Raw genomic sequence first — 66,533 nt, 5'->3', positions numbered from 1 at the left:
TCTTCATTCATTCGCTGCTCCTGGGCAGGTTTGGACACCAGGGACCCTGGGAGTAAACTAAAACCATGAATGAGTCTGAGGCCGGCGGCTCCAGCCAGGGGAAGGCCCGCTGTAAACAAAGCATTTCAGGACAATGAGCTAGAACCCGGTCAGGGTCTGGCCTGGGAGACCCGGCGCCGGCTCCAAGGTTAGCTACCTCTTGGAGTCTCATTTTCCTGCTTTGAAAGCTGGGGACAAACACGGAGCCTGTAAAGCCAGCTACTCCCAAGGCTGAGGCGGCAGGATGGCAAGTTCGAGTCCTGCCTTGGAAACTTAGCAAGACCCTGTGTCAAAATAAAATAAAAAGGGCTGGGGAAGTAGCTCAGGGGTGGAGCACCCTGGGTTCAAGCCCCAGCAACAAATGCAAAAGCAACACCAGAAACAAACCCATTCTTGGGATGTGAGGTGCTGGGAGTTTGTGCCAAGGTCTGGCCCCAGGGACACCTGGAAAGGGCTGAGCATGGTGCAGGGCTCCTGCCCTTGTGGCTGGGAGCAGCATGGGGAGTGGGGAGACCTCCTCCCTATTCTCAGTCCAACTACACAGGGACCTCAGTGCCTCCCATTCTCTTTCCCCTACTTTGTTCCAGCCCTTGGCCTCTTTTCTATCCCTGGAGCCCGCTCCTGCCTGGCACCACGGTCACCGGTCACCGGGTGTTCCCATGGTGTATTCCCTCACTTCCTTTGAATCTTGGCTTCTATCTCAAGGAGCTTCTCCCAGACCTCCAGGACTCAGGTTGTTCCTGCCCTCCCACCTTCCGGCATCCCCAGCCCTCCTTTCCCCTCTTAGCCGGCTTGCTGTCTTTCCATGGCATGGCATTGATCACCACCCTTCGTTTATTTATTTGTTTACTCTACAAATTTTAATTGAGCACCTGCTATGTGCTTTGCATCCTGGGTACTGGGAACAGAGCAGTGAACAATTCCCTTTTTTTTTTTTTTTTTCTTTTTGGGCCCACCATCTGTCTCCCTTCGCTGGAATACAAGCTTCATGGAGCAGGAACTCTATTTTACTCACCTCCTTCCTGTCCATGGCACCCTTCTGAGGTAGGTATTGTGGTTCTGCCATTTTACAGATGGAGAAACTGAGGTTCAGCAAGGAGAGAGGGACTTGCCCAAGGTGGGACAGAGGACGGGTGGGGGCAAGGTGGTCTGGTTGCACAGCTCTTGTTTCTTTCCCGTGACGTGACCTCTGTGGCAGCCCACAGGCTCCTGGGAACTGAGTGGGAGTCTGCTGAGCAAGAGGAGGAGGGCCCTACAGGCCACCAGGCCAGTGCAGTGACTGCCCTCCCGCTGGGTCGTGGGCACCCGGCTTCTGTGCTACTGAGGCACTTGTGTTTTCTTGAAGGAACCAGCTTTGCACTCTTTGAGTCTTTGCCCTGGCTGTCCTTCCCAGGTGAGACCAGTCCCCTTGCCTCAGACCAGACAGCCCTGGTCCCCGCCAAGGTCCCTGGTGGCTTCTCGGCAGCTCTTGCCCCTGTGTCCTGGTGAAAAGTCTCGTAGTGTGCATCACGTCACACGATGACTACCTGCATCCTGACTCCCCTCCCGTCTCCCACAGGACCCATGCTACTTTCTTTCTCTCTTTCTTACTTTTCTTTCTTCCTTTTTGGGGGGCTGGGGGAGGTGGGTGGAACTGGAGATTGAACTACCACTGAGCTAGATCCCCAGCCCTTTTTATATTTTATTTTGAGACAGAGTCTTGCTAAGTTGCTGAGGCTGGCCTCAAACTCTGGATCCTTCTGCCTCAGCCCCTGAGTTGCAATGCGCACAGGTCCATGCTAATATTCAGGGTGCATGTCTTCCGATGTGTGTGGGTCTTTGTAAAACATAGATGGTCTAATTTGCATGAGTGGGTCATGAATATACACAGTGGTAGTTTCCATAGATCTTTCTCTTAGGCTATTTTGTTTTATTTTGTGTCCTCCATATTGCTCACTGTGCGGAGTCTAACCAGAGTGTTTTGCTTCTGATTGCTGACTTTTGCCTGCGTGGTGTTTGAACATCACCAGCCTCCTCTTCCCGTTCTGTGGTGAGGGACTGGATGCTGGTTACCTGCAGCTTCCTCCTCCTAAAGCAAAGGCTGGTGCATGACTCTTAGGGGCTCCTGTGCGTGTTATGCAGAATCTGCACCCAGGGCAGGATGACCAGAGCCCAGAGAATACACATCCGCAGCCCAGTATTATCTAACCGCACTGTACCGTGACTGTCCCTGTCCACACGCCCATCAGCAGGGCATGAGAGGCCCCTGGCACTTGGAATCGGCCGGCTTCCTGATGGCAGAGAAGGGGGTTGTTTTCCACTGTATCTCACAGCGCCAGGGTCCGGCACCTGTGGGCAAGAATGAGTGAGTGAATGAGTGATGCACAGCTACCATCGAGCCCACCGCACCTCCCTTGTACCAAACCTCTGCCTAGAGAGCAGGGGATATGTGTATGTGTGCACAGGGGGTTGTAACAAGTCCTACATCTTGATCAGCTTAGAAGAAAAACCCCAGTGACAGCATCTGGGGAGGGTACACGCACCCAGACCTCAGGTTTCACCAGACAAGACACAAACCTACTCTCTCTCTTGTTCCAGGTGTTTGTTGGAGGGCTGGTCTGGTCTCCGTGGTGTGGTGGCCAGCCCCCGAGGGAGCCCCATGATCCTTGCCTCCTGCATTTACTCCATGTACAGACCCTCCCCCATCAAATCAGATCTGACTTCTGCCACCAAAAGAGTATGGCAGAGGGGACAGCAGGGGACTCAGGAAGACATGGAGCTTCAGCTCGCTGTGGTGGTGGGCGCCAGTGGCTCAGGAGGCTGAGGCAGGAGGATCGCGAGATCAAAGCCAGCTTCAGCAAGGGCAAGGCGCTAAGCAACTCAGGGAGACCCTGTCTGTAAATAAAATATAAAATAGGGCAGGGGATGTGGCTCAATGGTCGAGTGCCCCTGATTTCAATCCCCGGTACCCCCACCCCCCAAATAAATAAATAAATAAATAAATAAGGCTGGGGAGACCTTGCTTAGGGGTTAAGCACCCCTGGTTTAATCCCAGTTATGCCCCCTTTCCCTAAAATAGACATGGAGCTTCTGTCGTCTTATTCTCTTCAGTCACTCCCTCTGGGGACAGCAGCCACCAACCATGAGGAAGTTCACACTGTCTCCTGGAGAGCCATGTGAAGAGGAAGGAGGCCCCAGCCCCCAGCCAGCACTGACCGATTCTCCAGCCACAGGAGTGACCGTCTTGGATGTGGAGCCTGAATCCCTGACCCTCAGGGACCCTGGAAAGTGACAAAGACAATCAAGGAAGGTCAAAGAAGAAAGGGAAAGATGATAAATAACCACAATCATGAATTTTCAGGCGTGAGTGTTATTGAATCTTCCACCCAGTGCATGGGACTGGGAGTCAGGGCTGAAATTGAACAGCCTGTGGTTCCTGGGGCGAGGACTGCCCAGGTAGGCCACATGTGCACGCAGCACAGAGACTCAGTGGTGGCCTGGCTTTGCCACTGTCTGTCCATGCCCAACGCCTAAGACAATCAAGTATTGTTGAGGGTGCAAACCCCTAAGAGTGAGGATTTTTTTCCCCAGTTTAATTAATTTAATATTATTTACACAATTAAGGAACAGGTAATACATTTTTATTTGTTAGAAACCGATCTTTCTATAATAAAATAGATTTTAAATTCAGCGTATGTCATTATTATTATATTTTTTGGGGGGGAACTACTAAGCCACATCCCCAGCCCTAATTTTGTATTTTATTTAGAGCCTTGCTTAGAGCCTTGCTTTTGCTGAGGCTGGTTCTGAACTCTCAATCCTCCTGTCTCAGCCTCCTTAGTCACTGGGATTACAGGTGTGCGCCACTGCACCCAGCTAGTGTATGTTATTATCACTGCTAAAAAAATCTTAGCTCTTGACTTAGTTTAAGGCTTTTTAAAAAACGGACTACTAGAGCACTAAAGAAGACGGAGTCAGGGATCCAGGCTCTGTATATCTTTTTCTCCACCAGACATGATTTCTACTCCCTAGGTGTCTCATGGACCAAAACAGCTGCTGGAGCCATTCTGTCTGCATCCCAGCTGGCAGAAAAAGAAGAAGGAAGAGCTATTTTGGGTTTTGAAGAGTTACAGTCTCACTTCACCTGCATCCCAATGAGAAGATCTTGACATTAGACCACTCGTGACCGAAAAGGAGTCTTAAAATGCAGTGTTGAGTGCAGATGGCGCACATGCAGTGGGGTTCTGGCTTTCTCTTAGTAGAGAGGAAAGGAAAATACGGATGTTGGGCAACAACAGCAATCTCTGCCACCGGTGTCATCCCTGGAGGTAATGCAGAGTCACGTGGGTCCGCTTGCAGAGTTGGGAGCCCCACAGGGCTCAAGTCTCAGCTCTGCCTCTTATGAGCGGCTGATCCTGGGAGGTGGTCTGTTTCCCCATCCGGAAAACCAGGACCCCAGTCGCCCCTTGCAGGATGAAATGAGCCCCGGTCTGTCTGTCTGTCCGTAGTGCTTGTGGGACAGTCCTGCACGCGCTGTGGGCGGGCAGACATTCCTTCTGATGGCTCTAAGCCTCACAGGTGTTCTTACAGGGATGAGAAGCTGGCCCTGCTTTCCCCTCTCGCCTCCTCCCTGGACTCCTTAGAGAGGAAAACCAAGGCCCAGATCAGCGGCTTCAGAGCCTCCAGACACAGCCTTGAACGAAGGTGTTGGATGAACTTACAAACCGTCCGTGCGGAGAAAGGCTGGGGGCCGTTTGTCCATGAGACTCCTCGCTCCGTGGGCTGACCTCAGATTCCCCACCAGGACCCAGCCCTCCAGGGTCCCTCCAGGGAGCCCTCCGAGCATATTTTCTTCTTTTTTTCAAATTTATTTATTTAGGTTCCAGGGACTGAACCCAGGACAGCTCGACCCCCCAGCCACATCCCCAACCTTTGTATTTGGAGACAGGATCTCGCTGAGTTGGGAGGCTGGCCTCGAACCTGTGACCCTCCGGCCTCAGCTGGGATTCCTTGGTGGGCCTCAGATACCGTGTGTCCATCCACAACTAAAAAAATATTAAAAAAAAAAAGCTGACCTGGCTGCTGGCCCCTCTCTGGAGAGCCGCAGCACGTGTGCCTGGTACAGGGCCTGAGGGGTCCTGCAGCCCGTGAGCCCTTCATTTCCGCCTGTTCTCCCCGCTGACGACCACAGACACCCTGTGCCCACACACCTGACAGAGCAAGTGGCACGGCTGCCCAGCGCCTCTCCGTCTGTTACGGGTGACATCCACATTGGCGGGAATCCTGTGTCTGTCTGTCTCCTCTTCCTCCCTCCCTCCCTCCCCCTCTCTTTCTTCCTTCCTTTCTTGTTTTCAGAGTCTCACCAAGTTGCCCAGGCAGGCCTTGAACTTGCCATCCTCCGGCCTCTGCCTCCAGAGTCACTGCAGGTGTGCGCCACCGCACCTGGCTTCCTATTCTCTCCCGAGAGCGGGTTGGCAGGTGCGAGGTGGGAGAGGCCTGTGGGTGCCGGTGGCCGGAGAGGAAGGCCATCGGGGAGATGTCCAGGCATCCTGGGAGCCCTCCTCCCTGGGGATGCTAGAATATCATTGGAGTTTTACGTATCAGAGAAAAAGGCGCTTCCTGTGCTTCACCCAAGGAAAGGACAATGTCAATTCAGGTAATAACATCATCAAGAGGCTACCATGTGCCAGGCGCTCTCCTAGGCTCTTTCCCAGAGCTTCCTGAGGGAGGTGGCCTGGATCAAGTTAAGGGGGGGTCTTTAGCTACCTCAAACGAGGTCCTTGGCAGTGCTGGCACAAAAGATGCGTTTGTGGGTTGTTCTTCAGGGTTGGAGGCAAACGCTGCTGTCTGTCTACACAATATCCACCACCCCTGCATCAACAGAATCCCAATTGGTCTGGGTCAGTAGTGGGCCTAGATAAAATTATCTTTGTTCTTAGCCTTCCTTGCAGCAAAGGGTGGCCACATGGCTCAGTGACGTGAAGATGGAAGTTCCTAGGGAGGGCCTACTTGCCAAATGAAATGACAGTCACCTGAGAAACTATTTGCTTTTTATCTTTCACCTTCTTCCTGCCTGGAATGGAGATGCAATTCCTGGTGGTATAGCAGTCAGTTTGGGGCCATGAGGATACAAGTCACATGCTAACATGGCACCGTGGAAAGCAGGGTAGTTGAGTCCTTGATGATTTCTTTGAGCTGCCACAGGAGTCCCCAACCTCTTGAAAACTGAAACACTCCTATTTGATGAAGCCACTCTGTTAGGTTTCTGTTACGTGCAGCTGAATACAAGCCATTATCAGTATGTCTGAGTTTTGCAATACCCCAGGTGTGTGCCATGACCATCCGTGGCGCGGCCCGTGCCGGGTGCTGAACACACTGCTTTACGCCCCGCGTCTCGTTTCATCCTCACCGTCCTAGAATCCGTGTGGAAATCATCCCCGTGTCACAGGAGGTGGGCCTGGAGTGCTGAGAGGTGAGGGGCGTGTCCAGGCCTGCCGGCTGGGGAGGGGGGCCGCGCCCACTCTGAGCCTGAGCTCTCCCGGTCCGTGTTCACACCCCCGTTTCCCCCACTGAGGTCCAGGTCTGTTCCCCCTCCTCTGAATCAGAGGGGCTCCTGGCTACTTTGACCAAGGACTCTGGCAAATGTGACCCTGGGTGACTTCACAGGAGGCGATGCAGCTCCTGCCTGGCCCTGAAGGCAGCTTGTAGTCACTGATCACCTTCTTGTGCTCAGGGACATTAGACACACTTTGGACACACATGGGGCTTTTTTTTCAGTACTGGGAACTGAACCCAGGGGTGCTCTGCCACTGAGCCACATCTCCAGCCTTTTTTATTTTTTTTTTTACTTTTGAGACATATTGCTTAGAATCTTGCTAAATTATTGAGGCTGTCCTCCAACTTGCCATCCTCCTGTCTCAGCCTCCTGAGTTGCAGGGATAACGAGGTGCGCCACGGCACTTGGCACATGGGGCCATTTTAAACCACAAAATCACCATGAAAACATGGAAACTTGCAAAATGTGGCAAAAAATAGCCTACCAAAGGGACACTTGTGCATGGTCTGAGCCCCAACAGGAAGATAGTGTGTCAGTTTGTTTGATGGCCATGGGGAACACGTGCACAGCGTGGGGGGAGGGGGGGGCTCAGATTTTTCCTCACCCCTCACAGGTCCGCTGCCGACCATGAGAGCGCCAGCGAGCACTGATCTGGGGATACATTTCAGCTAGCAGGGAAGACACCGGTGGAATCTGGGAGGAAGGACGGACTCTGTGATTTAATAGGTTCAGGACTCATGGCCCTGATTGGGAACTGGAAAGGCAGGACACAGGCCGGTGAAGAAGTGTCCCAAGAGCTTCCCTCTTCTCATTTATCGAACGTGGGTGACAAGGCTCCCCGCCCCCTCCCGGATTTGGAGGGAAAGCTCTATTTATTGGGCACCCCAAGCAGCGTGGTTTTCCTACCTGATCTGGGTTAGTCCTCCCCACCGCCCTATAGGACACACCCTGTCAATAATCCCAGTTTACACAAAAGGAAGCTGAGTCCTGGCAGGATTCAGGGACTTTGTTGAACATCTACAAACGAGGAGCAGGGCACAGTGACACGCCTATCGTCCCAGCGACTCGGGAGGCTTGGGCAGGAGGATGGCAAGTTCGAGGCCAGCCTCAGTAACTCAGGAAAAGCCTGCCTCAAAATGAGAATTAAGGGCTGAGGGTGTTGCTCAGGGGTAGAGGGCTCAGCCCCTTGTCACACACACACACACACACACACACACACACACACACACACACCCCTACGCCCTAGGCATGGGGACTGGATCTCAGTGTTCCCGGCTTGCTGGCCACACCTGCCTCGAGCCCTCGTTCCACGGGTGCTGGGCTCTCTGCCTGGCTTGCAGCTGGCCCACGGGGAGTGGATATGCTGACCACGACACAAACCAGGACCTGGGGCCTTCCAGGCAGTTTTACCAAGGGCGGGGCATCGGGCAAGGAGGGTCCCTCCTACAGAGGGTTAAAGCAGCCCGGCCTCCTTCCGGCTGAGCGGAAGTCGGATTTTGAGAGCCGAAGGGGGCTCTGGAGGGATGTTTTTCTTCTCCGTTTGTCTGCTTGTGGCTGGCCCATAAAACCCCCGGAACTGCCCACTGCCCGAGGAATTCCTGCTGCTCAGGGAGGTGGGGGACACAGGTGGGGGCGGGGGTCTGGCCTGGCCCTGATCAGAGCAGAGACCACACATCTTTCCTTCTTTCTTTTTTTCTCTTTTGGTACCAGGGATTAAACCCAGGGGCCACTCAACCACTGAGCCCCATCCCCAGCCCAATTTTGTATTTCATTTAGAGACAGGGTCTCACTGAGTTGCTTAGGGCCTCACTTTTGCTGAGGCTGGCTGTGAACTGGCGATCCTCCTGCCTCAGCCTCCCCAGCTGCTAGGATGACAGGTGTGCGCCCCTGCACCACCCATCTTATCAGAGCAGAGAACACCCCCCTTAAGGCCCCACCCGCAGGTCAGGGGACTTCCCCTGGAGACCTCTCTGGACTCCTGGGGGAGGGGGTGCTAGGAAGAAGGGACATGCCTCCCTACTTTCCCCCGACACTGGGCAAGTCTCCACTGGTTTCCGCGTCTGTGTCCACCTGGATCAGGGACAGAGCGACATCATGAGCTTCTCTGTCCATCAGGCACCGTGCTGTATTTCCTGCCAGGAAAGCAGTGAAGTGTCACCTGTTTTACAGGTGAATAAACAGGCTCAGAGGCAGCACCAGATCCCAGCCTGACAGTGGGTGCCAGAACCCGACCCTAAGTGTCCTCTCTCCTGCCTCCCAACACACGCAGTCCCGGTTCTCCTTGCCCTGGGACGTCTTCGTTCTTTAAGACTCGGCTCATGCAACACCTCCTCCAGGAAGCCTGCCCTGACTGGCCGGGCCGGTTGGGCAGGGACCCTCTCTGACTGCCCACAGTCCTGGGAGGTGACTGTGTTTGTTCACTGGGCTGTGAGCCCCCTGGGGGAGGAGGGCAAAGCCTGTGTTGATTCTCCATCGTGCCCCCCGCCCTCAGCCAACACCAGCAACCCTCAACTTACCTGGAAGACTGTAAGTGCCCCCTGGAGCAGCGGGGTCTGTGGCTCTCAGCAGAGTCTGGGTGGGCTCGGACTGGTCTGGCCAGGAGGAGGAGGCAGAGGCCATCCTGTGTGACTTCCAAGGCTGCTTCCTGGAGTCCTGACCTTGGAGCCTGGCTGCAGCGTAGAAGGCTCCTTACACGGTCACCAGGCGGCGAGGACCGACAGGCTGTGCGCAGAGGTGCTCCCGTCCCCAGGTCAGCCCGCCCAGAGGCCCCGGGAGATTCCAGCCCTGGTTGGGATCCCAGCCGGAGTTCAGTGGGATCTGGAATGTTCCCAAAGGCTCGTGTGGTGAAGGCTGGTCCCAGGGCAGCCATGCTCAGAGATTGGACTTGCCAGATTGGACCGTGAAGGTTCAGACCTCATCAGGGATCAATGCGTGGAAGGGTCCCGCTGGAAGGACTATCGGGAGCTGGGGGAACCTCGCTGGACGGAGTGGGTCCTCACGGTGCACCCTGGGGCCTATGTCTTGTTCCCAGTCCCTTCTCTCTCTCTCTCTGCTTTCTGGCTGCCCTGAGCTGACCGCCTTCTTGACCATGCCCTTCCATCATGATGTTCCGCCTCACTCAGGCCCAGAGCAATGGAGCTGGCTGACTGTAAACCGAACTCTGCCTCAGGGCCTTTGAACTTGCTGTGGACACTTTCCTGTCCAGTCCCTCTTCTTTCCTGTCCTGCCCAGCTGTCACCTTCGTGAGGCCTTCCTTGTCTGCCCTGTTCAATGCCATGCCGCTTTATCTCCGTGGCCCTCACAATTACCACCCTATACAATCAATGTGTATATTATTTATTGTCTGTCCTGCCCCTTCAACCCAGAATCCCAGCACCACAGGGCAAGAATCTGTTTTCTCTCATGTTTCCCCGGTGCCCAAAGCAGAGCCTGGTGCTGACCAGTGAGAGGCTGGACCCTAGAGGACATTGGCCGTGACCACCTGCTGCCCTCCTTCGGGGCCCAAGGACGGAGAGGCAGGACCAGGCTTTGAAGACACCTCTCCCGGGGCCTCCCTCCTTCCTGGTCTTTGTGCCTCCGTCCTCTCCCTGCCGGGGCCTTGACTTGCTCCTTCCTGCAATCAGTCCCCTCCCCCTGTGCCATCCTGGGCTGACTGGGGGAGGGAGGCAGAGAGGTTCGTCGCAGGGAGCCCTGTGCCTGCAAGTGGGAATGGGGGGTGGGCGTGGTGCGGCGTGGCTGGGAGGTTGAGTGATATGTGGGAAGGTCTGTGGGCATGGAGGCGCTCCAAGGCCTGCTGAGGGGCTGGGGCACGGGGCACAAGTCCCAGCTCTGCCACTGAGCTCTCTCTTCCTGGGAAAAATGAGGTTGATGTGCGTGGCCACCTTCCTCGAGCTGCCCAGGGATTCACGATGCCCGACAATTCCCAGCACCCAGGGGAAGGGCGGGAGCTGCCAGTTGTCATTAGCTGTGACTCTTACCGTGGTGGCAGGGAATCAGATGCTAATGAAGGGCCACTTGGGAACCCAGGAGCCTCAGTTCATAGCCCAGAGAGGATGTGGACTGGCCCTGTATCTACTTCAGTCTGGTCATAGAGACTGAAGGTCAAGGTCAAGGTCACCACTCCCCCTCCCCCACCCCGCCCCCAAGGCCATACCTGTCCCGTGAGCACATCTTTTTTCTTAAAATGTACCGCAGGAGGCCTCCCAGCCTTCTGGGAGGGGAGGCTGGGTGCAGGGTTCAAATCCAGGACACAGCCTTCCCCAAGTGTGGACCCTAAACGTGTCACTTCGTGGCTCTGAATTCCACTGAAAGGCCTTGTTCTGGTTTGAGATAAACCGTGCACAGTGAGAGGGGGTCTCCAAGGCTCACGCTTGAGCAGCTGTGTGGACTTCCAGGGCAGGAGTCTGGCAGTGTGGGGGGTGAATCCAAGTGCCGAGACTCGGACGTTACTGGGGGGTGCAGATGGCCACGGGCTCCGGGGAGGGAGATGGAATCCCACAAGCATCCGAGATTCATCTGTAGAGCCCCACCCAAGGCCAGGTCCTCCCATGAAGCCCCTTAGCCCAGCACTTGGGATCTGAAGAGGAGACGGACACCCTGGTGCGGTGCAGGGAAGGGAGGGGGACTCTGAGGAAGCTCAAAGGGGGTCGGGGAGGGCGTGAGCCGGGATGGAGGACCGTGAGCCATGGAGACCCGGAGGGAGAGATGATTTCAGTGGACGGGGCATTGACTGCCCAGGCCCCGAGAGCGCATCTTGGAGCTCAGGGTGGGCGGCGGAGGGGCGGTGCAGGCGAGGGTCCGGGATGGGGTGGGCTGGGCTTGGAGCCGCGGCAGGACTCTTCCTGGGTTAGGAGGGAGCTCGTCAGAGGCCTCTGGGCAGAGGCAGGACAGGATCTGCTCATGGATGGCAGGGCTCCCAGCTGCCTGTGGAGAGGGGACCATGGGGGTCAGGGGGCTTCTGGGGCCTGGGAGGAGGGCAGCGCGAACAGGCCGTGTGGGAGGAGGAAATGAGAGGCCCCAGCTTCCAGATCAGAGGTGAGGAGAGGGACGGGGTCATGGGAGGGCGGCAGTGTCCCCTGACCTCGTGTTGCACATGCCCTTTGACCTAGCAAGCCTGCTTCGGGGACTTGTCCTGCATTTCACCCTGCACAGGTGTGGACTGCTGCACGGGTTAGGCTGCCACAGTGGGAGGGCTGGACAGCGCCTCGTGTGGGCAGGGAGGTGGACACGGTACGGGGTGTCCATCTGGAGGACAAACTGCCAGGTGGGACCTCCATCTTGCAGTGTATGCAAGAAGGCCACCAAGTCTTTGACAAGCCCTCGTCTGCGGGGCCACATACCCCCCCTCGGGCCTGCCCTGGGACTTTTGGACCAACGATTATTTGGGGGAAACCAGTAGCCATTGAAAGAAGCCCAGTCACCCCAAGACTGCCACACCGCAGGGAGTCCAGCCAGGTTGGGAGGAGTCCTCTAGGAACCAGAGACCCCACGGGAGGAGGGGCAGACGCCAGGAGCGTCGAGGTGCAGATGCGAGTGAGGAGGCCATGTTGGGTGGGAACCTCCAGCCGAGGCCCCAGGGTTGCAGCCGCCCAGCCCAGCCCTCCCCGACCTCCTCACCCACCAAATCATGCACAAAACACAGTGGCTGTGCTGCGCCTCCTAGCTGGGGAGCCAGGGTGGCCCAGAAGGAGACCAGAAGACATGCTCCAGGAGCCAGAAATGGCACTCCTGGTACTGTATGACAAGGGCCATCGGCCCTTGTGATGATGGGCCATGGGTTGGAGGCCATCCAGGTGACCACGACAGGGTGGCAGGTGGGAAAGCCTGGCAGGTGGGAAAGCCCAGGTCACCCCACAGACAGATGGTGTTCAACAGGGGTGAGCACTGGAGCAAAGGTGAAGTAAAAATGTAAACACTGATAGCAGGAGTCACGTGCCAGCACACCACGTTCCACAAGAAGATCCAGACACCACAGAACACACGGAGGGGTATGGTGGCATAGGCCTGTAACCCAGTGACTCAGGAGGCTGAGGCAGGAGGATTGCAAGTTCAAGGCCAGCCTCAGCAACTTAGTGAGACCCTGTCTCAAAATAAAAACTAAAAAGGGCTGGGAGTGAAGCTCAGAGGTTCAACATCCTGAGTTTGATCCCCAGTACTATAAGAAAGAAAAAAGAAAAAGAAAGAAAGGAATCCAGTGAGCCCTCTGTATCTGCAGATTCGTACTCATGGGTTCAACCAATCAGGCATCAGAACTACTTGAAAAAAAAATTAGCTTCTAAACTGAATATGTAGGGACAATGCAGTGTAACTATTATTTGCGTAGTATTTAAATTGTACCAGGGTTTATAAGTGAGCTAAAGACAATTTAAAGCATAGGGAGGGCCTGGAGATGAGGCTCAGTGGTAGAGTGTGCAAGGTCCTGGGTTCCATCCCCAGCACAGCAGAAAAAAAAAAAAAAAAAAACCACAGGGAGGATGTGTGGGTTACATGCAAATAGCATGGTTGTTGTTGTTGTCCTTTGGTATCTGGGACTGAGCCCAGGGGTGCTTAACCACTAGTCACATCCCCAGCCCTTTTTATTTTTGTTTTCAGTTAGGGTCTCACTGAGTTGCTTAGCGCCTCGATAAGTTGCTGAGGCTAGCTTCGAACTGGAGATCCTCCTGCCTCAGCCTCCCCAGCTGCTGGGATCACAGGCGTGCGCCAGGCCACACTGTGGATTTAAACACACACGTATGTAGAATAATGTAATGAGGCCCACGTGCCCACTCCCCAGTTTTGGAAATCAACTTTTTAAATACAGTCGAGGGGGTAGTGGTTTTCAAATATGTCCACAGAGCACTAATCCACCCACCTCTGAGTCACTGCCCTGAACGCCCGTGCACTGAGGCAGAGGTGGTGTCCCAGGCTGGGTAAAGGGACTGGTGTCGCCTCACTGTCTCCCAGCCTTCACTCTGGGATTCAGCCACCGCGTGGGGATGGAGTGGGAACCCAGGGACAGGCAAGTGTGGGGAGGAACTGATTCCTCCCCCTCCTCCCCAGCCTGGCCATCACCAGCTCCAAGGGGCCTGCCGTGACACGAGTCCCCAGGACAGGACGCTCCAGCAGTCGGGCCTCCGTCGCCCGCATCTGTGCTGCTCCCCAGTGCAACCAGAGGACCAGCTTCCCTCGGCTGAGCCGCTCTCCAGTCCCCGACCCCCCGGCACTGCAGGTATGACATGAGACCACCGTGGCTTTACAACCGTGTTTGGAGGTCATTCTGCAAGGTGGACGCTCACAGGAGGCGCCTCGCCATCCTTCCCCTGTAACAGCCCTTTTCCAGGAAGCACCAGCCTGTTGTCATTCCTGTCAGTCTTTCCACTTTGACTACACATTATAAGTCTCGACCCAGCACATGGGACCGTGGATCCCTTTAAAGAGCACACGGATGTCCGTCTCCAGGGCCTTCCTGTTCTGTTCACGACATGGGTCCCTGGCCACTTGCATTTTGCCCTTCCACAGCATCCTTTGAGACTTATCTGTTGCCAGGCAGCACCTGCGGGCTCCCTTCCCCACCGGATGGTGTCCATTAGATGAGTGGACCACAAGACCTTATCAGAAAGCCTATGTTCATGGACATTTGGTCCTTTTTAAAAAAAAAATATGAAAAACAATGGTGCAGGTAACATAGTTTCCCTCCACCCTCTTCATATGGCAACTTCCTGTTCTGTGTGTGGGGGGGTCTCAGCTCTAGTGGAATTTCTGGGGTCTTTCCAAACCAGCACCTTGCACTTTCCCAGGAACACGGGTCTCCACCGTAATTTGGTGAATTCAAGAGTGTCTCTCCCTCTGGGCTCTAGGGAACAGAGAACAGCATGTGCAAAGCCCCGGGGTAGGAGAGGTGCCTGATGTGGCAGAGGTGTGGCAAAGAGGTGGGTGTTGCTTCAACCCAATGACAAGGGGCGAGCAGGAGGTGATGAGGGCCCAGGGTAGGGACCATTTGAAGGAACCTAGCATTTATCCTGCCCTTTTTTTTTTTCCTCCAATGACACTTGCTCATTGGGAGTTTTGAGTAGACAAATGACACCATCAGATGTTTTTTCCTCTTTCTTTTTTTGCACCCCTGGGGACAACCCCAGAGCCCCTCACAGGCTAGGCAAGCACCCTGCTACTGAGTCACATTGTGATGCTCCTCCTTTGGTCACTTTGTGAACACAATGGGAAAGACAGGTCGGAAGCCAAGAGCCCACAGAGACGCCACCACAATCCTGGCAGGGAGGAGATGGCTTGGTCAGCAGTGGGACCGGCTGGGTCCCGATCTGCTTCGTGGTGGACCCCACACTACTTGCTGATAGATCTAAAGCCAGGTGTGAGAAGGACCGGTCCTGGGTGACCTGGAGGCTTCGGGCAGGACTGAAGATGGCTGGTGTGGAGAGGGGTCTGGACAGGGATTGTCAAGGCAGCAGTGCAGGGGACCTGGACTGGGGACACCCACTGGGAGCCCTCCCCAGGAGGCTGCAGAGGGCTCTTAGGGGCAGGAATGGGGAGAACCGAGGGGTCAGACACAGGTCTTCCGTGAGTGTATCCAAGCACTTGCTGCTTCTGTGATGTGTAAATAGATACTTAGATCCACCTAAGGGTATTTGTTTATTTAACTTTGGATGGAACCCAGGGGCCCTCTACCCCGGAGCTAAATCCCCAGCCCTGTTTACTTATTTACTCTGAGGCAGGGCATGGCCAAGTTGCTGAGGCTGATTCAAACCTGCGACCCTCCTGCGTCAGCCTCCTGAGTTGCTGGGATGACAGGCGTGAGCCAGTTCATCTGGCTTCGAAGTGTTTTTAAAATAATAACCTGCTCACTCCTCATAACTGACCTGGGATAACAGGTCTTACCACCATTATCAGCATTTTATAGAGATTCAGAAACTGAGGGACAGAGAGGTTAAGTCATTTGCCCAAGGTCCCAGCGCTGAGAAGAGGCAGAACCCAGGTTTCTGCTCTGGACAGTCCAACTCCAGAATCTGAGTTCTTCACCGGCTGCTGCGATGCCTTTGCCAGCGTCTGTTCTCATAAGTGGGCACCATGATGGCTGGGGGCTGGGGGGAGGGGGATATGAGGGAGAAAATGAAAATGAGGGTGTGGTGATAATGAGCTTGGATCTGAGAAATGGGGTCAACTCGGCTCCCTGCACCTAATGCAAAGAGGAGGGAGGAGGGGGAGGAGAGAGGAGGGAGGAGGACGGAGAACAGGAGAGGAGGGAGATGATGGAGGAGGGGGAGGGGGAGGGGAAGAGGGAGGAGGGGGAGGGGAAGGAGAAGGGAGAAATAGAAAAGGAAAGGAAGAAGATGGGGGAGGAGGAAGAGGAGGAGGAGGAGGGAGGAGGGAGGGGGCAGGAGAGGAGGGGAAGGAAAAGAGGTGGGAAGAAAGCACATTTCGGCTGTACCCTCTGGATCACAATCCTCGTGAGCCCCTGGGCCTCAGGCCCGCCCCTAGCAGGCTTCTTGGCTCTGGTCCTGACCCTCCCCAGTGCTCCAGCCTCTCCCTGTCCCAGAAGCCTGCTTGCTCCACCTTGGAGCCTTTGCCTGGGCCCTGTCCTCAGTGAGAGCACCCTTGCCTCCTCCCACCCGCTCGGGAACTCCTACACATCCACCCAAACCCAGCCTCCAGCCTCCCCTCAGTGACACCAGTTTCTAGCCTCCACTCCTCTGGGCCGCCACAGCCCTCTGCACCTCTGTCTTCTGACCGTCTCCACCAACTTGTCTCCAGTGGGCTCCAGAGAGCAGGGCCTGGGCTGGCTCATCTCTTGAGTCCCCACGTGGCCCCGGAGCCTGCTACATGGTGGGAGCCGGGTACGCAGTGCTCCCTACATGTGATGGACAGAGGGATGGATGAAGGAAGGAAGGATGGAAAGATCACTACGGACACCAAGGCCACTTTTCCAACAGCAGCACAATCCCAGGGCTGAGAAAACAATTCCCAGCGCGTCATGGATCTCACGTGGCAGAACTGGGATTCCTAGACCTTCTTTTTCAGAGCTGGAGAACGTTCCTGCAGGAGAGTCCCTGGGCATTCCCTCTTCCTGCTGGGTGATGTTGGACAAGACACTTAACAACCCTGTGCCTCAGTGTCCCCATCTGCACAATGGGGGGAATAGTGGCACCTTCTTCATGGGTGGTTTTGAGGATAAAACTGTGTGTGCCAGGAGTGCAGTACCTGGACACCATTCATGCCCACTAATTGTTAGCTACGACCATGACGTGTCTATACTGGACTTTATTTTGCAATAATTTCAGAAACACAGAGAAGTTATAAAAACTGTGCAAAGAATTCATTCCTGTACATGTTAATATGTTATTACTCTTGTTTCGTCTCTCTGCTTACATTTTTGTTTGAACTGTTGTAAATTGCAGACAGGATACCTCTTTGCCTCTGAGTTAATTCATGTATATTATTTCTCTTTTTTTTTTCCAGTACTGGGAATTGAACCCAGGGTGCTCTTCCACTGAGCCACATCCCCAGCCTTATTTTGTATTTTATTTAGAGACAAGGTCTCAATGAGTTGCTTAGTGCCTTGCTTTTGCTGAGTCTGACTTTGAACTTTCGATCCTCCTGCCTCAGCCTCCAGAGCTGCTGAGATTACAGGTGTGATTCACAAGTTTTTGATTCTCCTGCCTCAGCCTCCTGAATAGCCAAGATTACAGGCCTGCGCCACCACACCTGGCTTTGTTTAATTTTTAATGTCTTGTTAATCTCCTTTTTCTAGAATATCTCCTTACTTCTTTGATTTTTGCAATCTTGACATTTTTTGGAGAGTATAGACCGGTGGTTTTATAGATAGTCTCTATTTGGATTCTGCTGTTATTTCTTTATGATTAAATTCAGATCAGTTGCTTTGGGCAAGAATGCCACAGAAATAATGCTATGTCCTTTACAATGCAAAGAATCTGGGGACAGTGATGTGGGTTTGCTCTGTTACTAGCGAGTTCTTTTGGACCACTTATTTAAGGTGGCATCTGCAAGATTTCTCCAGTGTAGTGACTCTTTTTCTTTGTAACTAATTAAAATCTAAATCTTCTGGGGAGACACATTGAAACTAAGTAAATTCCTTGTTTCTCTTCCTCCTTCACACCCACATGAGCAGGATGATATATTTTACATTAGATTATTATTTGACCAAGGAAAATAGAAGTAGGGAGTCATACTCTAATAGCACAACAGAGGTCATGGAAGGCCCCTACCCCATCTCCATGCATTCAGTCCTTCCCTGTTCGTACTTTCTTATGTCCTTCCAGAAAATTCCATGTCATGGACAAGCTTCAATCCACACCATCCTCTGGTAGTTCTGAGCACCCAGAAGGTAGCTCAACACACACAGCATTCTTTCTGCCTCTTACTTCTTTTCTTTTTTTAAATAGTTTTTTAGTTGTAGTTGGACACATACCTTTATTTTATTTATTTGTTTCTATGTGGTGCTGAGGATCGAACCCAGGGCCTCGCACATGCCAGGCGAGCGCTCTACCTCTGAGCCCCAGCCCCAGCCCCTGTTGCCTTATTTCAATGAACAGTTGGAGACCATTTTACATTTGTACCTCTGGAGAGATCTAGAAGCAATTTTAGAAACTTAAATCCGCCCAAGAGGCAACCAGGCCAGTGAAATCTCTTTCCACTAAAAAAACTAGGGGAACTGAGGTCCAGGGTGGGGCAGGACTGGGTTTTTAAGGTCCGAGGCAAACGGACCTGCACAGCAGCTGTGGACTCCCGCACAAGACGGTGGGCAGGTCTCAGGCTGGTGAGCCAGGCCTCGGGGCCTTCCTACAAGATGCCGGCTCCAGCTCATGCCCCAGTTTTCAGCCTGGCTTCTCCCTGCCCTCCCCGCCCCCCGCCCCCGGGCCCCTTCTTAGTTTTAGTTAGGGACCCCCCTCCAGCTCCCTGCTGGGCCAGGCCTTGGGAGCCCCCTTGATCCTCTGACAGCCCAAGACGGATCGGCTGGAGTGTGTATTCAGGTGCAGGCTCCCGCACATGGAGGCCAGATGAGGCTGGGCTGGGGGCCAGGGCCCGCTGGGGCAGGGGACGGAGTTCGAGGAGCGGGGACAGGAGCATCCCACAGACACCTGCCTCCGCTCCCTCCCCACAGGCTCCCGTCCTTTTGGGGGCTGCTGCTCCCCCTACAGCTCTTCTCTGTCCCAGGCCTGGGGACCCTGGGATGTGAGTGGGTCTTGCTTGGTCTCCTCCCGGTGCCACTCTCCCTCCTGAGCCTCAGCTTCCTCAGGACGGTGGGGAGGAGATGAGCGTCCCCAGCAGACTGCAGGGTGCCACCAGGGTCCTTTCCATGTCCCTCACGGCCTCTGCAAACCCCACTCCACATTTCCTTTCTGCTATGGAAGTCCCCAGCCCAAGGGGCCGCATGGCTCCGCCTGTCGGAAGTTGTCCCTTCTTGCCATCAGCTGTGCGGTTCCCTGGGGCCAAGTGGACCTCAGAAAGCAGGGTCTGCTTCGAGGCCTGGTAACACTCGAAAGGCCCTCAGATGGCACGTGCGTCTCAAGTGGGTGCCGAGTAGCTGCTGTGTGCGGGTGGGGGGGGACTGGGGAGTCCTGGGCTCCAAGACAGGCCAACCCGGACAGGGGACAAGGGGGAGATATGAGCCTGAGAGGAGCCAGGACCCAGTGAGCCCCACATGACATGGAGGGCAGGCACAGAGACAGGTCGGGGTGCAGAGAGAGACGGTGAAGCTCAGGGGGCCTAGATTCACAGAGGGCAACGGGGACACAGGGAGGCTGGGGACTCAGCTAAGGGGAGGAAGGCTCAGATGGGAAGCGGCACTGAGGGGGATCCCTGGGGGGGCACACAGGCCCCCACAGCTCAGGGAGGGGAGGGCTGCGCAGGTGGAGGGGGGCTGGCAGCTCTGGAACAAAGCCCTGGGGAGCAGCGGCCCCAGTTTTTTCCAGCTGACGGCCCTGAGCTAATTACTGTTAATGAGCAGCTGGGCTCCAGGATTTGCATTCAGAGTGATCATCAGCACCGTGGAAGGCAGCCAGTGCCAGCCTTCGGGGTGGCCACTTAGGGTGCCGAGGTGACATCGCTGGCCCCATGTGGTTTTGCCTTCCCTGCAGAAGAGAAGATGGCAGAAGGACAATCTTGACTGGAGGCAAGGAACAGGCATGTTTCTCCTGTCCTAGGCCAAGGCCTGGGCTGGGATTCCTGGGGAGTGGACAGGGGCTGTGGCCCTCACAAACCTGAGGACATTAGGCTCGGAGGACCCTCAGATGGAGCCGCAGGCTGCCCGCTGCAGGGACAATGGAATCGTCCACCAAGGGTGCTGTGTTTATCCTCTCTATCAACATTGACCCCATTTTACAGATGAGGAAACCGAGGCACCGAGGAGTCGCACAGCCAGGGACCAGCTGAGCTGGGACGTTAGCCTGGGCTTTCCCTGTGATGGGCTGACAGTTCCTCTCTCCCCCGTATGTTTGGTGTCCCCGGCAGGGTTGGGAGGTGAGACTTAAGTATAAATAAATAAACAGGGAGCAGATGGTTGGGGGGGCCTGGGAGGGGCAGGCTAGGGCCTCCCACTTCTCCCTGGGAAAACACTGCAGGGCCCCCAGCAAATGGATTCCAGATACAGTGCCCGGAGCCCCCTCCCCAGGCTGCTCCCTGGCTGGCTGCTCGGGACCTGGCCCAGGCCCTGGGAGAAATGGTGGGCTGGGCCCTGAGTCCTGGCTTCTATTCAACTCCTGCTTCTCTCTCTTCTTCCTGTGTGAGCCTGAACCAGTCACTTTACGTCTCTGTGCCTCGTTTGACAGATGGAGATCTATCTGTTAAATGAGGGGAAGGAGAAACAACTATCACGCTTCTGTTCAGGGGTCCCCTCCTCTGGGAAGCCTTCCCAGACTGCTCCAGGCTGATGTGTCAGAGTAACATTTTAGCATGGCAAGGAGGTCACGGGTATCGTGTCTCTGATTTCACAGTCGTCCAGCCGACAGATCCTTGCTGGCCGTGGGCCGGGCACTATGCCACCCTTAGGGCTGACAGTACGTGGCACATAGTTTCTGGCCGTAGACCCTGGTCACGTGAATGCACGCCTGGGTGGGGACGGAGGGTGAGGAGGGCCATGCTGTATACGGTGTCCTGGATGTGCAACCTGTCACCGGGTGGGGGGGGGGAATCAAAGATGAAGTGGGTGAGCAGCCAGAAATCCCTAAATCCCAACTGACCCACAGAGAGAATACCATGTCCCCAGACCTTCTGAGCGTTGCTTTCTCCCTCCCTTGGCCCACAGATGGCCGGTCCTGCCTGGGCTCTGACTGCAGACAACGTGACCAAGCTAGAATAGGATGCAGGCAAGTATTGTTTGGTTTATTTTGGTCAATTACCTTCTAATTGGAATGAGGATTTCTAATGATTCACTTGATGTTTGGAAATTGCTAGTGGGGGCTGGAGGCAGCACCCTCACTCCCAAGAAACACTGGTACCTTCTGATGAAGATTTTCATTTTTTCCCCCCGGGGCCCAGCATGGCGACGTTTAGTATTTTAACTGCAGCCGTGGTTACATGGCTGTGGTCATTTCTCAGGATGTATTTCATGATCACACTTAAAATAGGTGCCTTTTTTTTTTTTTTTTTTGGTACCACGGATTGAAGCCAGGGGTGCTTAACCACTGGGCCACATCCCCAGCCCTTCTTTTGCATTTTATTTAGAGTCAGGGGCTTGCTGATTGCTTAGGGTCTCGCTGAGTTGCTGAGGCTGGCTTTGAATTCGCGATCCTCCTGCCTCAGCCTCCAGAATCGCTGGGATTACAGGAAATGGGTGCATTTTTATTGCATGTAAACCTCCAAATTGATTTTAATGTGCATGTGTTTAAATTTTAAAAGAACTCCAGTTCAAGATATTAAGGAAATAGCAGTACAGATGCCATGAGGGTGTGGCCAAGCCGGGAAGCTTGTCCGCTACAGAAAAGTCTGGAGTCAGTGAACAAGGGAAAGAGAGGACTCAGTGGGTGAAGGAATGACTGAGCCAGGGAGTGGGTGGGGGCCAGGGAGCCCAGGCCTCCCCCCTGTGGAGGCGATCTGCTCTGCCCGCCCCAGCTCACTGGGTGGTCCTGCCCTAAGGTGATCATCCTGGAGACCCCAGACTCATCTGCTCCTCTTTCTGGGGGCAGCCCAAAGGCCCCCCCTTTCTAGTCTGCTCTTCTCCGAGTCCTTCACCCCAGAGGCTTAGCCATGATGCTCGCCAGGTCCTGCTGGCCTGGAGCCTACAACCTGGTGAGGCAGCAAGACAGAAGACGAGTGGACGGACAAACAAATAGAATGACTACAAGCTAACGTGAAGGCACATGGAGTTAGAGGGCCAGGGAGACCACCAGAGGCAGAGAGGCGAGGGAAACCTCTCGAAGGGGGTGGCATTTGAACTGAGACCTTAAGGAGGCATAAAGTCACCAGAAGAACCAGAGAAAGGGCATTCAAAGCAAGAGCCCAAAGGAAGAGCAAGCGCAAAGGCCCTGGGGTCAGAAAGCCAGTGGGAACTATGAGGCAGCTGGGTGGGCTGGAGGGCACTGGCTGGGGAAGGACAGTCATTTAGGACGTTCATGGTGAAGAGCCCCTGGTTGTTTTCTAAATCTGATCCTCAAACACTTTCATATGATATGATGTGACATAAATCTTAGTAGATGCTCAATACACATTTACTAAATTAGAATTGAAGACCTTCTAGTTCCAATAGTTCAGCCTTCCTGAAGTGGGACTGATCTGCCCTCAAGAGACAGGGTCGTATGGTGCCCAGATGAGTGGCCTCCAGAGAGCGCCTGCCCAGGACAAACCCTGGCTCTGCTTCGTCCCTCCTGTGATGGCCTGAGAGGCCCCACCTCTCTGAGCCTGTTTTCTCATCTCTCAGGTGGCTCAGGACATCCTAAGTGCTTTCTGATTGTTACATATGATGAGGAAGGACAAGGACACAGAGCAAGGTGACAGATCCCTTTTCAATGGCTTCCCCTCCTGAATCCTGCAGGAAGAGTCCCATCTTGTAGGGTGGGGCTCCCTGACACTTGCTAACTGAGAGTCAGCAGCGTGACCTGTGCCAGGTCGGAGGGAGTTAATAACGGGGCTGGGTTGACATCATTTGCATTTGTGGCTACCTTTATTTATGTCATTGATACCAATTTTCCTTGGCTATCTCAAGTTTATTTTTATTTTTGGTACTGGGGACTGAACCCAGGGACACTTTACCACTGAGCTATATCCGCAGACTTTTTCCTTCTCTCTCTCTCTCTGTCTTTTAATTGAGACAGGGAAACTGCTGAGGGCCTCCCTAAGTTGATGAGGCTGGCATTAAACTTCTGATCCTCCTGTCTCAGCCTCCAGTCACTGGGATTACAGGTGTGTACTCCCTCCCCAGCTATCTCAAGTTTCTTAAAAATTAAAAAACAAAAATTGGGCTGTGGATGTGGCTCAAGCAGTAGCACGCTCGCCTGGCATGCGTGCAGCCCGGGGTTCGATCCTCAGCACCACATACAAACAAAGATGTTGTGTCCGCTGAAAACTAAAAAATAAATATTAAAATTCTCTCTCTCTCTCTAAAAAAAAAAAAAATGTAAAAAAAAATTAAAAAAAAAATTAAGTCAAACAAAATCAAATTTAGATTTGAAAAAGCTATAGCCAGTTTGGGCACCTCTTACTGCCCATGTCCCCCGGGGTGGACTTAAGAGGACAGGGGTTTCAGCTGCTTAGGCTCCGATGGCTGGTGCCTGGGGCCGTGTATTCTGTGACCATTTGTAGCAGGAATGTCAGGGAGGTGTGTGAAGGTGGGACAGTCACTTCGGGACAGCCCTGTCCTGCCCTCTCTGGGGCCCCTCTGGCAGTGGCTTTCCTCTCTCTCCCCCACACCCCCAGTCTCCAGGGCAGGTCAGGGCTGTGCATTGTCCCTTGTCCTTGGGGGAGAGGTTTCTGGCAGCTGGGTAGAGCCTCCCTCCCCCATAAGCCTGGGGGCACCTGTCCTCATCTGGAAACAGGTAAGACAGCCCCTGGGGACTTCCTATGTTTGTCCTTATTTTGCAGACAAGGAAACTGAGGCTGGGAGAGGTGACTTTGGCTCCAGGATATTTGGAGAGTCCACTCCCTGCCCTGTAAAAGAAACATCTAAAACTCCTCCCTTCCAAACCGGGTGCTCCGTCCTGCACCCAGTAGGCTCACCATAAGTGTTGGCTGTGAGTATTGTCCTGAGTGCTGAACTTACCAGGATCTCACAGCTCGTAGGTGGCATCAACTACTGAAACCTAGGTCTGTCCATCTAAAGTGACTGACTCGCCCCGCGCTGCGACGCCCGCCTGTAACCTGGGGCTCAGGAGGCTCAGGAGGCTGAGGCAGGAGGACGGCGAGTTCAAAGCCAGCTCCAGCAACGGTGGCGAGGTCCTAAGCAACTTAGTGATTCTCTGTTTCAAAATAAGAACTTTAGGGCTGGGATGTGGCTCAGCGGTCGGTGGCCCTGCACTAAAACCAAAGTCTGCCTCCACCACGGGGCAGTCGTCGGGGCAGGGGCAGCCGCAGCAGCGCCGCCTGCGATCGGTGCTTCCCCCCGCAAGTGGCGCTGAGGGTCGGGGACAGGTTACCAGGTGGCCGCCGCCCGCCGCCCGCGGGCAGGTTGGGGCGCCCGCAGAGCCTCCCGCGGGGGCGCCCGACGGCCGGGCCGGCTGGTGGCGGGCGGCCTGGAAGACATTACACGGCTGTCGGCCGCGGGCGTCGCCCCCAGTTCCGGAGGCTCCCGGCGGCGGACGCGCGGGGCCAGGGGACGGCCCGCCACAAAGCGCGCTTTGTTCTGCGCTCCCCCCGGAGCTGGAACCAATGGATTGGCGGCCGCGGAGGTCAGGGGCCAGGCAGCGCGGGCAGCCGCGAGGGGCGGGGCGGGCGCGGGCCGCGGGGCCGGCCAGCTGGGCCCGCCGCAGGTCGCCTGGGCCTCCGTTTCCCCGTCTGTCCTACGGGAGGTCATTGCTGGTACCCGGTCGCCTCTCGGGTCTGCTCTGAGGCGCCACTAGGGCAGTCGGGGAGGTCCTGCGGCTGGTGCTGGTGCAGGTGACCCGAGAGGGCAGCCTGGGTGTGGGGTGCGGGGATGGGGGGATGAAGACGGCCCTTTTCGGGGGAGGGGGTACTGAGGATTGAACTCAGGGGCACTTGACCACTGAGCCACATCCCCAGCCCGATATTGTATTTTATTTAGAGTCAGGGTCTCACTGAGGTGCTTAGCGCCTGGATTTTGCTGAGGCTGCTTTTGAACTCGAGATCCTCCTGCCTCAGCCTCCCGAGGCTGGGATTACAGCTGTGCGCAACCACGACCGGAAGACATCCTTTTTATAAAGAGTGGGTCCTCCCTTCCTGCTCTGTGGGAGGGCTGGGGCCAGGGGCTGGACGGGACACTGGAAGTGAGTGTGGTTTGTAACCCACAGTGTAAGAGTTAGAGGCAGGGATGGATGTCTTTGGTCCTCTCCAGCCCAGGGCAGCCAGGACCTCTCCTCGGTTCCCTGATTTGATCCTGGATGCCAGGCTTGGCTTGTCTCCTCCAGCACTGGCAGGTGGAACTGCTCAGGCTGGGCCCAGGGACCAGGTGGAGTCCATCCTTGGTATTGACTGGCCCAGGGTAAGGAAGGGCAGAAACCACCCAGAGAGGGTTTTTTTTTTTTCTTCCTGGCAGCAGGTCACAGTCTGAATTCTATCCTCTACTCCCTACAGAACTAGAGCCCAGCCAGGCCCGTGCTGCATGAATTCCAGCTGGTTGGGAGGATAAGGCTGGAGGACTGCAAGTTCAAAGCCAGCCTTAGCAACTTAGTGAGACCCTGTCTCTAAATTTAAAATAAAAATGGCTAGAGTTGTTGCTCAGTGGTTAAGTACCCTTGGGTTCAATCCCTGATATAAAAAGAAAAAAAAAAAAGAAAGAAACTAGAGCTTATTAATTCATTCACACACCCCATCTGCATGTGCCCCCACCCCATGAGACAATTAGGTTTGGAATCAGGATCCCCTGGGGGAGCAGGCTATCAGGTACAGGGAGCCCCAGAAATTGCCTGAAATATGTGTATGTTTTCCTGGGGGAAGGGCTCAGGGCTTTCTCTGGTTCTCAGCTATGTTCATGAATCCCTGCCCTCCCCCATCAGCTATGTTCATGAATCCCTGCCCTCCCCCAACAACAACAACAAAAAAGGGTAAGAAGCACTGGTTGGCTTCTTACACAGGCCCAGTATTGCCTCAAGAATCCTTATCCAGGCATGGTGGCGCATACCTGTAATCCCAGCTGTTCAAAGAGGCTTGGGCGGGAGGATGGCAAGTTCAAGGCCAACCTCAGAAACTCAGTGAGGTCCTAAGCAACTTAGGGTGTGCTTGTCTCAAAATGAAGTGTAAAAAGGGCTGGGGCTGTGACTCAGGGTTACCCATCCCTGGGTTCAATCCCTGGTACTGCTGCTAGTACTACTACCAATCCACATTCTAGTGGGTGAGGCCGACAGGAACAGACACAGAGGATCATTTTAGAGAGTGATAAAAAGCTATGAAGAAAATAAAACTTGGGACAGGGACAGAATGATGGGGAAAGGCCGCTCTGAAGAAGTAACTTTTGGGCAGAGACCAGAATGCGGGAACTCTGGGAGAAGAGCACAGTGCCAATGGGCAGGTGGCCAGGGCACGCTGCCAGGGGCGATCTGCAAGGGAACTCGCACATGTTCACTGCTGCAGGGCAGATGGAAGGCAGGAAGGGCATAGCCTGATCCCTGAAGGTAAATGTCCCCAAAGGGCACAGGGACAACCAGGACCAGCACTCATGGTGGGCTTCGATATTTTAATTTTTAAAATTTTATTTATTTAACATTTCAATACCTTATTGTCTTATCTTAACCTAAATATACTACACGTAACTATGAATTTTATTTTATTTTTTATTTTTTTTGAGTGAGAGTGAGAGAGAGAGAGAGAATTTTTTTTTTTTTTTTTACGGTTTTTATTTTTTAGTATTCGGCGGACACAACATCTTTGTTTGTAGGGTGCTGAGGATCGAACCCCGGCCGCACCCATGCCAGGCGAGCGCGCTACCGCTTGAGCCCCATCCCCAGCCCATAACTATGAATTTTAAAACTGATTTAAAATCGACCATCTGTGGGTTCTAGAGCATGGAAGGGCCTCAGGGGTCCCCCACACACTGCCTTCACTGCATCCAAGTTCCTGGGGCAGGGGTTTGTTTGGGGAGGGGACCCACATGATCATGGGAGCCCCAAAGAGGCACCATAGCCCAGCTTGGAAGGGTCTAGAAGCTTCTTGGAGGAAGTGCCTCCTTTTGGAAGGGTCCATGACATGTGTAAAGCCACAGAGCAAGTGCAAAAGGGATGAGCAGAACCCGAAGCTCCAGACTCCCAGCGAGGTCCCCAAGGTCCCCAGCTTCTCTGAGCCCCAGTCGCCTGCCCTGGCCAGGCCCTTCCAGCCAGCAGCTGTTCTGTGGGCCAGAGGCCCAGCCTTGCTCGGTGGGGCTGGGAAGCAGCACCACCTGCTGGTCTAAGTGGGAAATGCAGCTCTCAGGCCGCCTCCGGAGCACCATCAGGTCACACCCTTAAAACCGCAGCTCCTCCTAAGTGTGACCTGATGTGTTCTGCACCTCCCACTCAGGGTCTGCCTGGCTGGGTCTTCTCTATAAGAAGGAAAAGTCCTTTCAGAAGGGAGAGGCCAGCCTCATTTACTTCATCCTGGAGGCCTGAGGGGCTCATTCATGCAAGGCACCTCAAAGCAGCAGTTTACGGGACACGTCCTCCCTGCACACTTAGGGGCACACGGTCTATTTGACAGCTTGGGGAAATCCTCCAGGGAAGGCAAAGACATGCCCAATGTCACCCATCGAGTGGGTCCACCAGCTGGTTCAGAACCCAGATCTCCTGGGTCCCACCCAAAGGGTCTTGCCTCTGCCCTGGGAGCGCCGGTGTGTGGGGTGTCACCGTATTGGAAAATAACCGAGGCAGTCTAAATCAGCCGTTCTCAGCCTGAGGTCCCTACACAGCAGATTGGCATCACCCAGGAATTTGTTAGCTGTGCACATTCTTGAGCAGAGTCAACGGACCTGCTGGATCAGAAACTGGGGGTGAAGTCCACCAACCCAGCCTGAGCGTCCAAACCAACTAAGGCAACCGCAGCCCTAATTTTATTAAATAAACGTTTATTTTGGAATGACTTTAGACTGATGGAAAAGGTACAGAGATAGTGCAAAGAGATCCCACCCTCTCTACCCAGCCCGCCCCAACAGCTTCACAATAAGTTGACTTCAAGGATGACCACAGTACATTTGCCAAAACCAAGGCCGACATTGGTATAGTATTAACTAACATCCAGACTTTATCATCAGAGTCCCAGCTGTTCTGCTAATGTCTTTTGCTTTTGGTTGTCGTTGTTGTTCCAAGATCTAATCCAGGATGCCACACTGCATTCTATACCTCTCCAATCCTATTCCCCAGGACGCCCAATGGATGGGGAAAGCTGTTGTCCTCACTACCGAGCTGGGGAAACTGAGAGCTGAGTTGCCTAAGGCCAGTGAGAGCAAGCCCCACCTCACTGCAAACTTCTGGAATTCTTCTGGAATGTTCCACGTGGCCAATCTCATCTCACCCATGCGGACGAGATGGATCCGGCCCTTGAAGACCCAGATTCTGCCTTATCACCTTGTCCCCTAGATTTTGAGGGCCAGGACATCGTCTTAGTCTTATGTCACTTAGGCCAAAGTGTGTGTGGGGAGACAGAGAGAGAGAGAGAGAGAAGGAGTAGTTATTTGACACCCATTTGTGATAGATGAACAATGGCCCCAAGTTCTCTGCGGTTCCCGCATCGAGAGGTATAGTGGTTTCCGTCCTTTGACTCTGGACAAAGACTTGTGATTTGCTCTGATCAAAAGAACCTAGAGGTGACACTGTCACAGTCCCTAACCTAGAGTTCTAGAAGTTCTAGTTCTCACTGTTTGGGAATCTTGAGGCCAAAATCTGGTGAACAAGCCTGAGTTAGCCTGTTGGAAGAGAATCAAGCCACCCCGGCCACAGCTAGTCATCTGCCTGACAAGCAAGTAGGGCTAACCCAGCCCATCCAGCCCCCGGCTTAGGTGACAGCTGAGGATAGCCCCAGGCAGGACACCAGAGCTGCCCAGCCCAAGTTGCCAACCCACAGAATTATGCGTAAAGAAATAACTTTGGGGCTGCTAAGGACGGAAGGCTTCTGTCACAATGAAGTCTCACCAATACCCTGCTCCTCCTCTCTCCTGGCATCCCAATTTTATTTCAGCAGGCAACATGCCGGTCTCAGAAGATGGGACATGACTGGTGTGCTCCACCATGACAGTTCTGTTCCCTGCTGTCTTACCTTTCTTGGCAGTTACGTATGGCCGGCCCAGGAGACCTAAGCAGATATACGCAGGGGAGAGGGCAGGCAGGACCCAAGCCTCTGGAAGAGGTTTTACTTTCTGGTAGAAGTTGACAGCCCAGGTGACCTGTTCCTTCCTCTTTAGCAGCACCTCTCCCTTAAAGACAGACACGATTCCTGGAGACACAGCAGCCTTCTTGGGACCATGAAGTAGTAAACAAGGAGGACAGGGCAAAAGGATCACAGAGACATAAGCCCTGCCTTCACTGCACTGTTGAAGTGACACCATTTGGGCCATTTGTCTCCAGAATTCATGCTGTGTGGAAAAATAAACCTCTCCTTGTTAACCGGAACCTAGGCTTTCCTTTACTTGCAGCCGAACGTAATCACAGAGCAAGGTATCATGAAGAGTGTGAAGAGGGCACTGTCCTTGGGACTCTGGAGCCAGCAGCACGCAGCTCTCCAAGTCCATCTCTTTTCTCATCTCATCTCCAACAGTCCTTGAAGGATAAGGCCATGATCATACTTTCAGAGGTGACAACTGGGGCTCCCACCCTGTTCTGCCTGAGTCCAAGTCCTGGCCGATAGCAAAGGCAGAGCCAGAGTCAGATGGTCCCCCAAGGCACAAAGAAACCGCACACATCCCTGCTGCGCCCTCTGCGTGGCCCGCCTGCTGGGCCAGGAGGAATTCTGGGGTCCTGGGGTGGGAGGAGGCTGCTACTGCAGGTCGGGAGTGGAGGCCCCCAGGTAGACCCGCAGGTCCGAGAGGGTGGACTGGACCAGCTTGGCAGGGATGGTCTCTCGCTGCAGCTGCTGGTAGGCTGCGTAGCGGTGGCAGCCCCCGAAGGAGTAGAAGTAGTTGCCCCCCTGGGCCCCTTTGATCCAGAGGACGTCAATGGGGGGCACGCTGTCCGGGTCCTCCTGCAGAGAAGGGCACAGAGCAGTGAGCACGGCCCCGGGCCAGAGTGGCGCTCCAACAGGGAGCTCATGTGGGTGACGGGCGAGGCCAGGTGTGCAGGCTGGAGGCGCCACGAGGGCAGCTTGAGCCTTGGCCTGGGGAGAGTGTCCACGCCAGGGCAGTGGGCAGCTGCCAGGAGAGCCGGCGGGGAGTCACTTACCCACACTCCACATCTGGCCCTGTCCTAGACCCTGGGGACGAGGCACAGCCAGGACAGACACGGTCCCTGTGCGCACGGGGCGGTGGGTTACTGGGACAGGTGGAGCCAAGAAGGGACCGCTGTGTGGCAAGGGCTAGGAAGACAAGAACGCAGGTGACAAGACAGGGAAGGGGTCCTCCAGGGCTCCGAGAGGGGACAGTGACGCGGAGATGCACCTGGGAAGCCAGCAGTGGGAGCAGTTTAGATGAACTGCCCAGGTTCAGAGCTCGGCTACTCGGGCTGTTCACTGGTGCCTCAGTTGCCCTATCTGTCAAATGGGGATGGAGACACAGACACACCTCCTGCAGCTCTGGGATTGCACGGGCTGTAATGTCTGCTGGTTCCTACCTGAGGAACGGCATTCCAGGCAGCGGGAAGAGCAAACGCAAGAGCCCTGAGGGGGGACCACTGTGGTGGAGGCTCGGGGAGGAGGCCAGTGTGACCAGAGTGGACTCGAGGCATCAAGGAGGCAAAGCGATCAGAGAGGTCAAGCAGAAGCCAGAAGAGGCAGAGTGAAGGGTGTGCAGTCGGGAGGTTTTTGTTTTTTTTTTTTTTTTTACCAGGGATTGAACCCACGGGGGTGCTCAACCATAGAGCCACATCCCCAGCTCTGTTTATTTTTCATTTGAGACAGGGTCTCCCTAAGTTGCTTAGGGCCTCACTAAATTGCTGAGGCTGGCCTTGAACTTTCGATCCTCTGGTCTCAGCCTCCGGAGTGGCTGGGATTACAGGCGGGCCCCACGGCACCTGGAGGGCTGGAGCATTTTGAACCTGATGAGATGCCATTCTAGAAATGTGCCCAGAGCAGGCTTAGCGGGCTGGACAGAGGAGAGGCCTCCAAAGGTGTTCAGCAGCAGATGCTGCCCTGGCTGCTGGTGTGGGGGGACCGGGAGAGGGCACAGCTCTGGGACTGTGTAGGAGGCAGGTTGGAGGCGTCAGGCAGAGAGGGTGGCTAGGAGGGCGAGAGAAAGAGGAGGGTCGAAGGCGATTTCCCAGTCGGGTCTGAGCATCGGGTGGGTGTCCTCTAGGTGGGGAGAGCCTGGGGCAGGGCGGGGGGCGGGGTGAGCACACCAGGGAGACCCTAATAAGTGGGGTCGGCCTAGAAGGAAGGCCTCTGCCTCTGGCCCTCAGGACCCCTCTGGAGCTGGCTGATGGTTCACGACCCCACGTTGCCCCAGTGAGCATGAGGCACGTGGTCACAAGCCGGTGCTCCGGAACCAGGAAAACCCAAATTTGGTCTCAGCTCTGAGCGGCTGGGGATCCTGTGCAGGTGGCCTCAACTCTGAACACTCTGCTCACCCATAGGTGGGACTCAGGGACCCACCAGGGCGGCTGCTAAGGAGGCGGTGAGTGGGTGCCCGAGAGACGTTAGTGGAAGTATCTACACCCGCCCTGCAGGCCTTGGACTGGGTAGTGGGTGGGCACAATAAGGATCCCTACAGATGTCTAAGTCCTAATCCTTAAAGCCTGTGAATATGTCACCCTACAGGATAGAAAGGATTTTGCAGATGGACTTAAGGTCAGGATCTTAAGAAAGAAGGTCATGGTGGGATGACCCAGATGGGTTGAAGGGACTCACCAGGGTTCTTGGGAGTGGAGGAGGGTGGCACAAGTGGAGGCTGGAGTGAAGCAATGTGGGGAGGCTGTGAGTCACGGGCACAGGGGCACATCTGTAACCCCCGCAGCCCGGGAGGCTGAGGCAGGAGGATCGCAAGTTCCAGGCCAGCCTCGGCAATTACGCAAGTCCCTAAGTGACTTAGTGAGACTCTGTCTCAGAATAAAAAATCAAAAAGGCCAAAGATGTAGCTCAATGGTAAAGCACCTCCAGGCTCAACCCCCAAACAACCACCACAACAAAAATGGCCAAGAGCCAAGGAGCGTGGACAGACTCATAGTGTCACAGTTGGAAAAGCAAGAAAACAGACTCTCCCAGGAGCCTCCAGAACACAGCCCCACTGACACCTTATTTCAGCCCAGTGAAACCCAGTCTGGACTTCTGAACCACAGAACTGTAAAACAGGACCTCAGCGTTGCTTTAAGCCATGAACTCTGTGGTAACGGGCTACCGAGGCTGTAGAAAATGAGTCCATATGGAAAGTTAGCGGAGGCAGGTCCCGTCCTTGCCTCACACAGGCTACCGTTTAGCACCAGAGATGGGCATCTCAACGCAGGGGGACCACAGCTATGCTGGTGGGGTCACAGGAGGCTTCCAGGACACAGGGGACCCCTAATCCAGCAAGGGAGGGCAGGAAAGAGGCTGACCCTGAGATAGGAGGCCTGAGGGGGAGTCAGAGGCTATGCACAAGAGTTTCCCGCACGGAAAAAGGCCCCGCAGAGGCCCAGCAATGGGGAGGGTGTGCAGGGCTGGACCCCTCCACTGAGAGCCAGGTCCTGGGGCAGGGCTGAGGCCACAGCCAAGACCACAGAGTCCCTGCTCCAATGGAGACAGAACAATACAACACACAATTTCTGGTGGACATAAGCGCTATCCACAACACCTCAGGGTAAGTGGGGAGCAAGAGGCCAAGGCGCCATCTGCAAGGTGGTCAAGGGGACAGAGACCTATGGCAAGCCGCGGAGCAGGTGCTGTGGCTATCTGCAGCGGTGGCTCTAGGCAGTGGGGACAGAGTGCACATTCTAGGCTGGCTGTATAGGTGTTTGGTGGGGTTTAGAAGTGTCCCCACCCCTCCTCTCCTCCATCCCTCACTTTCCAAGGGTCTGGGAGAAGGGGACAGGAAGCCACCTGGGCCTAATGTGACACATATTTCTGAGTGTCCCCCTTCCTGCAGGAGGGTCACTCCAGCCCTCCTTTGCCTTTGGCAGGACTGGGATGGAGCCCAGGGCCTCGCACAGCTAGGTGCCTGCGCTCCCCGACCACACCCCCAGACTTTTAACTTTTTTTTTGAGCCAGGATCTTGCTAAACTGCCCAGACGCCTCCGCCTCCCAATCGGCTGGGATTATAGGCGTCAACCGCCCCCGGTCTCCCAGCCAGCGCTCCACTCCCGCATTCCTGAGCACAGTGTCTCTGGGATGAAGCTGACCCTTGTCCTCTCCCATTTCTCCTCCAGACAGGGCCCTCCCACGGACACGACACACCCAGTTCCATTGCCGCTGTCACAGGTGGAAGGGAAGTCATGGCTTATCTTTGGATAGGGTGGTGGCCACCAGCTGGGTATTGGGGCCAGGCGGCCTGGGTGTGAATTCCCATTGCGCCACTTTCCAAGTGCCTGACCTTGAACAAGTTGCTGGAATCCGCCTGCACCTCCGTTTCCAGGGACAGCATCTGCCTCGCAGGGTTGGCACAAGAAGCTAAGGGCTTAAAACAGCTCCTGCGTCACGGCAAGCGCTATCTTTATAAGTTAGCGATCATTATTTTAATCATCTATTTCAATCCCCTTCTTGCTCAAACGAGGAAACAGAGTGCCCAGAGAGGCCCGGCCACTTGCTCAAGGTCACACAGCCAACGCTGGGCTCCGAGAGAGCCCGGAACCAGTCCCACCTCGCGTCCGGCGCAACCTCCCTCCTCCCGAGCCCTCCCTTCGCGGACGGCCTCCCCGGGGACTCACCCGGATGGTGTCCACCAGGCTCTGCACCTTGGCCGGGTCCAGCACCGACGGCAGTGGACGGATGAGCACGCTCAGCGGCACGTTGTGCACCGCAGCGATGCAGCCCGAGTGGATGCTGCCGCCCTGCGCGCCGCCGCCCGACCCGGGACCCTCGGGCGCCCCCCGGCTGGCGCCGGTCCTGCCGCCAGCGCGCAGCCCCATCGCGTGGTCGCCGCTAGCCCAGCCGCCTCCCGGGCCTCACCTCCGGCCGGGCCGTACCACTCAGCGCCGCCGGTGGGGGCCGCAGGCAGGCGCCTCCCCCGGGCCCGCAGTGGTCCGGCCGGTCCCCGCGGTCTCCACCCGCACACGCCCCGCTCCCCCGGCGCCCGCGACCCGCGCGATCACGGGTCTCCGCTGGGGGGCGCCCCTCCGCCGGCGCTGGCCGCGGCCCCGGGAGTGGAAGCGCCCGGGCGGGCTGACTCAGGGTGAGTTTGCAGGTCGCGTGGCGGGAGGAGCGAGTGTGACGCACAGCGAGGGTGACTCAGGCCCGCTGGGGCGGGAGGGGGCGGCGGCCGGACTTGCAGAGCCAGGATGAGTCGGCAAAACCGCGGGCGCGTCCGCCCCCGGCGTCCGAGCTGCGGGGACGCCTGCCACGGAGGTGAGACCGTGGCGACTCCAGGAACTGTAGGGACGTGGCACTGACCGTGCAGGCGCAGTTCGGGACACTTTGCGGGTGGGTTGATTTATTTACCCCCACCACCACCACCACAAGCCCTGCAAGGTAGGACGATGATCATTCCCATTTTGCAAAAGAGGAAACTGAGGCACAGAGAAGTTCACACGGTTTCCCCTGGGTCACAGAGCTAGATAAATGACGGAACCAGAGTTCAAATCCTGTCTACCTGCCCCCTAGGCCGCTCTGCGCCCCACCGCTGGCTCCCTGCTCAGCACCAGTAACTGCCCCAGGGAGCCATTCTGGACAGTGCTCGCGCTGCCCAGAGCTCCACAGTGTCCCATCCCATCGTCCAAACGCCACCTAGGAAGTGGGCGTGACTTCGGAACGCGCGTCCAAGGTAGATCAGCTGAAATGAGAAGTCATCTGAGGACAAAGGGGTCCCCAGCTCCAAGCGGGGACGTGGATGGCTTGGCTTTCTTCCTGTGGACACACGCGTGCATAATACCCACCTCGGCAGCAGGGGAAACCAGAGATGGCCGGGGGTGGGGTGAAGCTCAAGGGCCAGGGGCCTTTCTGGTTAGAACACCTTCTAAACACCGTCTGTGCAATGAGGCAACACTGTCCCTCCCTCAAGGCTGTGAGTGTGAGCAGAGAGAGTGAGCTGCCCGAGCTCCTTCCTGGTGCATTATGGGTCTCTCACCGAATTTTGGAACCCTGAAGTCCTCACCACTTTGACCTTGACCTTTCCCTTTCTGCAGTTCCCAAACATAACCCCTGTGAGCACCTAAATCCCACCCTGTCTCAGAAAGAGCGGATCCTTAGCCCCAGGATTATGGAGAATTGGAAAATTTCAACGAGAAGCTGTCCCTTCCCCAACTACTTCCTCCATATAGGAGGTAAAGAAGGCAGGATCATAGTTGCTGGAGTGGAAATGGAGATTTGACCCAATTCTGTCACTGGGGGCCTCCTCAGTGAGGCCCTGACCCTGGTATCAAATTCTGTTATGTTGGGACACCCAGGGCCCAAGTCACAATGGCTTAAACTGTTTTCTCACATAACAAAAGCTTGGAGGTGGCTCTATCCAAATTTGAAAAGTGTCATCAAAAATCCAGGTTCTGTTCATCTTTTGGTGCCATTTTCCTTAGGTTTACCCCTCAGGGTCCCAAGGTGGCTGCTGCAGCTCCAAGTATCACATAACTATATAACAACATTTAAAGATGGAAGTTAGGACATTCCTTTATGCCTCTTTTTTAAGAGTGAATAAACCCTCATTTGTTCCCCTTCCTGCCCCTTCAGGATCAAGAATTATATGTCCATGTCCAAACCAATCCCTGGCAAGGGGAGTGGAATTATCATGTTTGCCTCAGCTTGACCGGTGTTCACCTTTGGGCTCAAAAGGGTTTGCCCTTCCTGAAATGCATGACCCACGATCTCAGAACAGAACTGAGGAGGCCTGGTAGCAGCAACCTAGTTCTCCTGTGAGCTCCCCCTTCCCTCTACTCTCAGGACCCTGTGGTTGCCAAGGCAACCCCATCTTCTGGGGATGGGGGCGGGGAAGAGGACTTGACCTGCCCTGCCCAGTCAGCATTTCCTTTATGTTGGTCTGTGTGTCCCCAAGCCAATGTGACTCGGATGTCATCCTTTTGTTGGGATGAATTGGGCATCTCACCTTCACAAGTCTAAAACTGGAAGCCAGAGAAACTCTGACATCTACCCGACACCATTGTCCCTTAGGTTGGATGCTCTCAAAAGCAGACCCTGAGGTAAGGACGTGTGTGGGTGGCTTATGTGGGAGCTGTTCTGGTTTTTATTGCTGCAAAATAAATCACTCCAAAATCAGTGGCATAAAACAGTCATTTATTATCCCCAGATTCTGTGGGTCAGTGACTCAGATGGGAAGCCGGGAGACTAGTGCTGCTTCTCTCCGGTGTCTGGGCCATGGCAGGGAGGTGACTCAGCAGGGGGCTGAGTCACAGGGTCTCGCTAAGTTGCTTGGGACCTCACTAAGTTGCTGAGGCTGGCTTTGAACTTGCAATCCTCCTGCCTCAGCCTCCTGAGCTGCTGGGATCACAGGCGGGCACCACCACAGCCGTCATGCTTATCCTGCGCGGCCCCCTGTCTCCCTGTTTTCCTCTCCATCTTCGTCCCCTCTGCTGACCTCCTAAGTTCTGTTTTAATTTCACGAAGAAGAGTTGCCTCTTCCTCTGGGATCTTGGGTGCACGCTGAGCAGCTCCTTGGGGTGCTGAGGCAGGTTTGCTCTTCCATTGCTGCTTCTTATGGTCACAAGATGAGTTCCAGGGCCAACGGACAACCCCCGTCTTTGTTCACATCCAGGAGGAAAGAGAGAATCCATTCCAGCAACTGTGATATGAAATTCTTCCTCCGTTCAGTCTGATTGGCCAGCTTGAGTCATGTGACTGCCCGAGACTACTCACATCCTCCTGGGACATGCCATGTGCCAAGCTGCTTAAACAGGGGTACAGGGGCCTGGCACTCATTGGGATGACTGTGAGGGCTGAGAGGGGACCCCTTAGTCATCCTCCTGGGGTTAGCCTGCTCCGAGCCATCTGCATATGGCTAAGCAATGGGCAGATGTCCCATGAATACCAGGCCTGGTGTCACTGGTTCCCCCCTCGACTCACCTTTGATTTCATCTGCAGTTGTTCTGAAAAGTTCCATGCAAGCTCAGACTTGAGCCCCCTGTGTCTTCACATCCCCATCCTTGGGGAGCTCTGCCCACACACAGGCACACACCAGAGGGGGACAGCAGCTGTTCTACAGGTGCTGACCTCTGCCATCCAAGATGGGCAACTTGAGGAGTGTTCTCGACCATCTGGACCTTTCTAGAACCTTCTCTGAGACCAGCAGTAGGCAGCCCCTGGCTACAAGTGGCCTCACTAACACACCCTCTGCCCTATTCTTCTTGCCCCTCATTTCTGCCTTCTGGGGTCCCATGTAAACACCTTGCACTCAAGACCAGACTTTGCTATCAGGGAGCCAAAACTGAGGCAAAGGGGCAGGTGACGTGGGGTCATCGCCTCTGGTTCTGCACCTTGCCTGGCTTAAAATTCAGGTGCATGATCTCGGGCCAGCCACCTGTTGTGCCTCGGTTTCCTGATTGCAAAGTGGACAGCATGATGTCACCTCATCTGAGGGGTCTTGGAGATATAAGAAGAGATGATGTGAAGTCAAGTCCTTGGGAAAGCGCAAAGCATCCTGAACATTTTAAATGACGAGCAGATCTTGGCGAGCTCCGCGTCTGCACCTCCAAAATAGTTTTGAGGCCTTAGTTCAGACTCTTCTTTGCAAGTGACAGAAGACAAAGTGAACCAGCTGATGGCAACAGGCTGCCCCTTGGCTGTGGGTGAAGCTGCACCTCCAGGAAAAGTGAGTCCAGAGATTGTTCAGTCTGGGCGATGCTGGCACCACTCAGAGGCGGGAATCGCTGGAGGAGAATCGCGGCTTCTTTGAGGGGACCGTGAAAGGGGATGGCATCCCTACTCCAGCTGAGCTGCCCTGGGCTGCAGGTAACAAGGCCCCCGTTCAGCCGACAGAACCCCTTAACCACTCAGTTTTGTGCCGCAGTCTGGGCTGGGCACAAATCACGAGCCAGTGAAGCAGGAACAAACTTTATTTCTGAACTCCACCAGCACACTCCACACACGCTCCCCGGGAACTCTCCCGCGAACCACGCAAGCGGTGTTCTCTGGTGTTCTCTCGGGACACACTACACCAACAGGAAATCCCTCCTCCGGAATTCCCTCCCACCGCACTTCCCCAACCAATGGGAACTCTCCGGGAGTCCCGTGAGAGCTCCAAAGCAGCAGGCCGAGGTGGGCAGCGGGGATCTAATATCCAATTGAATGCAGATCTTAACATAATCATTATTATCTCAATGGCTTGCTGGGGTCACCTTTCAACCAAAAATGCCTTGCGTCATTCCTACTTGGCTATGGCTCTCAGCAGTTTTGTGAATATTTTGATGAAATCGACACAGGGGCATCAACATAGGTTGGAAGTCATCACCGAGAGCTGATTATTATGACTGATGATGCGCATAAGCCCTGGATATATTCTAATATTATAATTATATTCTTACTCTTGGGTAATTACATTATACATTATACAATCATACGTTATATACTACATTTAAGTTTTCATAGGCGTCCACATCTAGGATGAGCAAACAAAATGGTTAAACAATAAAGCCACTCCTCACAGACTGTAAAGTTTCAGGGTGGTCTTTCATTTTCTCCCTGAGGTCACCAAGGACCCAGGCTCTCCATGGCCCCGCCGTATCACTCATGGTGTAGGCTTTGGGGGAAGGCTGGTTCCCTTTATGGTCAGGTGACATGCTTCCCTGTTCATGATCAAGGGGAGGAGAGACTGGACTGCTTTTCTTTTTTTTTTTTAATATTTATTTTTTAGGTGTAGATAGACACAATACAATGCCTTTTATTTTTATGTGGTGCTGAGGATCAAACCTGGGTCCCGCCCGTGCTAGGCGAGCGCTCTACCGCTGAGCCACAATCCCAGCCCTGGACTACCTTTCTTTTAAGATAGAGGAAGCAGCAGGCTTGGTGACATACCTGTCATCCCCGTGAGGGTGATCTCAGGAGGCTGAGGCAAGAGGATCGCAAGTTCCAGGCCAGGCTCAGCCATTTAGTCAGTCCCTGTCTCAAAAACTTGAAAAAGGTATGGGGATGTGGGGATGCAGCTCAGCACTGAAGTGCTTCTGTGTTCAGCTTCCAGTAACAAAAAGTGGGAGGGGAAAGGCAGCAGTAAAGTTTTCCATAAGCTTCCAGAATCCTCTTCTGAAGTCTCATTGGTCAGACTTGGTTCACATGCCCTTCTGAGCTCATGGGGATGGTCTTACTCATAGACCAGTCAAGACCATCTCTTGATGTCAGTCCCCAGACTGCATGGCTGCTAATCAGGGAGGGAGAGGGGTGGAGTGGGTGTTGCACCCCTGAAACTGGGATGGACATTGCTGGGGGGCACCAGCATCCATTCCCACCTCCCTGTAGGGTGCCTTCCAGATGCCTGGGAGGAGAGCTGACATCATTTCCCAGGCTGCTTTGTGGCAAGGTTACTAGCAGTGAATTAACTTCTGCCAGTCAGATGTGCCTCCATGAAAGTGGGATGGCGGAAGTGGGCAGGGACCATATTCCTACTGCTTTTGACTCTTGCTACTCTCAGGATGGCTCTGGAGAGGCTGCAGAGCTCTGTAGCCTCACTGCAGCATTGAGCCACAGCACAATGGGGGATGAGAGATGGCCACCCAGCCAGTGGCAGGGGCTTCCAGATCTCTGGTGCTGACCAGGGATCCAGACCCTGTGTTGTCGTGTGTCGTGTGCTGTGGCCTTGATCTCAGAGTTGCGTTGCAGACTCCCCTCCTTATTGTGGAAGGGGCAGTAGCACTCCTGGCTACAGAACTTCTGATGTAGAGTTCTGGATGTCCAGCTGAGGATGTTACGTCTGTCAATTCAATTTAGTCAGCAGCCAGTTCCTTGTATTAAACGTTTTCTGCTTCAAGGGGATCTAATACATACATATATAAGATCTGATCTAGAGTGTTTTCCCTTCCCTGCCCCTAAAATAGATATAATGGAAGCAACAGCTGATCAGGACGGTGTGCAGGTGCAGAGGGCTGTGAGTGGAGAGAGGGCTGAAGAATACAACAGGTGCCCTGCCCCTCAAGACCCCACCGGAGACCAGGGGTGGCCCCATATCTGATGTTATTATTATTATTATTATTTTATGTGATACAGTTACCATTTATTCTGCTCTTATTTAGCTTTGTTGTAGTTGTAGATGGACAGCATGCCTTAATTTTATTTATTTATTTATTTATGCAGTGCTAAATACCGAACCCAGCGCCTCACACCTGCGAGGCAAGCGCTCTGCCACTGAGCTCCAGCCCCAGCCCTACATTTGCTGGTGGCAACACCTAGCACACTTCTCAGGGAGCAGCACCTGTCTTGAAGTGTGTGAAGAGCACCAGGGCGAGGGGTTAAAAAGTGAGTGCTCTACTAGAAAAGGAGGTCCAGCAGAGGTGTAGGTCCAGCCTGGCATTGGCCACACCCCCTCAAGGCACACAGGCCCAACTTCTTGGTGAGCCTGTGTTGGGACTGGGGGCTAGTGGCCGGAGACTGTGGTCCCACTGAAGTTGTTTTTCTGTTTGTTTTTGGTGTTTCTAGACTCAAACCAGGGCCTAAGGCACACCAGGCAAGCACTCTACCACTGAGCTTCCGTGAAGTTTTTTAGTAAGGCAAGGACAGATTTGTATCTTGAAAGATCACCAAGACATCTGGTTGTTCGACAGCTTCCTGAACTTTTGGTGACAGGTAGCTCAAAAGCTTTGGGGGCATCTTGCCGGTTTTAGTTGACTGCTGAGCCAAAGCCAACAGTCTTATATGCTTGCCATTTGCTGCACGCATGACCATATACATGTGTGGATCCGGGGATACAGTGGGGAAGAAAATGGGTTATCAACGGGCTGTCAGGCACAAACACGCCCACCGTTGGCTTTGTTTGGCAGGTGCAATTCAAACTGCAGTTGTTGGAGGGGAGACACACTCTTTCCAATTAGTCACAGGCGACACCGTTCCCTAATGTCCTCGGGGGACTGGCTTCATTCACTTGTTATTAATGTGGCTCTTGAACCCTTCTTTGAAGTATATTTAGGATTGAGAATGCCTGGGACCTTGAACATGCAGGGAACCCCAGGTGGCAGCTATAGGCTGGTCAGTTTCCAGAGAGGGGGAAATGGAGTGGGAAAATCCAGCTCTCTCTCAGACGCCCCTACCCCACAATCATAAGGTCTGGAGGCGCTGGCAAGTGGCCAAAGTCCCTTTAATATCCCTGAATTGTGTTACAAGTAATACTGCTGAAGGTGGGCAAGGGATGAGGGTCTGGGGATGAGTTGGAGAGGGAGGGAGGGGGAGCGCCAAGCGCTCATACAAAATATGGCCAAAAGGCTTAGCATGCATGGAAAATTATTGCTGTCAGAAGTTCCTATTTACAGGGTCAACACCCTCCATAATTGCTTCTGCGACCCCTCTCTCTCCCACCTTCCCCGCAGTCTCCCTTCCCGGGGGGCCTGGAGCTGGACAAAGCTCCGCCCACCTCTCTGAAGCCTGGAGAGGGGCCCCTGCAGCTGGGGCCGCGCCAGTCTCCACCCTCTTTTGCGGCTAGAGAGGGGGAGGGGTGGGAGAGTCCGGGACTCGCCCTCAAGCTGCGCGCAGAGCGAAGGGGGCAGAGGCGTGTGCTTAAAGCAGAGGGCGCCAGGGCCCGTGCGCGTGGAGGTGTGTGCTTCGGTCCTCACGCGGGCATGCAAAAGCGCGGCGGAGGAGGTAGTGGCAGCCAACGGGCGGGCGGCTGGCAGCCCTAGGCCCTCTGCCCGGGAGAGTTGCATAGACGTGGCCGGGAGAGAGCGCTCCTCCCGGGGAGCGGGCCCCAGAGGGGTCCGGGGCTCAGTCGGTCCCTGGAACCTGGGGTCCCTCGAGAAGAGGAATAAATAAGAAAACGAGGAGGCTCCTCTCTCCGGGCTCCCTGGGGCAGGAGTGGAAGACTCAGGAGGGCGGGGACCTGCCCCGTGACAAGATCTCCTGGTGCCCCCTCCCCGCCCCTCCCTGCCAGTTGAGGGTCAGCAGGTTCCCCTCTCATTCTGGGGCCCTCTTCCTTATTGAGTGCAGGCTCTGATGAGGGTGGGGCTTCTCCCGAGACCAGAAGGGGTGTGTGTGTGTGGTGGAGGGGAGGGGAGGGGCAGCCTTTGCTGTCCCTTTCCTTGCCTGGCTCCCTGACCCCCCAGTCCAGCTGGGGAAGTCAGACTGTCCCTGGGTGAGGCCAAGAGATAAATAGAATAATAAATAGATAAATAAATAGATAAATAAATACACAAATAAATAATTGGAAGGGCCCAGCTGGACAAGGGGTGGGGACGTTGGTGAGGTGTTCCAGGCATCCCCCATCCAGAAAATAAGGAGGGGTACCTGTAGTCCTGGGGATGGAGGAAAGTGCTCAGAGAATCTGGGGAGTGGGTAACTCCAGGCTGGAAGCCCAGGGAGGGGTTGTCCTGGGGACATGGGCTACATGAGGGGGCAGGGCCCTGAACTGCCCCTCAGGTCCGCTCTAGGTTAGGTAAAGTCAGGGAATGAGAGCTGCTAGAGGGAGGGGATCCGGAGAGAGCAGGAAGTGGGGATGAGTGGTGAGGACCCCCCCAAGATTAAAGGTGAGAAATGGAAGGGGTGGGGGTGAGTGAATAGCTAGATCTAAGGCCCTGGCCTGGAGGGGATGGAACAGACTGAGAACCAAAGGAGGGTTCAAACTAGATCCCCAGGTGGAAATACACAGGGAGACCCAGCAGAGAGGCCCAGGGCATGGCCTGGGGTTGACTGTGTTCTTCTGGGCCTGAGTTAATGTGGTTAGGGGAAACTCTGGCAGACGTGGGTGGGTTTGGGCCTTCGATTTGGGGACTTCAAGAGAGGAATGGTCAGAGACTTTGTTGAGAAGAAAGTTCTGAAAGAGCGGTGCAAGATCTGAATGGGGACCTGGGAGACGTGCGGACCTGGTGCCTGAGTTGGGAGCCTTGAAGGCGGACAGTGGAGTCAAGGTCCAAGCGGTGACAGGAAAGGATGGTATGGATAGGGCGCGCTGGGGGAGACAGTTCCAGAAGTGAGGTGTGAGTTTGGGGGCTGAAGAACAAACTTCCGGGCCAGGATGGGGGTCGCCGCGAGGGGCGTGGGCAGGGAAACGCAGCTGGGCGTTGGAGAGGGCAGTGCGGGCGCAGGTGGGGGGCCCGGGGCGCGTGGAGAGCAAGTTCCGGCGCGCCGACCGGGCGGGAGGCTCAGCTGGCCGGGCCAGCTGGGGGCAGCGGGGGAGGCTCGGCGCCCTTGACGCAGGCGGCCTCGCAGTGCTTGTGGAGGTAGGACTTGAGCGCGAAGCTCTTGTCGCACTGGCGGCAGCGGTAGTGCTTGAAGGCCGAGTGCGTCTGCATGTGCGCGCGCAGGTTGGAGCGGTCGGCGAAGGCCTTGCCGCAGTGCGCGCAGCCGAAAGGCTTCTCGCCGGTGTGCGAGCGCATGTGCCCCTGCAGCAGCCAGGGCCGCGAGAAGGCCTTGCCACACACGCCGCACTTGTGGCGCAGGTTGTGCGTGAGCACGTGCATGGCGAGCGCGGGCATGGACACGTACGCCTTGCCGCACGTCGGGCACTTGCGCGCCAGCTGGCTGTCCAGGCTGCGGTGCGTCTGCTTGTGGCGGCTCAGGTTCGACGACGTGGCGTACGTCTTGCCGCACTCGGCGCACGCGTGCCGGTGCCCGCCTCCCGCCGGCGCCCCCGTGCGCCCCGCGCGCTCCCCGGCGCTCCCGGCGTCCCCCGCGCCCGCCGCATCCCCGCCGCTCCCGCCCCGCCGCCGCCGCGAGCGCCCGTCTGAGATGAAGAAGGCGTCCATGGAGTAGCTGTCGGTCACGGCCGCCTCCCCGCGGAAGTAGCGCGCGGACAGGCTCGACTGCGGGCTTTCGGGGTCGCTGTACTCCTCCGGGGCCGCGGGCGGGTACGCGGGCTCGGCCGGCGCCAGCTCCAGGCCTGGCTTCTGGTCGCCATCGTAGCTGCTCGGGGGCAGGCAGTGCGGGACATAACCTGGAAGGGCGAGAAGTGAGAGGGATGTTGAGCCGGAGGCCCCGGGGGAAGGCTTTCCTCTTTGACCCCCTCCCTCCCGGCGCCCCCTAGCTCCGAGTCCCCGTGGCAGCTCTTGGAGAATGATGGCCGCTTGTAAGATAGTGTCGCACGCTTTGAAGGTAGTTATTCACCCACTTTGCAGGTGAAGAAACTGAGGCAGAGACATTCAGTCAGTCTAACAGCAGTGAGAGGTGGAGCCAAGTTTCAAACCCTGTGTTCTCTTTATCCAAGAACATTCTGCTTTTCCAGTCCTATAACGTCTATGGATTTCAGCTTTCCCACCCAAACATGGCGCATGCCTGTCGTTACAGCTACCCACCAGGCTGAAGTGGAAAATCACTTTCGCCCAGGAGTTCCAGGCCAGCCTGGAATTATAAGTTTCACTTAAAAACCTTCCAGCGTCGTTGGAAGGACCAAGTAAATGATGGCAGTGAAGGTGTCCTGTATGGAGCCCTAACTGTATGCCAGGCTCTGCCTTGATGCTTTACATACGTTAACTTATTTAATTGCCACAGGAAGTAGGTATTATTAGAGCCCCCATTTTACATGTAAGGAAATTGAGAAAGAGAAAGCGCACACAATAATTGCTATATAAATGTTAGCTATTATAATTATGCCTTTTACTTGCTTGAAAAAGTGACTTCGCTGAAGACTATTTAATTGTCTGCCTCCTGCTCTATGCTTTGAGCTTCCCAGGGCTGGATCTGTGCGAGCAGTGACTGGCCCCCAGTAGGTGTGCCATGACTAGGTGTGGCATAGACCAATTGCACTCCTTTGAGACCCACTTCCTGGAGTTGCTGGAGAATTCAGAGGGGGTCAAGTGTGTGGCATGTAATAGCTGTGGCACAGAGGGAACCTCCTTGTGTTTGCTCCCAAACCTGCTCTGCCCTGCGCTCTAGAAGTCTTCCTGAGCCCCCATGACAATCGCCTCCCCCTCCTCCTGCCCTTGGCTGGAGTTGGACCAGAAATCCTGACTGTCACATGTTTGAGTGACTGGTGGATGGGCAGGCTGGCTCTCCCCCAGGGGATTCCATAGGGGTTTTTGGAGGACAGGGGCCACCTCCGCTTGTTTCTGCCTCAGAAGGCCTTGCCTGGTCCAGCACCTTCCCTGGGTTCCCTGGAGGGTTTCTGGCAGACTTTGAACAAACTTATCATCCTGGCACTTAATTACCCAGCATTTCCCATTGTCCTTTCATTGCAGAGAACAATAGAAGTCGGGACCCCTTTCTGAGGTTCTGCAGCCGGGGAGTGGCAAATCCCATTGGACCCTCTGCATCTGACCCCTGCAATCTGTAACCGCCCCCTCTTCAGGGAGCAGGTGGGAGACTTGGGCTTTGTAATCCTGAGGCCCGATTCCTGTGACCTCCAGACTTCCGCTGGGCCTCTAGTCATGGGGCCTGGCTGACTCAGCCTTTAGGGTTTTGCCTCTTGTTTGGCATTTGGGTGGGCACGGGGCAAAGTCTCCCCAGCACTGAAGGTGAGGGTGTGCTCTTATCTTCCCCGTCCCTTCAGCAACTGGTTCAGGGCCCTGTGCGCAGAGGTGGCTGTGGGCTGTGGCATGGATGACTCAGGTGCAAGGTGCTCTGTGGTCAGAAGTGGGGTGGGGGCAGTGGTGGTGGCAGATTTTAATCCAAGGGGGAGGAGGTGCCCAGCTTCCATCTGCCTCTGGTGTCGAGATTGTCCCACCTCCCGTGCCAGGTATCGGCCTGGCGCTCAGCTCCCAAAGCATGCATCGGGTATCGTTTGGGACTGGGTTGAATGCTTGCCAGGCCTCCAGACCCCCTCCTCCTCCTGAGTCCTCTTGCATGGTAATCACCGATGATGGTGACAATAGTGACATTGACCGAGCACATGCTGGGTGCCAGGCTCTGGGCTGGGTGCTTCCTTCCCATCCCCGCCCAGGTCACCCCAGTAGTCCTTATTTACACATAAGGAACCTGAGGTACAAGTGGTGGCGGTCCTTATGCCCAGGTGCACTGCTCCTCCTGAGGTCCTGCACCCCTGGAGGTCCTGAAGAAGGGTCTGTGACTCAGCTGCCACTTACCACGAGGGACCCAGCCAGTGGGCATTTGATAAGTTTTGAGGAACGAATGATAAAGACTTGCCAGGCAGCCCAGCAGGATTTGCTGTAGGGAGGACAGGTCTGCACCTCACGTGGCCTGGGCCATTGAAAGGTGGGGATGGCCTGGTTCCCCAACACAGATTCTAGCTGAGTGACCTTGGGCGAGTCCATCTTTCTGTGCTTTGGGTCTTTTTCTGGAAATGAGGAGAGTGTGGAATCCACTCGGAGGCCATGAATGATCATGTGACCCGGGCTTTGCACTGTTCTATTATTAAAGAAGAATGACATATTGGTAAAGATCATGACTTTGGTGCCAGACTACTTGGATTGAGTTCTGGCTTTACCATTCCCAGCTGTGTGACCTTGAACAAACGATTTGTCCTCTGTCTGCCTCTACATTTTCACTAAGGAGTCCCCCAGTGAACAAGCAATAAGTGAATAATACTGACGCTCCAAGGAGAACTAACGTGTCACACACGAGTGCGTTCTCTTCTCCTGACCCTGCCATTTTACAGATGAGAACCCCAAGGCGCAAGGAAGTTAAGCAACATGCCTAGGGTCATGCAGCAGGAAGTCAGAGCCAGGATTGCAGCCCCTTGCCTGGCCCCCAGTGAACCCTCAACACATGTCGGCTATTACCAGCCACAATGACAGTCTCCCCGGCTGCATGTCTGTGCTTCAGTTTTCTTGATATACACTCTGATAAACCTGCTGATGCTCTCTGGGCCTCTGTTTCCTCCTCCAGAATGGGTCATTTCCTCCCTCCCATGCTAATGAGAAAACTTCTGGTACACAGAAACTCCTGAACCTTGGGGCCCTCACTAGAATGAGTGTGTGGCCCACGGTGCCCTCTGCTGGCAGACGGCAGCACTGCAACTCCTTACTCCTGATGCTGATGTCTTTCTATAGAACTAGGGGTGCCTCAGGATGGCCTTCGGGGCAGACCTGATTGCCCAGTAGCTGAGAAGTTTGACATGGGTTGGGGACATCATATGCAAGTTTGGTCATGTTAGAAGGCGCTTCTAACTTGCTTTGAGGCTGCCCAGGTTGCTTATCCTCTCTGGGCTCAGTCTGCGGGAAGAAGGTTGGGAAGCTCTAAGACTCTGCATTGTGGATGAATCAGTCCCTCCACCATGCCTTGTGTCCTCTCCACTCCCTGCTCCTTCAACTCGACTTCATTTTTCTCAGATCCACAGACATCTCCCTGCGTGTGCTTGGGCAAGTTCCTCAATCTCTGCTTGGTACGTCTGTATAAGGGAGTTCATTACAGGACTGGATGAGTTAATGTGGGTAAAGTGCTTCGCACAAGGCCAGGCCCATAATAGCTAGCCTCTCAAGCTGCTAGGATCAATATTACTTCTACATTTGCTGGTGACATCCTAATCTGCCAGAGAGTAGGAAATACACAGAGGTATCTCAGGCTGCTCTGTGACTGTGGGAAAACCACTTCTCCTCTCTGGGCCTCAACCTTGGAAAACCCTTTAGGACACTATAAACCATGTTCTCCCCTGTGCATGGAATACAGACAGGTTTGGGTGCTTTCTCTGTCTCAGGAGTGACTAGAGGGCTGAGCTGCCTGACTCCTAGCTGCTAGGTTGAGACAGTTCTGTATTGTTTGGATCCTAATAGAGGCCCAGAAGAGCTGGGACTCAAAAGAAAGGAGACCTGGCTGTCACCCTGGCCCATGCACACAGAACCCTGGCTGTGAGACCCTTGGGCAAGTCATGCTGCCTCTTTGGACCGAAATTTCCCATTTGAGAGATGGTTACCTGATTTACACCTGTCATGTAGGGGCATGGGAAGGGCTCAGAAACAGAGATGTACACATGTGACCTGAGAATGACTTTGGTTTTTCCTGCCCAAGAGTCTTGATGTTTTAGACGGAAGATCAAGAATCCATTTATGGGGCTGGGGTTGTGGCTTAGTGGTAGAGCGCTTGCCTAACATGTGTGAGGCCCTGGGTTCAATTCTCAGCACCACATATAAACAAATAACTTAATAAAGGTCCATCAATAACTAATAAGATTTTTTAAAAAAGAATCCATTTATATATATATGGCCAAAGGAGTTCTGGAAAAGGAAATCTATGAAAATCAATGTGCTGGGTCCTCTGCAGACACTGTGTCATTCAGCTGCTCTGCCCCCTGGGTGGGAGTGGGGACCACCTGCCTTCTGGCTAGCACCAGCTCTCCCTGTGCACCATGCATCACGCTGCACTGCCCCAGAGGCCCAGGGAGGGCAGAGCCTGCTGGGGAGGGAAGGTGGTATCTTGCGTGGCGGTGGGATGTTGGAATAGGGAGAAGCTGCTGTTCTAGAAAGTGCTCCAGCACCCTGTGAGTTTTTGTAAATAATATTTAACAGTAATGACTCACAGTTATTGAGCACTTACTGTGTGCAGGGCTCCCTGCTAAGTGCTTCATGCACATGAGCTCAAGTTTAAGATAGGTCTTCCCAGGCCCTTCTGCCAAAGCCCAAGCCCAGAGAGGGCACTTGACCTACCTCAGGTCACACAGAACTTCTCACCAGAGTCAGGGTGGCCTCCTTTTCCTAATGGAGCCAGTCCAGGGCTCCTTTCCCCAGTGTCTCCCTGACTCCCAGGGTGCCAAGCTGCCTGAGGCAGCCTCAAGCCCCAGTCCCTCCCTCCCTGATGGGCAGGAAAAGAGAGGGGCCCAGTGGGAGACGGCTTCCCAGGTGGCCTGGTTTCCTGAGGAGGCCTGGCCTGCGCTGGGGGGCTATGGGGGCTGCTGCATGGGTATATTTAGAGCTGCTTCTTGCTGTGCCAGGGCCTCGGGCCTCGAGAATTAGCTCCAGCCAGCTGAGCAGAAAGCCAGGTCTGTCAGCAGCAAAGCGGGATAAAAATAGTTTCTCCTGTCTGCTTGCAGAGCTGGGCACAGGGGCCGGTACCTCCCCCTCCCCTTGTTATAGCATCTTTGTTCCGGTTCCCTGGGCGCTGGACCAGAAATGACACCCACCTCCTTCGAAGGCCTGGCAGCTGGTGCATCTGCCCACAGGGAGGGGTCCCTGGGTCCAGGGAGGCAGGCACAACGGACCAGGGCTACGGGGCTGTTGTCCACTGACCCACACCCAGGGAGCTTCTAGAGAATTCCAGGACCCCTCCTCATGTCCTCCCAACCTTCTGGTATTCCCCATATCCTGGTCTTTCCTGTGACCCAATTCCTGTGGCCCACAGGGAGGTCCCTAGCTCTGCAGGAATCCATAGGAAAGCCTTTCAAAGGGGCCTGGAGATGGGAGTGAACCTCTCAAGGTCTCGAGCTGCCCGGCTCTGGGTGGAGGAGCAGCTTCCTCCGCCCCTGGGAGGGTCTCTGGCTGGCCTTTGCTGGCCCTCCTCTGAAGGATGGGTGTGTGGCAGTGCCCCACCTCTTCTGCAGGCCTCCTGCTTTCTGCCCTGCCCTCCCTCTGCCCCAGGAGGGTGCCGTGGGGGGGGGCACTCCACACCCTTGCTACCCAGAGGCTGCGGGAACACTTTTCTCCAAGGGAAACCGCAGCTGGGGGGGGAGGCCCAGAGGTCTAGGGCCTCACTGTGCCCAGCATCGTCTCACTGTGATCCCGGAGAGCCTCCAGGCTGAGGGGTCCCCAAAACACACGGGTGAAGCACCCACAGGAGAGGTGGGGGCAACACCTATGCTCTGGTGATTTGGGGCACCCTCGATGCCTAGTTTTGCCTCTGTTGGGTGCAGTGCACCCTCCCAGCCCTCCCGCCCTCTGCCCACTCTGTGTGTGTGGGGGGGGTGGGGGGGCTGGGCCTCGGGGATGTCAACTGCTGGCTGTCATAAGGGACTCTGGGCACTCTCCTGATCTCCCTTCGGAATCACAGGCTGAGACTGTTCAAGGTGGGGCAGCTCAGTGTGGGCCTGCAGCATCTCCCTGAGAACCTCAGGCTTTGGTGGGGACCGTGGGCCCCCGATGTCCACAGTCCCACTGAACCCTGCTGGGTCATAAGAAAGTCCGACTTCCACGCCTCCAGAAAGAGCTGAGAGAGGTCATGTTCAATTGCTCAATTCCGTGACAGAAATTGAGGCTGGGGCAGGGAAGACTGGCTAAGGCCGCCAAAGCTAAGACTAGACACAGTCAGGCGTGACAATGAATCTGGATATGACCTTGAACTGGAGATTGGACCTGGATCTTGATCCCAGACCCAAAAGGTTGAACTGGACCAATTCCTAGACCTTGAAACTTGAACTTGGACGTGGAGTTTGCCCTGGATACCACACTTGTACCTGAAACTTCAGACCCAGATCTTGGACCTAGACTTGGGGCCTGGTCCTTGACCTAAAGTTGGACATAGACACAGGACCTGGACCTCAGATCTGGTTTGGGATACTGGACCGGATGTTGGATCTGGGCTTCTGACAGGTCTTTAATCTGGACCTTAGATCTGGACCAAGATGAAGATGCCAGGGGCCTGGTGGTTATAGAGGACTCTGGTGGCTCTGCTGTGTGTCCTCAGGCGCCTTTCCAGCCTACTCTGGGTTACCCCTGCCAGGGGATTGGGGCAGCCCTTTTGCATCCCTGTTCCCCACGTGGACTTTCTCAGGTAATGTGCAGTAACCGGGGTTCCTCAGCCGGCTCCCAGGCCTGGCCATCGAGGGGAGTGAGAGGCAGCGGTGCTGGTGTGATGTGGTCAGCAAGACAGACCCACGGGTAGAAGCAGGAGCGCTCCTCGGCCTGCTGGGAGGCTTCCTGTGGCTGCAGAGGGCAGACAGCTGCGCTATTGGATTGGCATTGATCCTTCCTCTGCCTGGGTCGGTGCGCTGAGAGGGTTTGGGGGTAGGGGAGAGCTGGGGTGCAGAGGGAGGGACCCTGACTCCCAGCTGGAGTTCAGAGTTAAGTGTGAGGGTGAAGCGGAAGTGGACGCTCTAGGAGACGTCCTTTTCAGGGGGTCGTGGAGACCACCGACACACAGTGTCATGAATGGCCGCCTTCTGGGGGTGGTGGAGGGCCCCAGTGTCACCCCGGGGGGAGGGCTGGGCTGTGAGGAGGTTGGGCTTGGTGGAGGCGGAGGGAGGTGCTGTGGGGGTTGGGAGGATATGGGTTGGCATCTCACCGGGAGACTGTGCTCAGAATCACCCAGGGGAAGAGAGAGGAAGCCAAGGGTCCTTGGGGGCAGGGGAGGAGCCCGAGAGGCAGGGAGACAGGAGGCCTTGCATTGGAGGGGACCCGGACGTGGGATCTTGCCCCTCCTCCTCAGGAACTCTGCAGAGAGACCCAGAGCTTTCTCCACTGGGGGCATGTCCCTTCCTATTTTGAGGTTCTGTGGGTTTGGGGGCATCCGGGAGCCCAGATACACCTGCGGTGCCTTCTGCCGGGCCAGGAGGCGGAGGCTGAGGAGGCGGGCGTGGGAAGGCGGAGCAGGGCGGGCTCAGGGTGTGCGCGCCTGTGCGCCTGTGTGGGAGGAACCTCCAGGAATTCTCTGGCAATCCCGGGGGCTCCTGGAGCTGGGGCACACCTCTTTAATTTGGGGTCCTGCATCTTTATCAGTTAGGAACCTGGGGTTCCTCTGACCTCCACTTTGACAGCGCCCCCCCCCCCCCAGTCGGTCTCCTCCCACCAGCCTCATCCTGACCCTGCAGCCTGAGCTGCAGGAATGGCTTGTAAGAGGATCTTTCTAATAACTGGAACTATCTCCAGCCCCAGCCCCAGGCCCTCCCCCTCCCCTCCCCCTCCCTCCTCCCCTCCCCTCCCCCTCCTCCCTCCGCTCCTCTCCCCCTCCTTTCTCCTTGTTTACCCAGCACACTTACACACGCTGGGAGAGAAGAAAACGTCGGCTCAGCAATTTTTCACACTTCCCTCAACCGCTCAGCAAGGTTATTTCCGGCAGAGCAGAGACAACAGGGCCACCAGGAGCCAGCGGGGTCTCCAAGGACCCCCAGGACCCCCACCCCCACCCAGCCATGGAGCCACGGGGGCCTCACTGCCCAGTCTGGCCACACCCCAGGAAGGGAGATGCCCCTGAAAGCAGGACCAGGCGGACCCTGTGTTTCCCGGTCTTACTTAGTCTTGAGCCCCCCCCGCCCCCCACTGACTGTCCCTAGCAGACACAGCTGAGGTGGCCAGGTCAGAGTGCCTGTCCTCACTGTGGGCAGCCTGCTGAGACTAAGAAACTAAGAAAATTGCCGGGTTGCAGAAACTCTGCCACCCTCAGCCAGGGGCATATGTTCCCAGAGCCCCAAGGGAGCCTGACAATGGCCTCCCAGCATTTGGCTAGGTCCTTGTCCAGGTGTCTGTAGTGTCTCTCACAACCACACTTGACCTTCACAGAAGCTGAGCTCGTCAAAGTTGGAAGGATGTTTAGTGCATGACATCCAAACCCTTTCACTGCCGGGGAGGCTGAGAACCAGAAAAGGGAAGACACTTGCCCAAGGTCACACAGCAAGTGAGAGACCTAGAGTGCAGGCCCCCCGCGTTTCAGGCTAGGCTATCCGGCCAGTCTAAGGATTCCCCAGAGGCCAGTGAGTTGGTCTGGAGTCCTTTGGGGGAAAGGGGTTCAAAGATAAGGGGTTCTGGGGTGTCAAACCTGCTGGAATCTCCGCAGTTATACCACTGTCCCACCCTGCTTCCTACACTCACTTGGGGGTTCCTTTCAAAACCTGTTTGGACTGAATTCAAGGCCGGGCGTTCTCCAAGGAACAGCCCACAGTTCTGGCTCTGCGTGGGAAATTCTCTGAGCTTCTCTGGGTTTCCTCAGCTGGCATAGGGGTAGGACCAAGGGGACCTCAGTGGGAGGGATCCCGGAGCTTTGTGTCACCCCCTAAGGGATCCATATTCATCTTGCAGATATTTCCAATTCTACCAGTACATACTCCCCAGCCTTGGCATGGCCCCAGGTCCACCCTCTGTCCTACCAGCCTCAGCCCAGCCATGTCCCTCAGCTTCTGCCTGCCACCCCATGGAGCCCAGGGCCAAGAGAAGGAGAGTAGAATAAGGGGTGTGTGGCTAAAGAGAAGGGGTGTGTGTTGGGTAGCTGGGGGAGCCCAGGGGCTGGGGGGCTGAAGCTGTGTCCTTGATCCCTCCCTAACTTCTTTGACCTTGGTGAGGTCACAAGGCCCTTTGCCCAGCACCCTCTCTCTACCTGGCTTGGCAAAGTGTGGGAACATGAGCAAAGTGTTTGGAATCCCGAGGCAGGGGGCCCCCACCCTCCAGGATGCCTGTCTTTGCCATCTCAGCATCTCTCATCCCTAGCCCTTTCTTCTCTCTCTCTCTCTCTCTCTCTCTCTCTCTCTCTCATACACACACATACACATACACACCCCAAAGCTGATGCCACGCTTGGTGTCAGATCTGTCACTACCAAAGTGACTCCTCCTCTCCAGACACCTGCCCTGGAGGGGGCCATCAGAGGGGAGGCCTTTTGTGATCCCCTTGATGGAGATGGGGGCCCACAGAAGACACAGTCTCCTCCCTAGCTTCCAGAGATCACCCCCTCTGCAGCCCGGATGACCTCTCTCGTCCCCCAAACCCTTGTCCCTGCGGGAACTTGCTCTAAGAAGGGTGGGGTGGGGGTGGGGCAGGCAGCGGGGGAGGCTCACGGGGAGCAGCCGGGTTGGCTCTGGAGGGGGCAAGAAGCTGGCGATGGGGAAGGTGCGCAGCTCAGGGGACCAGGAACCACTTTGGGGGAACCCCTCCCAGAAATCCCTCTTCTTTGCAGTCCCTAGGACAGCCCAGCCTTTGGCAGGCGTGTGACTGAGGGTAACAAAAGAGTTATTTAGAGAGGGGGTCTGAGAGCACTCTCCGGGCATCACCAGGGGGAGCAGGTTTGAAGGAAGGGGTGCATCCAGCCACCCCAGGGAGCCAGCCCCATCTCCCCGGGGACTGGTAGTCCGAGCCCTTTACTTTCCCCACCGGGAGCGGGCAGCCAGCTGGCCTCCGTCCTCCCACGGGGAGGGGGTACCCTCAAACTGCCTTGGGCAGGAGCTCCCCAGCACCGGCCCTCCTGAGCTCCCCGGCTGTCCGCAGTCTCCCTTCGGCCCCCTCACTCCAGCCGCGTTCCAGGGCCACAACTTTCAAAGTCCCGGCTGGCGCGTGGCTGTGGGATGGGCCGACCCTGTGACTTTCCCTTTGTACGACCTGGCCCCAGCCCCGCCCGCCCGGCCCTCGGCGAGGCCGGGAGGCGCTGGCGGCCGGAGCGATCTCCTCCCGGGGTTCCCTGCCGCGCGCGCCCCTCCTCGCGTCCAAGTTGGGGAGGGCCGAGCTCCCTGCGCTCTCCCCGCCCCCGCCCGGTCCCACTCACCGTTGTCCCCGGGCGGCCCCCGGGCGCCGGGCAGCACGTAGGCAGTCTCCAAGGGGTGGTAGGTGGGGGCCGGCCCCCCGCTGCACTGGAAGCCGTCCCCTTTGATCTTCTTCACCAGGAAGGAGCGCGGCATGGCGCAACTGGCGGGGGGCTCGGCGGGGGGCACTGGCGCGGGCCCGGTGGGGGGAGGCGGCCAGCGGGCGCGATTGGCTGTCCGCGCGGTTTCAGCACTGGACAGCTCCCGGCGGGCGGCGGGCGGGCGGCGCTCGGAGCCGGCCCCGGTGGCGGCGGCCCCGGCTCGGCTCGGGCTCCCGCTCGGGCTCGGCGGCGGCGGCGGCGTGCAGACAGGCGGTCGCTGGAGCTGTGCTCAGCACTCCGGCTGCCGGCTTTATATGGGACGCAGGCTGGAGGAGATCAGGTGGTCCCCTAGCAATGGAACTGTTCAGCGCTCTAATCCATCAAATGTCCCCCAGGACAATCGCTCCGCACACGTTCCCCCGAACCGGCGGCGGTGGGGGCAGGCCAGGCGCGGGGAACGGCGAGCAGGCAGGAGGGAGAAAGTGAGGGCGAGAAAGGCAGAGACGGAGAAAGGGGAGTGTGTGTGTGTGTGTGTGTGTGTGTGTGTGAGAGAGAGAGAGAGAGAGAGAGAGAGAGAGAGAGAGAGAGAGAGAAACATGCAGAGAAAGAGAGAGATGCACGCAGAGGGGCCACGATAAGGACAAAAAGACACCAGCGACAAACAGGGAGAAGAAAGAGAGCCTGAGAAAGTGGCCGCACACACTCCCGCACCCACAGGAGGAAGGGAGATCCCGGCACACAAAAAGGGAGCCCCCCGGGAGGCAAAGAAAGGGAAAGAAAAGTGAGAGGGAGAAACTGAGGGGCGCAGAGGGGGAGCAGTCCTGAGCGGGCGGGGTCAGGAACATGGGGACACGGGGAAGGGGGCGCAAAGAAAAGAGTGAGTCCCCGGCAGCCGCCCTCCTGCCTGCAGTGTGCTCCCTCTGCCCCAGTTCTGAAGGGGCCAGTGTGGACACCCAGCTTTAACTAGAGGAAGTGCCCCCACTCCGGCTCGGGCGCCTGCTGGAGCCTCCCATTGGGTTTGGGGCTCAACTTTCTTCTCCCAGAACTGGTGGGGGGAGCGAGTCCCCCAGGCCGATGCCCAGCCCGCTCAGCCCGTCCTGTTCCGGTGCCTCGCTCAGGCGAGCACTGCCAGAGGAAGTGAAAATCGTCCAGTAATTAATTTCCCTGCTGCCGGGGGGTGGTGGTTTTGACACATCCGAGGCTGTGTCTTTCCCTGAAGCGGGGAGCAGACAATAGAGACACGTGGACTGGGAAGGGAGAGGGGGGAAGGGAGGGGGAGCGGGACTCCTGCTGGAACTCCGCAGGTCAGCTCCTTTGTCTCTGGAAGGATCTGAGAAGACCCCCCCACAATCCAGCCCAAACCTGGGGGAGGGGGGTGCCTTGGCAGGACTAGGAGCAGGAGAAGTCAATCCCTTGCCAGAGGATGCTGGGCAGAGCCCCAGGGTGGTGGGCCAGACTCACCAAGTGTGGGATGGTCAGTGCCCAAGAGTCCCAGAATCAGACTCTAGGGATGCCAGGCTCTCTCTGGTCGCCGGCATTATGTTGATGGTGGCAAGGCTGATGGAGTGGGGATGTCCTCTGGGGACTGTGTCATCCAATACCAACTAGGAGTGTAAGACCCAGAGAGGGCAAGGAGGTGTCTGAGGTCACACAGTGAGTCAGCAGCAATTTCCAGAGACCTCAATGTCTTCTGGGCACCCCTGAGTCAAGGCCTTATCACAGTCTTTGAATGGTGGCTTAGAAATTTCAGAATCGAATTTGGACCCCTGATCTTGCCAGGGCTCTGTAAGATCTGGGAGTCTCTGATCATCTTCCTAGTCATATTGTTTTGCCCCCTGGGGCTTTTGTAACCTTGGTCACCAAGGGGTCCACAGCCCTGGACGCCTGGCACACCACTGTATTCCCACTCCAGCCCCGGAGCCTGCTTCTTGTCCTTCCGCCTCTGCCTCCACACTATCCCCTGGAGGCCTGGTCCTTCCCTCCCTGTCATCCCAGGAAACTCCTGATGGTCGCCAGGCCTTGGCTGCCGCAGGACTTCTGGCCAGGAGCTGTCCCTGCCTGCCTTCACCGTAGACCAAGCCACCTTGCCCATCAGTCCCCGAGTTCCTGAGCAGGAGGACTCGGTTGTGTGTGTGCCTTGGCACACTCTCAACCGTGTGCACTAAGCTCTCCTGCCTACTAGCTCTGGAGCCTTGGGCAAGTGACTCAACTGCGCTGTGTGTTGGTCCCTCCGTTTATAAAATGGGAACAATACCTGTTGCTGCCTCGGGGTCATTGGGAGGACTACAAGCGTTGCCGTGTACAAGGGACTTGGCATGTAGTAGGTGCTCAGTGCGCTGGGATTTCGTGTGTGACACGGCCCGCAGCATCCAGCATTCACCCATCCCGTGTTTGTGGGATTCTGTGAAATCAGTGTCAACTAGACAGGGAGAGCGGATGGACACTAAGAAGGGAGGGGAAATACTCAGGCCTGTGCTGCTCTTCCCAGGAACCAAGCAGCGCTGTGAGGAACAGCCCAGGGCGAGATAAAGGAGGGTGATGGCGCCTTCAGACACCGTGGCCAGCAAGTCTCCTGGGGGGAGGGCCACTTGAGCAGGCCACAGAGGAGATCCAGGAGGAGTCTTCAAAGTTCAAAGGCAGGAATGAGCATGGCCAGGTGAGGAATAGCCCGAGGTGGGAGGGATGAGGCCCAGCGGCTGGCGGGGCTGGGTGTCCATTCCACCCTGAATGAGGTGGGTGGCAGAGGGTGGTGGGGAGGTGCAGCCTACAGCCCTTGGCCATTGTTGGAAAATAACTTTCTGCTCCTGCAGGGAGGTGGCTGCTTGGTTATTCGGTTGTTGACTGTTATTTATGGTGTAGCCATGTTTTTGTTTGGATTTTGTACCAAGCATTGAACCCAGGGGTGTTTTTACCACAGAGCCCCATCCCCAGCCCTTTTTTATGCTTTATTTAGAGACAGGGTCTCACTGAGTTGCTTTTAGGGCCTCACTAAGTGGCTTAGGCTGGCTTTGAACTCGCCATCCTCCTGCCTCGGCCTCCCGAGCTGCTAGGATGACAGGCGTGTGCCCCGGCGCCCGGCATATTTGGGGTTTTGTGCTGGGTACTGTCCTCTAGGAAGGCCTTCTCCACTGGGGATAAAGAAGACGCTGGTGCCGGGAGCTCACCTCTGCCCTCCTGAGGAAGACTTCAACTTGGAGGGGTGCACAATGGCTGCCATCGTCTCATCACTAGGGCACCAAAGAAGGGCCTTCTATCCCCTGAGCCTCCCCCCGACGCCAGCTTACGAGTTTCAGAAAGTCTTCTGTTCGAATTCATCTCTCCAAGTCACATCAAAGAAGGAAATAATCAAACTATACTACAGAGCAATAGTAACAAAAACAGCATGGTACTGGTACCAAAACAGGCGGGTGGACCAATGGTACAGAATAGAGGACACAGAAACCAATCCACAAAACTACAACTTTCTTATATTTGATAAAGGGGCTAAAAGCATGCAATGGAGGAAGGATAGCATCTTCAACAAATGGTGCTGGGAAAACTGGAAATCCATATGCAACAAAATGAAACTGAATCCCTTTCTCTCGCCATGCACAAAAGTTAACTCAAAATGGATCAAGGAGCTTGATATCAAATCAGAGACTCTGCGTCTGATAGAAGAAAAAGTTGGCTCTGATCTACATATTGTGGGGTCCGGCTCCAAATTCCTTAATAGGACACCCATAGCACAAGAGTTAATAACTAGAATCAACTAATGGGACTTACTTAAACTAAAAAGTTTTTTCTCAGCAAGAGAAACAATAAGAGAGGTAAATAGGAAGCCTACATCCTGGACAAATCTTTACTCCTCACACTTCAGATAAAGCCCTAATATCCAGAGTATACAAAGAACTCAAAAAATTAAACAATAAGATAACAAATAACCCAATCAACAAATGGGCCAAGGACCTGAACAGACACTTCTCAGAGGAGGACATACAATCAATCAACAAGTACATGAAAAAATGCTCACCTTCTCTAGCAGTCAGAGAAATGCAAATCAAACCACCCTAAGATACCATCTCACTCCAGTAAGATTGGCAGCCATTCTGAAGTCAAACAACAACAAGTGCTGGCGAGGATGTAGGAAAAGGGTACACTTGTTCATTGTTGGTGGGACTGAAAATTGGTGTGGCCAATTTGGAAAGCAGTATGGAGATTCCTGGGAAAGCTGGGAATGGAACCACCATTTGACCCAGCTATTGCCCTTCTCGGAGTATTCCCTGAAGACTTTAAAAGAGCGTACTATAGGGATACTGCTACATCGATGTTCATAGCAGCACAATTCACAATAGCAAGACTGTGGAACCAACCTAGATGCCCTTCAATAGATGAATGGATTAAAAAATGTAGCTTTTATACACAATGGAGTATTACTCAGCACTAAAAAATGACAAAATCATGGAATTTGCAGGGAAATAGATGGCATTAGAGCAGATTATGCTAAGTGAAGCTAGCCAATTCCTAAAAAACAAATGCCAAATGTCTTCTTTGATATAAGGAGAGTAACTAAGAACAGAACAGGGAGGAAGAGCATGAGAAAAAGATTAACATTAAACAGGGATGAGAGGTGGGAGGGAAAGGGAGAGAGAAGGGAAATTGCATGGAAATGGAAGGAGACCCTCATTATTATACAAAATCACATATAAGAGGATGTGAGGGGAAGGGGAAAAAATCAAGGGAGAGAAATGAATTACAGTAGATGGGGTAGAGAGAGAAGATGGGAGGGGAGGGGAGGGGGGATAGTAGAGGATAGGAAAGGCAGCAGAATACAACAGTCACTAGTATGTCAATATGTAAAAACGTGGATGTGTAACCGATGTGATTCTGCAATCTGTATACGGGGTAAAAATGGGAGTTCATAACCCACTTGAATCAAATGTATGAAATATGATATTTGAAGAGCTTTGTAATGTTTTGAACAACCAATAAAAAAAAAAGAAGGAAATAACTTTATGTCCCAAGAAAGTTTGCTGCAGCCTCAGAAATTAGAATAAAACCCCAATCTGCAGGAAGTGGGCAGAGGGTTGGGAAGAAAACATCCACTCGGTGGAATATTCCATCACCATTAAAAATATAAAAAGTTATCAAAAAGTTATTATTATAGGGCATAAAATCTCATGGAATTATGTGTAGTGGAGGGTGAAGAACCCAGAAATCTGTCGCAGTGTGTCCCCAACTACAAACCAAAATAAAAAACAACATGCCCAGCAAAGTGGAGGGCTGGGGGCAGGGGACGTAGCGCAGTTGGTAGAGTGCTTCCCCATGCACAAGGCCTGGGTTCAATCCCCAGCACCACACACACAAAAATAAAATAAAGTGGAGGGCTTGGGGACCGTATTTCAGCTCAGCAAATACTTGCTCACTATCTATTTGCTTCCCGATGAAAAAAATGATGAAGTTTAGTAAAAACGTGCAGGATACTCATGACGCCTTCTTCTGCCTTGGAGAAGACAGCCGGTGGCACCCATTAATGCTACACCAGGGACATGCCAAGCCACAGCTCCAGCCAGGCACTGTGCTAAGCACTGGTCTCTAGGAGAAGCTGGACTTGCCTCCGGCTTTTATTTATTTATTTTTGACAGTGGTGGGGATCAAACCCAGGGGGCTTAACCACTGAGCCGCATCCCCAGCCCTATTTTATATTTTATTTAGAGTTGCTTAGGGCCTCGCTAAGTTGCTGAGGCTGGCTTTGAACTTGTGATCCTCCTGCCTCAGCCTCCTGAGTCTCTGGGTTCCCCGGGGCCTTAGTTCAAGGGACCTAGGCTTCATTTATTTTCAGTTCAAATTCCTGCCCTAGTGTTTCCCAGCTGTGTGATTCTCGGTGCCCCAGTTTTCTCTTCTGTAAAGTGGGTGTCGACCTAGAGCCTGCGCTCAATCTTGCGGTAATGACTGGGTGGTGCTGTTAAGAAAGTGGCCTGGCACAGGGTGACGTGACTGGGTGACTCGCGGACTCTGATGATTATGCATCTCCGCCCATCTCGGCCTCTCAATGGCGTCCAGGGAGAAGGTTTTATTATCAGCCTGTTCTACAGAAGGTTTTATTATCGGCCTGTTCTACAGACAAGGGGAAGGACTGGCTTCAGGCCTCTTGGTCACTGAGCAGAGGAGCCGGGGAGGGTCCCACATCCAGGCCCCCTGGCTGCCTCCTCGGGAGGTCCAGCCTTGGCTAGAGGGCCTAGCTGGGGGCTGCCCTACCCAGCCCGCTCTGGTACCCTCCAGATCTCAGCCCTGCTCATCAGGAAGGAGGGCAGCTCCCAGGATCTGGGTGTGAGTCTCAGGGCTGTGCGACCCTCTGTGGCCGGTGGAGCTGATCTGAGCCTCCCCTGCACGTGTGGAAGGAGAGCTGGTGCCCCCTGCACTTCTGAGGCTGCCTCTAGGGCTGGAGGAAGGAGCTGCCTGGACCCAGGGACCCACCCATGCCGGGCTGCGCTCCCTCTGCCCTCCTGCTCCCTCTGCCCTCCTGCTGGGCCAGCTTCTTGATGGTCCCTGAGCTGCGGTCCAGAGCTGATAATGGAATTCTGTACGAATTCCAAGGAGGAGAGTGGCCACAAATGCATCCGCTCCCGGCTGACGGGGCTCTTTCTCAGTAAGCCTCACTTACTCTGCCCTGTTTCTCGGTGTATTTTTTTTCTAGACCCTTCTCCTCTGAGCCAAAGGAAAGAAGGCCGGAGGAGAAGGAGGCTGGGCCCATTTCTTCAGCTCCAGGGTCCCAGAGATGGGCAGCCCCAGGCCCGGGTGGGTCCCCTGCAATCTGCTAAGTGCTGCATTCTTTCTTTCTTGGGGATAATAGCCAGGATCCAAGGAGGGGAGTCTTCGAGGGGAGTCTTGTCTGGGGTGCAGAGCCACACCAGGAAGCCAGGGGAGGAAGAAGGGCAGCTGGGGTGGGGGAGTGGCAGGCCGTGGCACCAATCAGGGAGTCTTGGCCAGCCTGACGGCCCGCCTTCCACTAGGGGAGCCCCACCCGGGCAGACAGGCCAGACCTGGTCCTTGACTGCGCTCAGTCGTTAGCGAGGGTGTCCTGGTGGGTAGTGAAGGTGGCTCAGCTGGAGGACGCCTGTGACCGCAGTCCAGAGGAGACCCCAGTGCCCCTCCCTGTGGATGCCACATGTCTTCCGTTACTCATTTAACAAACGTGGAGTTCTGGGCCACGTGCCAGGTGCAGGTCTGTGCGCCTCTCACACCCGCCTTCTGAGGCAGACGCTGCTGTGGGTCCCATTTTACGGAGGGGGAAACTGAGCCCTCACGGGTCCCCTGGCTCGCCCGAGGTTTCCCAGGCAGCGGGCTGCCAGCCACCAGTCCAGCCTGGCACTCTGCTCCCCAGGTGGTACCCGCACGTCTCTGCCACCGTCTCCTCTCCAGCCACAAGGCCCTGGCAGAGATTCCTGGGGACTTTTCCATTTTCATTTCTTATTGGCTCAGGGCCTTGCAGCCTGCACAGACTTGGGGGTGGCTGAGGACAAGGTAGGTCCCAGCCCCACCTGAAGCTCCTTCTCTGCTCTCTCTAACTCTCCCACCTCATCTAGCTGGGCCCAGTGGCCCATGCCTGTAACCCCAGTGACTCAGGAGGCTGAGGTAGGAGGATTGCAAGTTTGAGGCCAGTCTGGCCAATTAAGTAAGATTCTAAGCCTCAGAATAAAAAGGGCTGGGATGGGGCTCAGGGGTACAGCACCCTTGGGCACTCTACCCCGTACCACCTCAGGCACCAGGCCTCTGCGGGTGCTGTTCCCGCTGCCCCCCACTCTTCCTTCCCTTCCTCCCTTCCTGACCCCAGGACCTAGCCCAGGGCGGGTGATTTGGGAAGGAACAAGTCTCAGGTCCCTCCGGATCATAATGCCGACTTATTGAGCACTTATGAGCCAGGCGGCGAGTCCAAGCCTTTATATCATTTCTCACTTTATCGTCTTAACAGCCTGCAGGGTGCAAGTCCAGGGCCAGAGAGGCCAAGTGACTTGCTCAAGGAGACCCAACCGTGAAGCAGCAGTGTCGGTATTTAGGTGGGGCTGTCTGTCTACAGAGCCCTGATCTTAAACCATGAGTCCCTCTCCCTAGGTGACCCAGAGCTCCTCACTGTTGGGTGAATAGTAGGTGCTCAGTAAACACACACAAAACCCTAATGAGTAAAAACTTTCCCACTCACTACACACTCCTTTGTCCGGCACCAGGTTGATTTGTCAACCCTTGAGTTTTCCCTCTGCTTTGGGGCTGACCGAGTCCCTACTTTGACTGTCACAGAGATTGGTATTTCCCCCACTAAAGTGTCACCTTCAAAGTTGGAGATTTTCCTGAACGGGCGAATTCCTGTCTCTGACAAGGCTGCATCTGAAGCAGCTCCCTGAAACCTCTGGCACGGACTGGCTGGTGGGAATCTGATCACCAGTTTCCCTGCGGGGCCAGGGGACTTGGGACAAGTTCCCATACAAGAGCTCCATATTCAAGCAAGTGAGGTAGCTCAGAGTTAAGGCCAAGGTGATCCTGAGCCAAATTTTGACCCAACTCTGCCTCTGGGAGCTGTGTGATTTTGGCCGGGTCACTTTGCCTCTCTGTTTCACCTCTGAAGACTGAAGTCAGTGCCAGCACCTGCTCAATAGGACTTCGTGCGGCTTGGAGAAGAGCCATTCTGCCGTGAATAAGATGGCGCCTGCACAGCCTCAGATACACGGGCTCCGTGTCCTCCCCTCCATTGACACTGGAGAAACTGAGGCAAGGGACAGGGAAGTGCCTTTCTTTTGACATTCGGCTCGCTCACCTCCCGGGGGCCTCTGCCGCCTCCTCCCTTCCCCACCAGCCGAGCCCAGAGCCACCCCTGGCGGATGCTGCGGCGGCTGTTGAAGCTGCAGAGCTGGCGCTGCGGCTCCCAGGGCTCCTGGCACCGAGGAAGCGCCCGCTCCGCACCCCGGCTCTCCTCCTGCCTCTGCTGGAGCACCAGCTGGGAACCATCAGCTGGCCCGGTGCTTGGAGGCAGGGGACTATCAATATTGACCTATGCTTGACCTCAGACTCGGTGGGTAGAGGGGCTCCTGAGGCGCCAGAGCCCTCCACACTCCCCTTCCGCCCTCTCCTGCTCACCCAGAGGCCAGGGGCCCCTGGGGTTAGATGCTCCTGTCCGGCTGGACTCCTGCTCTGCCCCCTACCGACAGGCTGTCCCCTGGGCAGGCTGCTGATCCCGGGGGACCTCGTTTTCTTCAGTTCTCAGGGATGTTGGGACTGTTGGCAGCTACAGGGCAGGCAGGAGATGAGAGGTACTTGCATACAGTTGGTGCTTAATAACATCAGCCATTGTTAATGCCGAATCTGAGGTTGTTTTGGTACCTGGGATTGAACCCAGAGACGCTTCACCACTGAACCCTTTTTTTGTATCTTATTTTGAAGCAGGGTCTAAGTTGCTGAGGCTGGCTTTGAACTCCTGGCCTCAGCCTCCTGAGCCGCTGGGATCACAGGTGTGCACCACCGCTTCCAGCCCCACAGCTACTTTGAAAGGTAGATTGTGTGATCACCGTCATTAAAGAGCGATGCTGGGTACAGAGAGGTTAAGACGTTGCCCACAGGCTCACAGCCGTAGGGCTGCAGGTGTTCACTGAGCACCTACTGTGTGCCAGCCTCCGTGCTAAGGGCTGGGGACATAGCGGTGGGTAAGACAAAGATGCCCTTTTCCAGCCCACAGCCTGCTGAGCCAACAGTCGGCAAGCACACCAACGGCGTGTCATAAACAGCACCGCGAGGACGAGTGACACGGGCTCCGACCCGGGGAGACTGTTCTTCTGCGTAGTCTAGAGTGCAGCGATGGGCCGTGACCCACGGCGACCCTGTAGGTCAGGCACGCTCCAGGGTCCCGGGATTGGGGGTGCCCAGAGCTCCGTGTCCCGGGTCAGCTCCAGAGTGGATGATAAACACTGCCCGCCCCAGGGGGGGAGTTCAAAGAGGATCAGGAACTTGGGTTCCCCGAGCCTCCCTGTTCTCCTCTGGAAAACGGGACAGAGAAGCACAGGTCCCACTGGGCACTGGAGAGCTGGGGCACTAGAGGCCCTGGTCCTTGGTGGCTGGAGTGGGCAGGGGACCTTGTGTTTGGCTGCCTGGCACCTTCCAACATCCTTGCCTTGTGAGCCCCCGAATCCACCTAATGGAACTGACGCTGCCCTCCCAGCCTCCTCTGCAGCCAAGGGAGAGACTGACCCAGGGGAGCCTGTGCCACACTGGCTACAGGTGGTGACTGCTACACTGAGTGTCCAGCAGGGACAAAGGTCCTGGGGTCAGCATCCAGCTTTGGTGTTGGCGGCACAAACTCTGATCTTGGGGCTCCGTGGTGTTGGCAGTGGAGTCTTCTTGGGAACAGGGACCCAGTAGGATCTGGGGCTTTTTTGTTTTGGGTACCAGGATTGAACTCAGGGGCAACCGACCACTGAGCCACTTCCCCAGCCCTATTTTGCATTTTATTTAGAGACAGGGTCTCCCTGAGTTGCTTAGCGCCTTGCTGTGGCTGAGGCTGGCTCTGAACTCACGGTCCTCCTGCCTCAGCCTCCTGTGCCCCTGGGATTACAGGCGTGGGCCACGGGGCCCGGCTGATTTGGGGGCTTTTTATAAAGTGTTTTTCTTGACGGGGAGTCTCCAGGTCTGGTGTCGCCCTCGTGGGGACCCCCCGAGCCCCTTTCCAGTCTTGGGACCTGGTGACCCCAGCCCAGGCCATTCCTGGAAACTCCGTCACGTCTTCTGCCTGTTGAGCCGGAATGTCTGTCCAGGCCTCATCCTCTGCCCAGTGGGGGGCTTGCAGGTCCCCAGTTCGGGGCTCCGTCCTCCCCTAAGGGCCCGGGCTGTTTGCGTTTGTGTCGGGCTCCCCACCAGCTCATCGCAGGGGAAGTCCTGGTGTACGTGGATGCCCTGTCAGTGGGGCGCGGGGCGTGGTTCTCACGCACCTGCCCTTTCGGATGCTTCCCTGGACCCTGGGTCGATGTCCTTCTGAAAGTGAGGACCCAGAAGTGGACGCAGAACTCCAGGACCCTGTGACTGGGCCTGAGCAGAAAGCAAAGTCCCCTCCCTGGCTCTAGATGTTGGACTTCTTGTTACATGACCAGACATCTCATAAACGTTTTCGTTTATTTTTCCTGATGACATGCAGCAGCTACCCCTAAATGTTTTGTTTGTAGGCCCCTCCCATCTTGTCCCTGAGACTCCTCTTCCTGTCCTTTCTCTCTAATCTCCTCCTCCAAGACGGCCTTGCCCCCCCTGCCCTCAGGGATGGCAAATCAAAGGCAGCTCAAGATCGCAGTCTTTGGTCGGTGACCTTTGCCTGGAACTCACTGGGACAGACTCTAGAAGGGAGTTTGGGCTTCTGTGAGGCGAGATCTGGGATCGACTAAGGATGTCTGCCAGGACACTGCAAGGAAGGGCTGAGGGGCTGCGGCTGTGATTTCTGTCCCCGTCCTCGGAGGCTGGAGACCAGAGGCCAGAATCCAGGAGGTGCCTCGTTAACTGGGCTACGAAACGCTCCACCTTCGATTTCACTCAAACTCATCCTTTCGATTCTGAGTGTAGGCGACAGACCCATGTGACAGTGGCAGGGTCTGTGGCTCTGTCACCCTGATGTGTACTTGTCCCCTTACAGATATCCCAGGTTCCCTGAAATACCGTCTGCTCATCGTGCGTTGGACATTACGACGGCTATTGGCTCCATCTTGTATCGTGGGATAGAGTGAAGGAGCCCGTGCATCCCGTCAATGCAAATCTGTTTTCCCTAGTTTGGTGACGGCCTCACTGTGACCCGTCCCTTGGTAATACTGTCCATGGCGTTTTATTAATTTAAAATGATTATTCTGAGAAAGGCCGTGAACTCCGCTAGACCCCCACGGAGTCCCTCCATCTCACTGCAGGAAAGGTGAGGTCCTGAGGCCTCCCACCACCTTGCCTGGGTCTGGGGGGCCGCACCGGGATGAGGTGACGTCCCGGAGCCTGGAGAAGCTGCGCCCCGCAGCCAGCCCCTGGGCCACCTGCCCTGAGAGGCCACGAAGCGCGGGGGTTGGCGGAGCCCTCTCGAGGTGGCCGGGGTTGTGTTCCTGGACCACGCCTGGGCCCCCTGGTGCCGGGGGGAGTGGACCAAGGTGACGGAGGGAAGAGATGGGGGACGACTAGAAGGTGGCTTTGAGCCAGAGGG

General features: G+C 55.5%; 2 protein-coding genes across 2 annotated transcripts; both read right to left on the bottom strand.

Annotated features, from left to right (window-relative positions):
- Positions 1 to 27,019: 27,019 nt before the first annotated feature.
- Positions 27,020 to 34,075, bottom strand: Srxn1 (sulfiredoxin 1). Its single transcript, XM_076851649.2, has 2 exons — positions 33,631 to 34,075; positions 27,020 to 29,827 (listed from the first exon to the last, which is right to left on the bottom strand). The coding sequence occupies exons 1-2, from the start codon at positions 33,829 to 33,831 to the stop codon at positions 29,624 to 29,626; spliced, it is 405 nt and encodes a 134-aa protein (XP_076707764.1). The 5' UTR covers positions 33,832 to 34,075; the 3' UTR covers positions 27,020 to 29,623.
- A 9,059-nt stretch (positions 34,076 to 43,134) lies between these two features.
- Scrt2 (scratch family transcriptional repressor 2) lies at positions 43,135 to 54,407 on the bottom strand. Its single transcript, XM_076849010.2, has 2 exons — positions 54,275 to 54,407; positions 43,135 to 43,925 (listed from the first exon to the last, which is right to left on the bottom strand). Exons 1-2 carry the CDS (start codon positions 54,405 to 54,407, stop codon positions 43,135 to 43,137), a joined length of 924 nt encoding a protein of 307 aa, XP_076705125.1.
- Between the last annotated feature and the right edge of the window lie 12,126 nt (positions 54,408 to 66,533).

The sequence above is a fragment of the Callospermophilus lateralis genome, chromosome 3 (assembly GCF_048772815.1).
Source record: "Callospermophilus lateralis isolate mCalLat2 chromosome 3, mCalLat2.hap1, whole genome shotgun sequence".
NCBI classification, from domain to species: Eukaryota; Metazoa; Chordata; class Mammalia; order Rodentia; family Sciuridae; genus Callospermophilus; species Callospermophilus lateralis.
This window is presented reverse-complemented; position numbering and strand designations above follow the sequence as displayed.

Excerpts from the sequence above, each read along its gene's own strand:
- Srxn1 (XM_076851649.2), bottom strand. The coding sequence starts at position 33,831 with ATGGGGCTGCGCGCTGGCGGCAGGACCGGCGCCAGCCGGGGGGCGCCC. Across the intron at positions 29,828-33,630 it reads GCCTGGTGGACACCATCCGG|GAGGACCCGGACAGCGTGCC; the intron begins GTGAGTCCCCGG and ends CCTTCTCTGCAG.
- Scrt2 (XM_076849010.2), bottom strand. The coding sequence starts at position 54,407 with ATGCCGCGCTCCTTCCTGGTGAAGAAGATCAAAGGGGACGGCTTCCAG. Across the intron at positions 43,926-54,274 it reads GGGGCCGCCCGGGGACAACG|GTTATGTCCCGCACTGCCTG; the intron begins GTGAGTGGGACC and ends TCGCCCTTCCAG.